Source organism: Tachypleus tridentatus, chromosome 1 (genome assembly GCF_004210375.1).
Source record: "Tachypleus tridentatus isolate NWPU-2018 chromosome 1, ASM421037v1, whole genome shotgun sequence".
Classification (NCBI taxonomy): domain Eukaryota; kingdom Metazoa; phylum Arthropoda; class Merostomata; order Xiphosura; family Limulidae; genus Tachypleus; species Tachypleus tridentatus.
Genome location: NC_134825.1, coordinates 108,405,597 through 108,466,544, shown reverse-complemented (window position 1 = coordinate 108,466,544; position 60,948 = coordinate 108,405,597). Strand labels below are relative to the sequence as shown.

General features: G+C 35.0%; 1 protein-coding gene across 3 annotated transcripts; it reads right to left on the bottom strand.

Moving 5' to 3' along the window:
• Window positions 1–244: 244 nt before the first annotated feature.
• On the bottom strand, window positions 245–34,686 carry LOC143257639 (cytochrome b5-like). Of its 3 annotated transcripts, none has more exons than XM_076516694.1 (5): window positions 34,542–34,686; window positions 8,343–8,558; window positions 7,688–7,816; window positions 3,169–6,168; window positions 245–2,268 (listed from the first exon to the last, which is right to left on the bottom strand). In XM_076516694.1, exons 2-4 carry the CDS (start codon window positions 8,547–8,549, stop codon window positions 6,106–6,108), a joined length of 399 nt encoding a protein of 132 aa, XP_076372809.1. In that variant the 5' UTR covers window positions 8,550–8,558; window positions 34,542–34,686; the 3' UTR covers window positions 245–2,268; window positions 3,169–6,105. The 3 variants fall into 3 exon arrangements, with proteins under 3 accessions (XP_076372809.1, XP_076372794.1, XP_076372802.1); XM_076516679.1 differs by lacking the exon at window positions 34,542–34,686 and adding an exon at window positions 13,119–13,265; XM_076516687.1 differs by lacking the exon at window positions 34,542–34,686 and adding an exon at window positions 13,119–13,265 and having other exon boundaries at window positions 6,042–6,168.
• Between the last annotated feature and the right edge of the window lie 26,262 nt (window positions 34,687–60,948).

Here is a 60,948-nt window from a genome sequence, read left to right as displayed (position 1 = left end):
TATTTAAAAATAAAACGTTGTTCTCATTTATATAAATTTTTGGTATGTCCAGCACTTTAAAAATATTAAAACTATTGAAAATGTAGAACGTGCTATCTGTGACCTGTCAGATTTAAGAAAACACACCATAAAGATAATACCATAATCAAAACGTTGCATGCTTTTGAGAGTTTTCGTTACATATACAAGGTGTTTTCTAACTTTTATAACATATACATACCACGTTTATACAAAACTGAGAATGTTTTTGAAATGTATAGAATGAAAACTTTATTTACTGTGATTAGAAATGAAAGACATTTTTACTATCATGTTAAGTGTTTTGAACATCATGTAAATACAGATCATTACATCTCAGGGCACAAAACCAAACTGCTGTTCAACAGTGTTTGTTTTTATAAACACAGGAAAAGTTTACGAAATATGCAAGATTTAAGACAACACTCAAAACTGAAACTTGGATCATCAAATTGCATTGAAAAACTGTGTAACTTTGTATTCCCTAATAATACGAGTTCCTTAACCACATTTCTATTGGACCAAACATTTATATAATGTGAACCATCTTTTCTCAAATTTTAGTTTATTTAATTATTGTATTATAAAAGTCAAAGATGTCTAGAAGCATTTTTAAAGTAAACTTTTTACTTTTTTGTGATAGACGTGTATATTAAATAAAACATGCAAAGTAAACTTACGTCTCATGGCAAGACAGATGTATCATAACCCTACACCACATCAGAAAAAGTTACATGGTAATTTGATGCTTGTCTCTTGTTTAGAAACTGATATTGGCAAGCTTTGTATAACTCAAACACATAAAATGGTAAAAAATTCTATGGTCAATTACAAATTGTTACACTATCAGATTTATCTTCCTAAAATTTAATTTTACACTATGAACTTTGACCTTCCTTGCAATAAGATTTTCTACCTACATAATAACTTTGATATAATTCTTCTAAACAGTTTAATTAGTTATATACAAATATATTTCAAGTCAAAAGATAAAATGCTTATCTATTACATCACTAACATAACAAAAACAAATGTTAATTTTCCATGATTTCTGTGTTTGATCAAGTATGACAGTTTAGACATCACAATGACAACTGGACAGGATTTTATATTGTCAAAGGAGCTCTACTGGACAGTCTGATGATTAGACACATTGTCAACGGAGTCGTGGTCCAATGTCATGAGGGTGTTAATAAATCTCTGAATTTCACTTTAACTAAGTTTAGTTAAAATCAACTTGTAGACATTTAAAAGATGTAATTTATAGTTTTACATTTTAAATTTTGTTCCTTATTTTGATTGGATTTAAATTATTTTACCATTTTATGAAAACTGAGTTCTCATTTGAGGAAAAGTGTAAATGTTACTACTGTGAATTCTTTGGGCTGCGTAATGCAGGTTTCATAATATTAAGTTTAATATTGAATATGATAAATCTTACAATTTAAATACACTGTGAAGCTGACAGCCAATACTTTTAGTAGGTTCACACTTAATCTGGCACAGTTTAAGCAATACTCTCAAACAAATAATAGCACAAAAATATTTGTGAAGAACTGTCCAGGAACTAAATATAAAACTGTTTACTTTTCAGTATAACACTTCACTGAACTATTAGTTTTTTTACTTACACTTGTATGCTGTATGGCTGTTCATAAAATTGAACCACTATTCATATTTGGTTACTTGAATCAAGTTCCAACTTCTAATTCTAATCTATTGTAAAAAATTATTAATTGAAAATCTAAGGAATACTAAAACAAAAGGTTCAACTCCTATCAAAACTTCTTTCTTGGCCCATGCGTCACATGTGTAATAATCCAGAAAGATCTAGGGTCAGGTAGTTTTTGCCTCTGCTTGTGTCGACCGTAAGAGTTACAGAAAACATACCAACGTTCATCAATTTTTTTAAAGTAGCAGTCCTTACATCTTAACTTCAGGACATCTTTATCTTTGAATCCCCGAACTGGCACAATAAAGGGAGACATGACGTGATTAGTTAAGACACGGTTACTTTCACGTACACTTGGACCACACAGATTACCTGCGTTCCTTCCCATGCATGTCAGGAGCTGTACATTACACACATGCAAATTATTTTTTTGGTAAACAAGGTGAAAACCACCCACACAACCAGCAGCATACACTGGAACAGTGTTTGAAGAGAAACCAATCAGTCTGTTCAAACAAGGCCACCTGCTTCCTGATAAACATCTTGATAGTAGCATAATGGTTCTTTAGAGGACAAACCTGAAATATCAGATGGAAAAAATGATGTAAAAAATGAAAACAGATATTTATGATGTGATTATTCCATAGATTCAGCAAATTATTGGATATAGTAGATATCAGTATTAATACAATATATGTTCCAATCATTAACTGGGATCAATTACTTGAAATATTTCTCTTAAAATAGTTTTGTAATCACCATCATAACCACAATGATTCTACATCAACTACTAAACACCAATGAATAAAGACTTAACACAGATGTAATTACAATAATCAATTTATATTTCTTACCTACTTTAAATCATTAACATTTGTTTCAACTGAGTTATCACAGTGAATTTATGTTCAAATTAGAAAGAAAAATAACCATTCATAAACTGTTTTAAGTGGTACAGATAATGGAACATTAAAGTAATTTAACGTCTAGAACAAATTCTAAAAAAATGATAGGCCTTACTTGTTAGCATAAAACATCTAAAATATGTTTAAGATATCTATAAAGTTACAAATGCACAGTTTACATTCTTCTCGGTTCTAGACAACTCGTGTAATAGAATTAATTACACCTTAATTACGCCAAACCTAATTCAATTTAAGCATAAAAGAACGGCGATTAATCGTAAACATTATAATTTATAACAACTGAATATTCCCATATTAACGGGCGTAACACTTAAAAGAACTATTTAGACTAGTTCAACCATGTTTATATTTTTAGATAACTAACGAACAGAACTAGTAATACAAGTCACAAAGTTAGAACATGATGTTTTGATTACAAATCTTCAGTTAATCTATGAATTTACTTATTGAAACATTAAAAAATATACTGATATTAATGTTATCCAAGTAAAATACTTTTCAAAAACCTAAAGTTCATTGCTCACCCATACTTAAGTAATGAACAACACTAACCTTCCATTCATACAACACACTTCCAAACACAGCAAAACTAGCGCCATCACTGACTAAAATATGTAAATAATTATTTTACATTTAATATGTGTTATAGGCCTAACACCAAAATATTATTTTCAATATGTTTATTGTGTGATAAATATATATCACAAATTACATTCACATTCTTTGAGCCATAAAAATACCCACACATACATTAAAAAAAAATACATAACTGTTTTGTTTGTTTTCTTGAATTTCGTGCAAATCTAGTTGAGGGCTATATCACACTAGTTATGCTTAATTTTAAGTAATAGAACAGGGCAACATTTTTTTTATCTCTTAGATACCAGAAGACATCTTGCTATTTCCCTAATCTGTTGTAAAACAAAAAAAATAAAGGACGACCATAAACCATTATAATTTTCATATGAATATTATGCCAGTTTTTATTTTTTGTTTCCAATAAATCCCATCGACCCGTAAAGTAGTTTTGACGAACGGCGTCAGTTAGTGGGTTTATTGTTAACGCATGGTGGACTAGAAGAAAGTTAATCATCTACTCTTAAGTTACTCTTTAGCTGCATATTGAATTATTTTAAAAGAAAAAAATCAGTGGTTATTGATCATTTTGTCAGTGTTAAAAATTCAATCTTAGTGAAGAAAATTATCATGACGTTTTTAACTTTTGTCATTAATACGGCATCCTAGTGACGTATTACAGAAGTTACACAAAACTTCTTTTTTACGCCGACACCCTTGTCCAATGGACGTAGTGTTTCTAAGCCTACTGTAGAGTGTAATTAAAATTAAACTATATTTGTTTAATTTTACAAGGTTACTTCTTTCATTAAGATGATAAACTTTAACATGTAAGAAGATATCAAAGAGTTGTGTTTATAATTTTTTATTGAGTTAACACTTAAAGTCTGATAATTAACTCCATTTTTCATGGGAGGGCGCATTTTAATGTTTTTTTTTTAAAAACCATGAAATATTCATTGGCCTCATGGTTAATTCACAAGCCATTTTACACAATACATTATATCAATTAAAAATATTGTTAATTTCTGAATAATAATTAGACGAAATAGAACTTCCCCGTGAGTGAGACTCTTCGGTGAGTTTGAGAACTTATCACGCTGAAATTTGATGTTCTAGCCATTGGCGCTGAAACAAGTATTCAAATAATTGGTTTGTTTAACTCTAATATGGAATGAAATATAATAGTGACATATTTGCCAGTTATGAGACGGTTCTTGTTCCAAAGAATTTTTAGATTTGTCATAAAGCACCAAAATAACATCAGTGACGACCAAAATTACTTGAACACTGTTTATAGTTCTACACTTAATGTTATTATGGTGGCTGTTTTGGACTAATACTTACAAACTAAGACTGTGGTAAGTGGGCAAGTCTTCGAATTTACAATACTAAAATCACGAGTTCTATTCCCTGTGGTGGACACAGCAGATAGCCTGGTGTAGCTTGGCTATAAGAAATACACACACACTTTTGTTTAATGTACCTTTATTTATTTCTCAGTAGATCAGTTTGTTTGTTTCAGAGCAAAATTACACTCGGGCTATCTGTAATGTCCACCACGGGGAATAGAAACCCAAAAGGGTAATGTTGTAAGTTCACGATTAATTCCAAGGCTCGATTGCTAATAGAGGAGACAGAGCGCAGATTGTCTCTTGTGTAACCTTATATTGAAAGCAACAAACATATTATCTAATTGTAAGTACGGTAAGAACTATTCTCAATATATTTGAACAATAAATAAATCTATTGTTCTGTAAATGGCAAGACACAATGTATGTCTAAAAGATGTCATTGTCAAATCCTGAAACAACGAGTTCAAAGGAAAAATGACGTCGTTGAAAAAACGCCCATCATTTCTTAACTTGTGTAAAAAGCTACGTCCATCAGAAGTAAGCAGACTTTGTTTGTTTTACAAGACGTAAGTTATTCTTTATTCTTGTGTGTGGCTTCGCAACTGTCTAAGTTTTAAAAAAAATTGGATTTGTTTACTCTATAAGTGAATGTTACGATTGTAATAAGTTGACCAAGTAGACTGATTGGAAAAAAATTAAATGTTTTTACCTCAAGTGTTTTTCTTTGTGACCTGCCAAGCTCGAAGCATGTGTATTGTGAAACCTTTACGAATTGAAACGTTGCTTTAAAGTTATCGTTAAGATCAAGACGAATCAACAATTTTCGTCGTTGCGGCAATACAATTCTTAAAAACGATAATAAAAATATTGAGTTGCAAAGGAATATATATTCAAAATGTTACTATTTTTATACAATTTTGGAATGAATGAAATGTATCATTTGTGGACACTTCCATTTTTGTTTGGTTTTCAGACGATGTTTTGGGTTTCATGATGAGTGTTTTCTGTCTTTTGTTTGATTTCAAACAAACGTTTTCAATATACATGTAAAACGGCTCGTTTGGGTTGAGAAAATTTTTTATGTAGAGGAGCGAACAACTTTTCGACCTTCTTCGGTCATCGTCGAAACGCTGTTCGCTCCTCCACATAGTGTTTTCTCTATCCGTACCAACTGTTTCTAAATATATATTTTTCTCTATAAGTGGGTTTTCTCGTCATCACTGAAAGGTTTTCAATTTCCATCAAGTACATACTGCCTTTCAGTTTGGGTTTGAAACAAAGTTTTAAGCCTTCTACCATCACCCCCCCCAAAAAAATTATGAAAATACTATAAAAACATTGATGAAAAATACTTTACAAGAATGGATAAACTATGATAATATAAAGAATGAGATGTCGCATATTCACAAAGTTTAAAGATGAGCTGTATATAAAAATAACAACAACCATGACAGCTAGTCAGTTAAATTACTTTTAAAGTTAGAGTCTTTATACTTTAAGTCTGACTACACATTTGATGTCACTTCCACTTCGGCTTGTTAGATGGCTCATGATGTATCTAAGCAACAACAGCCACAGATATCGGAGGAGTTTCTTCAGTGTACAGATTTAGTCTTTCATTCTAAAAGGAAAGAGAGATAGGTGAATACACACTGTAAAATAATTCACAACCAAGTTTAAATCTATACTAATGGAACAATACCAAATTTAAACAACTCAGTTATTTCACGTATTTTCTTCAGTCTAATGTTTGTTTGCAAAAAAGTTTAACTATTTTATAATGGAAGACCTAGAATTATTTTCTTGACATAAGTTGTAGTTCCATGTATCAGCTCGGTTAATGACAAGCTTATTTTATGATCAAATTATCTTACCTGTAGAAAAATAGTATTACTTGTTTGGTTATTTTTAATATTAATTTTGTGTTATACAGGTGTGGTATATATCTATGTATGTATCTATTTATGTATACGGCCTATATCTTGTAGCGCAGAATGTTTTCGATAATAATTTTTTTAATGGTATTGGGATATTTATTAAAAAAAACTGAAATTGTTATTTTTCAGGTATCATTTTAAAGCTCTAATGTTATACCTGTAGCCTGGCATTAGTTCATGTTAGTGGAATTGGTAAATATTTAGACAATAGGCCTAAGTAACGTAAATAGAACGTTAAAATTTGAAAAGGAGATAATTCTGTTATTCTTCAGTTAAGGAAATTGATCACAAACTTAATTGGAAAATCAGCCAAACTAATGCAGAGAACCACAAATTATGTCAAAAGAAAATTTTTAGGAAGTTTCTTCATCCAAATGTCGCCAAATTTAAACACATCTGAAGGTCACTTTAAGTCGAGCCTCATTCTATCCTCATATCGCGTTCAAGAAATTAGAATTTCCATAATAAAATAAACAGTCTACGTGTTTATCCCACAAAGAAACGTTGGATTGAAGATTGCACGTGAAATGTCAACATTAATTTCGATTTAAATTTAATATTATTCAGTTAGTGTTAATTAAAAAAAAAACTATGTTGGAGTGTGTGTTTTCTTATAACAAAGCCACATCGGGCTATCTGCTGAGCCCACCGAGAGGAATCAAACCCCTGATTTTAGCGTTGTAAATCCGTAGACTTACCGCTGTGGGGCATACTATGTTGGAAAGATATATGTTTGTTCAAACAGTTTCTAGAAATGTTTATTTACGATAAAACACAACTATGTTACTTACTGTCTAAAACAAGCAACATTAAACATTAAAAGTCTAATTAATGTTTATATCGAAGTAACGTTGGTGTTTTAAGTGATGATACGACAATGAAATGACTTACACAGGAAATGGGTAAGGAATAACCACGTCAACTATTTTTAGGTGATATATTCTATTTTTGAGGGCGATTGTTTATCTATAAAACTTAATATAAAAAGTAGTTAGTCAAATATGGTAGCTTACTGAACATATTACTTTATATCGCTTACCGTCCCCTAGTGGCTCAGCAGTATATCTGCGGACTTACAACGTTAAAAACCGGGTTTCGATACCCGTGGTGGGCAGAGCACAGATAACCCATTGTGTGGCTTTGTACTTAATTCAAAAACATTTCGCTTACCTATTATATATTTTCCATATAAATTTCGCTTACCTCTACCAACATACCAATGCAGTACCGCTCCATCTCTCGGATAGTATCCGAACTATGTCCAGTTCCATGAAATGACAGTGTTCCATCTCTTCCGGCATATTCAAGTATTATGTCATCACCACCAGGATGCTGCGTTAAAAATAACGAAATATATAAACGGATAATTAATAATATTAACAAATATTTTAGGCTTTTAACACGACTTCTTATAACGTGTTAAAAGGACAGAATATAAAATATAGTAGTATACGGTTTCATAACTCAGTTTCCTTTTGTTCATACATTGTTTTTTGTTTTTATTTTTCATCACATCTTCAAGCAGAAGAGAGTTTAGCCTTCTGGTAGCTCTCTAGCCTTTGGCGGAAACAAGACGACTTAAATACATACACAAGCCAGTATATTATTTATAAATACGTATTGTGTTATGCACACAAGATTTATCACGTTCACAAATTCTGTTGATTAATTTACTACTGTATTAGCATAATGCGTTTCCGTATCGAAACAAAACTCGAATTATTTAACGCTAATAATTTCGAAACGAGTTTTAAATTCGTACTAAGGTAAAATGTTTCGTTTGCTACGTTTCTTTACATGACTGAATCTAAAACAAAACCTAATTCAAACTTCATTATAAATTTAACTGAACCTTTACCTCCTTCAGAAAGTCAGTGACGTCATAAACTTTATCACAGATAACCAACCAGCAGTCGTTCGGGATGCAGTGTTCAGAAACGTCCGCTAGAGTGTACATTGGTATGTGGCAAGAGTTACTGGTCGATCTTTCACATATGGAAGCTTCCTTGTACAAACCAGCTTTATCCATGGTCAGTCGTACAATGCTCGCTATGATGTCTTTCATTTTCTTTTTCTGAGAAATAAAGTTAAACATTTCGATTGGTTTGAATTTCACGAGGGCTATTTGCACTAGCCGTTCCTAATTTAGCAGTGTAAGACTAGAGGGAAGGCAGCTACTCATCACCACCCATCGCCAACTCTTGACCGTAACACGGCTGAAAGGACAAGCATGTTTTGGTGCGACCGGGATTCGATTATAACGCTAAAGTCGACTTTCTTTCCCTGGATATATTTCACTCCGCAGCTCAAACTACAAAATTTTATTTGAAAAACAATTTTGGTTTTGTTTCAATTTGAAACGTTACAGAAACAAAAACCACTGAAGCTCCTGGAATCTTTACGCCTGTATGACGTAGTAACCAATAGCAACAAGAACAGAGAATAAAACTCAAAGTGACTTGCATTGTACTGTATGTTTTGAATTTCGCGCAAAGCTACACGAGGGCTATCTACGCTAGCCGTCCTCAATTTAACAGCTACTAATCACCACCCACCGCCAACTCTTGGACTACTCTTTTACCAAAGAATAGTGGGATCGACCGTCACATTATAATACCCCCACGGCTGAAAGTGCGAACATGTTTGGCGCGAAGGGGATTCGAACCATCGACCCTTAGATTACGAGTCGAACGCCTGAGCCACCTGGCCATGCCGGGCTATTTTAAAAGAAATAATTCTACAGATAATGTCTTAATAGTTTAGAATGCTGCACCATTTATGCCAGTATTTGAATTATTATTACTGTTATAAGTTAAAGTTAAGTTTATATTATAGTTGTACATTAAGTTTAACAAAGTGTGAAAAGTTGAAATTATGACTTTCACCATGAGGAAATTAACCTCCATTTTCTTTGGTTCATTTTCTGTATATTCATAATGGAGGATATCATCCATCTTTCTGACCTGTCATTTGATACCGCGCAGATCAAAAGTGGAATGAAAACGTCCAATAACAAATTTAATAAATATAATCTTGTGTTTCTTGGCAGCATGCCAGTATCTTTCAGATATAACGAGGTGTCTCTTGTTATGCGTTTTACAGAGAATTACACACCTGTAATTCGTTTTTAGCGAAATAGTTTGTGTGTGTGTGTGTGTTTTTAAAGCCACATCGGACTATCTGCTGAGCCCACCGAGGGGAATCGAACCCATGATTTTAGCGTTGTAAATCCGGAGACATACCGCTGTACTAGCGGGGGGGGAATAGTTTAAGAAAGTCTGCTACGAATAGTAGATAATATATTTTTGTTTTTGAATTTCGCAGCTACTCATCACCACCCACAGCCAACTCTTGGGCTACTCTTTTACCAACGAATCGTGGGACTGACCGTCACATTATAACGCCCCCATGGTTGAAAGGGCGAGCATGTTTGGTGCGACCGGGATTCGAACCCGCGTCCCTGACTGGGTTAAGTCAAACAAAATATTAGTTTGTTGTAGCATAATTTGTTATAAACTAGGCCGAAAGAAAGAAAAACAAAAGATATATAAAGTAACGTTTAACAACAACCAAAAACCGAAAATGAAAAGTTTTTGGGCCATTATGTTCTATAAATTGTTTGTTCTCAAACCGGTAAGATATACAGTTCTCTTGTTTTTGTGTTAACAACTTTACCCTTGAGGAAATGACTGTTATGCTTTTCACTGCTCTAGTAAGGCTTATTTCGCTCACTGAGCTGGGTGTGGTTAGTATGCCATATCTTGAATTTTACGGTATATGGTTCGCGTCCCGTTGCCACAAAATTGGGGATATAAGTGCATTGTAATATTGACAATCAGTTACAACCGGCGGTGGGTGTGATATAGTAGTTACATTTCCTCTTGTCTATAGGTTCAAATCAGAATAGGCTAGCAACATCTTACGGTATTTGGTACAAATATAATTTGCAAGCAAAGTAGAAAACTGTTGACCACAAATAGGAACTAATTAATATATTAATTTTTTTTAAATAAATGATCCTTCTGAATAACATCAAAGTCAAAAACGTGGTTTAGTTTCACATTAACACTACTAATGTACACGTTGGACATAAGCCAATACACTGCAGAGTGTAATATAATCGATATTCAAGGTCTAGCCCCAAAAAAATGACTAATAATGAATAGCTGGAGAATATTATGGACCAATCACAAGCCTCTTCTAGCGGTGTGTGTTTATTGGATCTATTCAGTTATCTGTGAACGAAGATGAATAAGGCATAGTGCAGTCACACTTCATCAATATATAGTTTGTTTGAAGGTTTTGTTGTTTTTGGAATTTCGCACAAAGCTCCTCGAGGGCTATCTGTGCTACCCGTCCCTAATTTAGCAGTGTAAGACTAGAGGGAAAGCAGCTAGTCATCACCACCCACCGCCAACTCTTGGGCTACTCTTTTACCAACGAATAGTGGGATTGACCGTAACATTATACGCCCCCACGGCTGGGAGGGCGAGCATGTTTAGCGCGACGCGGGCGCGAACCCGCGACCCTCGGATTACGAGTCGCACGCCTTACGCGCTTGGCCATGCCAGGCCCATTGTTTGAAGGTAAGTACAAACCTATACAATGGTCAACCTGTGATCTGCCCGTCACGAGTGTCGAAAAGCGGTTTATAGTGTTGTAAGTCAATACAAAAACGTGTGTAGGAGGTATTCACCTTCCTAAAAATTCCATACTAAATATTTACAATGAATTAAAATGTTTATTCCATAAGATAAATGCAGTTAAGAAAATAATGAAACACTATGAACATAATATAATATATCCGTGTCAACGTAAAATATTTAATATGGTATACGAACACATTAAAGGTCAAGCAAGGTTGTTCTATGTTAAACAGATTCTTTTGTATTTAGGGCTGACCAATACATAAGAATGGATTTTAGCGAAGTCATGAATAAATAGCCATCTCCACTGAGGGCTAAAAACGCTAAAAATCGGGCTTCGATACTCGAGATAAGCAAAGTTAAGATAGCCCATTTTTGCAGCTTTGCGCTTGGCGACAGTAACAAAATCACAAATGCTTAACAAATGTTTAAACAATCGTTTCAGAAAAAAAACCTCTCTCTTCAATTTTTACAAGTATTAAATCTCCCTGTAAAAATATGCTGAGTATATATCAAAGATAAGCCTAACAGTATCTACAATCAAACGAAATGGAACTCTACAAATTACCGGTTATACATTTATAAACAGTTTTTATACTATAACTATTTCATTGTATTGAGTACCTTTGATACAAGAGTCAACTTAATGTTAATATGTATTGTTGGATTAATGGATATGAGACGTGTGGTGAAGAACTCAGTGAACTGCTTGAAATATCGTCTAGAAATCCAGTTATTTAATTGAGATGGACTGGACAAATTAAAAGTTCGATCTTTGCAGTGTGTACAATGTGGATAGACCATTGTGTATGTTACTATGATTCAGTGTTTAGCGTGTCGGACTGGGGACCGGAGATTCGCTCTTGTTACTGAAAAAAATCTTTCTGCACCTTGGAGTTATGCATGCGTTATAGGAGAGACAGTCAAGTTTCACCACTCGGTCTGTAAAGAGCAGCCAAAGAGGTGGCGGTTGGTAATTGTCACTAGTTGCTTTCTCTCTGGTCTATCACTAGGAGAGACTATTCCGTAATTTCATGGGTAATTTTGTAGGAAATCGAAGAAAAAGATAATGTTATTTGTTGAATAGTTTCTCTTTGTTATTTTATTAATGAGAAGATATAAACTTTAGACCTAAGATTAGAAATTAAAATTGGTTATGATCAGGTTATCAAAACAGACAGAATAGGGCATGGTGTGGTGGTTAAGGTGCTCGACTTGCAATATTCCGGTCGAGGGTTTGAATCCCGCCACTGAATATTGGCCAATCTCACTAATCATTGGTGAAAAAGGATCCCAACAGTTTGCGATGGGTGCTGTTGACTAGTTGCTTTCCCTCTTGTCTGTCTTGATAAACTAGGGACGACTAGCACAGATAGTCCCCGTCTAGCTTTGCTCTAACCTCAAGATGAATAAGACCAGTCAAACGTATGTGATAAATATGACAACAATTTGTATCAAGTTTCAAGAGTTTCGTTCTGATAGACCTTTTCATTTCGTTCTTCTCATAGTACGTTTACTTATTTTGTAATGACGGTGTACTTATTGTGACAGTCTGAAATAATGTAGTTTTAAGACATCAGATCTTCCATGTCTCGTGCCACGAACCACCTATTCTCACTATCAGTGGACTTGGGCAATTTTGAGGGCTTATAACGCAAACACCGGGCTCAATAATCGCAGATTACTTATAGCCCATAATAGACCTTTACGCTTAACTTTCAAAACAAATCAAGTAAAACATTCAGTGAACATGTTTTAAAACTTCACAACCCTCAGAGTCTAGTTTGATGCAATAGAAGTACTGAGTAGCCCAATATTTAGGTTTCAGCTTAACAATAAACGAACATTAAACATACGTCATAACGTTCCGATGATAAGAACGAAAGTTAAACGTTTTGGTTCCGTCTTCAAAAACATTTTTAACACGAATGTTTAAGTTACACACTTTTTTATGCACAAAAGTAGAAAATGAACAAATCGTTTCTTACCTTTGTTGAGAAGTTATCTTAAAATTTAACGTGTATGAAACTACTGTGGATGTGCACGTTAACCTAAAGCCACCCCTTATATCTTTTGATCCAAACTTTGTTCACCCGACTTAAATACTTACGAGGTTGCGAAATGGCATGCGCAAGTTTTACTACGCATCGGACTAAGTGATTCGCGACGTAAGATGGCGGAAATCGTTTTGAACTTGTGAAATGATGAGTTTGGTATGCATTTATGTGTACGTACATTCACGTTTAGGACAAGAGATTTATCAGTTCTTATCATGATAAGTTATAGAACAAACATTTAATAAAATGAAATAAAAACTTTTAACGTAAATAAGTTTACTGATAACATAAAGAAAACATAAATTAACACAGATTATCTTGGTAATATTCAATATGAGTGAATTTGTTTACAAAAATGATCGACGCAGATTGCAGGTTCGAGTCCCATCACCGAACATGATTGTACTTTCAGAAATTGAAGTATTATAATGTGACGTTCTATTCCACTATCCACTGGTAAAACAATTATGTATGTTAAAACGGCTCGTTTCGATTGAGAAAATATTTTATGTAGAGGAGCGAACAACGTTTCGACCTACTTCGTTCATCGTCAGGTTCACAAAGAAAGAAAGAGTTAACTGACCGGAAGCTGACCACATGTTTAAAAGGGGGTTGTGTAACTGAGTGTCGGAATGTAGAGGGCGGTGATAGATGTTTGAATATATAATTTTATATTATTTATTAAATTATATTTCTCTACAAGTGGGTTTTCTCGACATCACTCGTAAAACAATTGCCAAGATGACCTAGCGGTGGGTGATGATGACTAGCTGCCTTTCCTCTAGACCTTCACTACAAAATTCGTAACGGTTTGCGCAGATAGCCCTCGTGAAGCTTTGCGCGAAATTCAAAACAAACAAGCAAACACTGAATACCGTGCTAATAAAAAAAATCTTCAAAAAGAAAACATCAACTTCCGATATATTACGCTGTAACCAAGCAACCCACGTTCCCTTCCCTAATGAAACAAACAAACAATAATACTGGAAAGAAGATATTTAATATTGAAACGTACATAGGTTGGTGATACATAAACATAATTTCTTGAAACGTATATAGGTTGGTGATATATAAACAGGAAATCTTGAAACGTATATAGGTTGGTGATACATAAACAGGAAATCTTGAAACGTGCACAGGTTAGTGATACATAAACAGGAAATATTGAAACGTACACAGGTTAGTGATACATAAACAGGAAATCTTGAAACGTACACAGGTTGGTGATACATAAACAGAAAATCTTGAAACGTACATCGGTTGGTGATACATAAACAGAAAATCTTAAAACGTACATCGGTTGGTGATACATAAACAGGAAATCTTTAAACGTACAAAGGTTGGTGATACATCAACAGGAAATATTGAAACGTACACAGGTTAGTGATACATAAACAGGAAATCTTGAAACGTACACAGGTTGGTGATACATAAACAGAAAATCTTGAAACGTACACAGGTTAGTGATACATAAACAGGAAATCTTGAAACGTACACAGGTTGGTGATACATAAACAGAAAATCTTGAAACGTACACAGGTTAGTGATACATAAACAGAAAATCTTGAAACGTACACAGGTTGGTGATACATAAACAGGAAGTATTGAAACGTACACAGGTTGGTGATACATAAACAGGAAGTATTGAAACGTACACAGGTTGGTGATACATAAACAGGAAGTATTGAAACGTACACAGGTTGGTGATACATAAACAGAAAATCTTGAAACGTACACAGGTTGGTGATACATAAACAGGAAGTATTGAAGCGTACATAGGTTGGTGATACATAAACAGGAAATATTGAAACGTACACAGGTTGGTGATACATAAACAGAAAATATTGAAACGTACACAGGTTGGTGATACATAAACAGAAAATATTAAAACGTACACAGGTTAGTGATACATAAACAGGAAATCTTGAAACGTACACAGGTTGGTGATACATAAACAGAAAATCTTGAAACGTACACAGGTTGGTGATACATAAACAGAAAATCTTGAAACGTACACAGGTTGGTGATACATAAACAGGAAATCTTGAAACGTGCACAGGTTGGTGATACATAAACAGGAAATCTTGAAACATTACACAGGTTGGTGATACATAAACAGGAAATCTTGAAACGTACACAGGTTGGTGATACATAAACAGGAAATCTTGAAACGTACACAGGTTGGTGATACATAAACAGGAAATCTTGAAACGTACACAGGTTGGTGATGCATAAACAGGAATAAAAGCTATTGTGTGGTAAATGAGATGACTAAATATAGTTACATAAGATCTAACAAGACTTAATAAAAAATGTAAAATGATACTGGAAATATTTAGAAATTTGGAAGCTTTCAGAAGGTTTTGGTTTCTTTATTTTATCTATTAAAGGAAAGACGACCAACTACTCACTTTCAGAAGGTTTTGGTTTCTTTATTTTATCTATTAAAGGAAAGACGACCAACTACTCACTTTCAGAAGGTTTTGGTTTCTTTATTTTATCAATTAAAGGAAAGACGACCAACTACTCACTTTCAGAAAGTTTTGGTTTCTTTATTTTATCTATTGAAGGAAAGACGACCAATTACTCAATTTCAGAAGGTTTTGGTTTCTTTATTTTATCTACTAAAGGAAAGACGACCAATTACTCAATTTCAGAAGGTTTTGGTTTCTTTATTTTATCTACTAAAGGAAAGACGATCAATTATTCACTTTCAGAGGATTTTGGTTTCTTTATTCTATCTATTGAAGGAAAGACGACCAATTACTCAATTTCAGATTGTTTTGGTTTCTTTATTTTATCTACTAAAGGAAAGACGACCAATTACTCACTTTCAGAGGGTTTTGGTTTCTTTATTCTATCTATTGAAGGAAAGACGACCAATTACTCACTTTCAAAGGGTTTTGGTTTCTTTATTTTATCTATTGAAGGAAAGACGAGTGGATTATTCAAAATTTTCACAAGTATATTCCATACGTTACAAAACACGAGTGTGAAAATAGATATATTTAATTTTTACTTAATATAATAGATTAATTTGCTATATTTAATGGGGCACGAATTACCTAGTGGTTAAAAAAAGAAACAAACATCTCGGTATACTATACATTCCACACTTTTAGGTGTGGAAGTGTTACAAACGTGACACCCAGTAAATCACATGACTTGACTCTATGAATCAGTACGCTGTGCTGGCTGGGTACTTTTGTTCTGGTCAGTGACCCGAAATGAACTCTAGGAGTTTCTGATTTGCTCTAATAGCCAGAAGTTCTAAACGAGAAAAGTCTGTACCTGAAGTAGAGTATAACTTCTGACCTTTCACTTCATCCACATGTACATAAGGACCATTTCAAGTTGAAAATTCCATTTCTCTTCGATTATAAACGTTCCTGTTTATCATCTTTCTCACGGAGGATTTGTTTTTCTTGGCGAATTAAACAGTTGGACAGTGACTCACATGAAACTCCTCCAACAATTCAGTTAGTTGTGGTAAATTATGTAACAAGTGCATAACCAGCTAACAAATACAGCTTACTGAATGTGTGTCATTATTACGTGCGTAATGCGCATCACGTGACCATAGTGTCATGTGATTTGATGTTATTCACAACATAAAGTTGTAAGTTATAACGTATCACAACTGTAACTACTTCGACTTATTATTTTGTTCTTTAATCAAAACTGGTTCACTCATGTTTTCCAACAGTTGAAAAACCAATAAAACCACTGTATAACTTGTTGACCTGTCACAAGACATCGGTAAACGGAAGATTGAAAAACAACAACTGACCAATGGTCTCTTAAGATCATCTTTACTTTAAGATGTCATTGTGTTTAAAATATAGCCTAGGATTATGTATGTTTGTGGGGGGGGGGGGCAGAAAATATTCAGCCTCTGCTATCTACGCAAAAATAAATTAGAAATATGGGTCAGACCGTCCTTGAGTGTTCGCGAGGCAGTTCATAAAGGTCAAAGCCAATAAATAGCTGTAATATATCACAGGGAAATGATAGATGTCACGACTGAGAAAGAAACTGGACAGGTTACGAAGACCATGTAAACATGCCAAGAATTATCTTCCATGGAAGTGTTAAAGCACTGGGAAACTTATGGAATTCAAATAGGTAAAACATTACAAGAAATGGAACCACTAAGGAAAGAAACGTCATATAGGTAAAAGAAAGAATGGAATATAGTAATTAACCAAATAATGACTGTGTGTGTGTTTCGTATAACAAAACCACATCAGGCTACCTGCTTTGTCCACCGAGGGGAATCAAACCCCTGATTTTAGCGTTGTAAAGTCGTAGACTTAACGCTGTCCCAGCGTGGGACACAAATAATGAAGTTCAAATAGGTAAAACAATACAAGTACTCTAGCTATTGAGAAGATAATGGAGATTTTATTGGTCAAATATTACAAAGAATCAAGTTACAGAGAAAAGATAAAAAAAACACTATTACTTGTGACATAAGATCGTTTGGACAATATATGACCTTCGAAAATAATACTATAAATAACATAAAACATAAACTTGAGTGGATTTCACAATATGTTTACATGCTAAAAATCAAAGTGTTGCTTTGTAACTATATGTGTATTTATATGATATGGTGGTGCCCATAAAAACCCTCGGTTGTTGGACGTTGAAAAATTATACGTATTAGCTCGTAAATAAACGTACACAAATATGTACATTGTGCACGTTAATTACCGTAAGTAAACACGCACAAATATGTACATTATGCACGTTAATTACCGTAAGTAAACACGCACAAATATTACATTGTGTACGTTAATTACCGTAAGTAAACACGCACAAATATTACATTGTGCACGTTAACTACCATGTGTAAGTCAGGGGCGTAGATCCTGGGGGATATACATCCCTCCTTCATTTTAGGTGGGGGTATGGTGCATACAATCATCCCCCTTACAGTTTGATCTGTTGAATTGTTTTATTGCATCACAGGCCTACAAACTGTGTGTTTGTTCTTGTGATTCTCGTGTTCTTACCAATCGAATTGCATAATTAGGCCTAGATGTAGGCTTTTTCAGTAGCCGAAATGTACATCTTTAATATAGGCGTGCTTCTAAGCTTTTCGATCTAAGCGACAGTTCGTAAGTATCAGTCACTAGACCTAAGTATACATGCAAGTATCGTGGCATAAAGATTACTCTGTGACTGCATGTTTACAGCTTTCAGGTTCATGTAATCAGAGATTACCAATTTGCAAATTGAACAGTCCACATAAGTGGTTGAATAAATCATTCCCCCCATCGGGTGTAAAAAATCTACACCTCTGGTGTAAGTTGATTGTTTTTGCAACATTTGTATCAAAAAAGGCTCAAACTGTAGCTCTAATATAAATTCTGGAAGAGAATGACCCGAACTCCAATATTTTAATTTCTGACCACACCAGTTCATTTCCAACTTTGCCCTCTCGACGCATGTGTAATGCAACAGTTACTAGCTGAGGTATGCGTTCAATTCACAAGACTTGGGTGTGTGTGTGGAGATAGTGGATGATGTAAGATTTGAATACCGACACATTATATCACTTTCCTGGAGTATCCTGAAGATACATGCCAAGTTTGGCGAGAATCGGTTTTGTCAAATAACGATTTGGGTTAGTGGACCGGAGTTAGTACCTAGAGCTAGTTAGCTTCAGTTGTCTTGTGTTTCGATTAACCAGCAGTTGGATATCTGTAGGAACAGAAAACGTATGAAGAAATATTGCTAGTTAAACGAAAGCTTAACACGCTAAGAATATATATGTGTCTATCTGTACTTCTGTCCATCTCTCTCTCTATCTGTTTGTCTACCTTTCTTTACTTGTCCTCTCTCTGCCTATCTATTTGATCTTATGTAAAACAGGAACCAATGATATCGTTTGGTTTTATGTTTTTTAAAACCACAGTGAGACCGAGTCAGTCGGTAACGTGAGAGCACGAGAACAGAATGACGTATCTTCTTACCCGAGTTATAAAATCCTATGAGACAAGTTGATCTTGTTTATTGTCCCCAACCTTGAGGGATATCTGTGACCCATCTTGGTTAACACCAGTTTCGACACAGCTCTGTTTCAAACACTCTGATTTCCCGATCAAATTTCAACTTACTGAATAAACATGTTACTAAACACACCCATATTTTATTTTCATACAATCCAGACCTCAGTACCTGATCATTAAAACCTGTGGAAATTCATTGATTAATTCTATTACACACACAATATTTATTCACCTGAAGTGTTGACACCTAGATAAATATCTCATTCCTTTTTTAATATTTTGGGTATAGGTTTACCCTATGGTAGAGTTTTAGATTTTGGAGCGGACGAGCCGGGTTAAGATTCATGCAATACCATGAAATATTACCATATGTGAGTTTGTTATAAGAGTGGTAATCAATCCTTTTACATGGATTGGTAGGATGTCGATGACTGAATCTCTTCCCTCTAGTCAGTAAGTTAGAATCAGGAACGACGGCAGATGGCGTTAGAACTTCTGTCATAAATACGAAATAGAAATATACAATTTCTTACTCCGGAGTGAATCACCAATTGAAACTAGTTATATTATTTGTATATAGTTTTGACACCTTTACCTTATGTAAGGAATGGATTTGTTTTGTTTTTGTGTTGGAAAGGCTCCCTCTACAAATAGCAGCCCTTAATTTTGAACTAATCAACTAAAGGGAAGAAGGCTATTAAATGTTGTTCAACGCCACCATTCGGGTTACTCTTGTCAGATTGAACAGAGGGATTTTGACCGTAAGTGTTTGACGTACCTACGACCAGAAAATGTGGAGAGTGTGTTTGTAAGAAAGATGTTGTTAAAACAACCCGATTCAACCACCCTGTCAGCTGAAGATGATGTCATCCAGACAAAAAAAAAATCTATACTCCTTTGTCCTACCATTCTTACCTTCATGTCTCAGCTGAAAATGACTCTTACCCAGACAAAAAATATATTTGTACCCCTTTGTCCTACCATTCTTATCTTCACGTCTTAGCTGAACATACCGTAAAAGACTATGTTTCAACATTACAAATTCCCTCAATCATCTTAAACACCTCAACGCCCCCTACTGGCACAACTGCAAATTAGTAGACTTATAATGTCACAGATGGTGTAAATTTGTACTTACAAACTACAAACCTCAATAATGTGGTTCCGTCTTGTCAGATGTGTTTTGAAAATCCAGATACACCAAATCTACACTTTTAACCTCTTTTACATAAACAGTAACCTTGTTAAAAATGTTAATAATTTATCAGGTAAGATTTTACCTCAGTGAAAACCATTTTGACTATCCAATAAAATTCCAAACCCCGTTAAATGACTTTCATCAGACTTTAAAAAAACTTTTCCCACAAATGATGTACGATTAACTGTAATTACTGGAACAGTTACCACTTCCCTTGAAAAGAAAAGTGACATCAGCTAACTTCCTATCCTTTGGTACCTGCTCAAATGAAGAACTTACAGACAAAAGTAACAAGTGACTCACATATCCAGTCACTTACAGACAAAAGTAACAAGTGACTCACATGTCCAGTCACTTACAGACAAAAGTAACAAGTGACTCACATGTCCAGTCACTTACAGACAAAAGTAACAAGTGACTCACATGTCCAGGCCTTCCAAATACTGTCTTGTCCACAGCTTCAGCCCTCTTTTGTTCTCTCGAGAATCTCATAATTAATTACTTTATGTGATCGACCTTTTCGATGTTGTTTTCACCAGTTGTAAAAAGATGGTATTGTTTAACTTTTCGTTGGTTCTTATTGGATAGCCAGTAGAATCTAATAACCCAATCATCTCGTCGTCATCACATATTAACCTTCCTTTATCAAAGCCATAACAGTTAAACATCTTAAGTTTATGATGCTTTTAATAACTCTCGCTACCCCCGTCGTGCCAAACATGCTCGTCCTTTCAGCCGTGGTGGCGTTATAATGTGACGATCAATCCCACTATTCATTGGTAAAAGAGTAGCCCAAGAGTTGGCGGTGGGTGGTGATGACTAGCTGCCTTCCCTCTAGTCTTACACTGCTAAATTAGGGACGGCTAGCACAGATAACCCTCGAGTAGCTTTGTGCGAAATCAAAACAAAACAAAACAAACAAGCTCACGTTGTGAGTCAACCTGGGTTTATATTATCAGCCATCTCTTTCTTGTAAAAACATGTTTATTTTCAATATATACAAACGTAGTTAAAACAAATTTCACGTTTAGTCAGCATCACCAGTTAATTCGTCACATCTCTTTAAGTTTTAATGTATTGAAATTTATAGCTAATATCCCACTATCTGTATATGAAGTAAAACGTCAAATCTAATTCAGCAATGAATTCTGATACCCAGACGTCTTCCAATCTGAACCCTTTCTGTATTAAAACTTTACAATAAGCATCGTTCCCAATAAGTTCTTTGACCAGTTGCTGAAGTTGTCTCCTTTATCTAATATTTCCTTCATCATTATGACGTCATCAAAAACTTGGAAGCTTAACTTTAGTACAAAGTTTATTATTAATTTTAATTGGTGGTGTATTCATTCCTTTGTTTATTTTTAGGGTAAAGCTATATGCTGTGTCCAGCGAGGGGAATCGAATCCCGATTGTTAACGTCATGGGTCCTTACACTTACCAGTGTCCCGCTGTTTAATCTAGTTGTCTGTACCAATTACCAATTTAAAGTTTTTTACCCTTATTCGTTAAGATAAACAAAAATATATTCAATCTCATTGTTATTATATTTGATATCTTTAACTCACCCTTCTCTTTAATACCCTATGTATTCATAACTATGTATTTCAAACAAATTTCTGTCATCAAAATTATTTACATTTAACCTATGTTTCAATTGTTCTTCTGATATTAAAATCCTAAATACCACCCAGTGCTCTAAAGCCATGTGTTGTATTTCTTATACTTCGAGTTACAATAGTAACAGTTAAGACTATCTTTCCAGCTTTTCTCCATTTGTATTCCTCTCTATCTAATTTTTATTCACTATTCTGCGTTTTTTCACTGTCTAATCCTAATTTGAAGTTGCTCTAATAGTTGAGTTAATAGCTCCTGCGAACAAGATAATCTCTACTTTATTTATACATAAAAAACACCCTTTCAAAAAATTCCTAAAGTTTCGTTTTCCAACTTAACTGCTCTCATAATTCCAACCAGCCGATATGCTCGTCTTTATGTATTAATCTAAATCTGACATTTAATTCCAGTGATCTGCTTGTAATTTCATTCCATTATTAAGTCTTTGTTTTTATCTGCACTTATACGTCACTTCCTGACCTTTCTGTACATTATTAACCCTTATGTATACGCCTGCATCACTTCTAATACCCTTTATTTTGTCAATTACTCTGTTAGTTCTAACCCTCAACCTGGATAATAAAATATATTTATTTCCTCCCTGTTTACCACACAGACTATCTCATTGTTAAATATTTCAAACTTTTTATGTTCATTGCGAATGTTACGTGGACATGAATCATACGTTGAGTAGTTCAAATTCTTATTGTATTATTACACTTTTTAAGCTTTTCTTGTTGGTTTTATTAAGTATTCTTGCATACTAACCTTGTAGTGTGTAGAAAGTTCGAAGTTTCGGTCAGACTAACCTGTGTTGACTTTGATGAAAATATAAAATTATTTAACTCTGGACACAACTAAGGTAATCAACAAAGTAAGGAACCTTTATATATTCGATTGACATATCTTAAGTTTTAATATATTATTTAAAACCAGTGGACTGTGTGCTGTTTTTTATTGTTGAAATTTATCGCCATCGAGTCACAGTCACCTACTTAACTTTGCATTACTATCTTTATCTGCTCCTGTTACTTCCCTTCCCTCCCCAACTTCTTATTTGTTCAGATTAAGGTAGAAATCTGTTATTAACAGAGAAAGCCTGCATAGGCCTCAAGCAGTTACATGTTACAATAACATTAACCAAATATAGGGCGTGGCCTAGTTGTTAATGTGCATGACTGCGGGCCGAGAGGTCCAAGTAACATGCTATGATGTACTTTGAATATACTCTGTGGATTCAGCTATGGGCACTTTATAATAGTGACAGTTAAACACGTTATTCAGTTCCAAGAGCAGTACAACGCCCTCGTGACACTGATGTCCAGCTGGCCTCTCTATGGCCAGTAGTTTGTATCCTAAGTGTCTATGACCTGGCCGTTTAACTTCGTTCTGCTTCAAGGGGTTCAAAACCATTTCCTATTTCTTTCAACTAATCTCCAAAAAACAATAAATAAACAAATAATAATTCGTTCTAACGTTTTTCATTCATTGAACTTATTTCTGATTGGCTAGGCTTAAGTCACAACATTTATATTCGTCAAAGTGTCTTTTACTAACGAATATCACAAAGTTGGATAAATTCTGTCGTGTAGAGGATATGATATATTAACGTTATTAAACTTTATCCACATGTGTTTGATATCTGTGAAACTTTGGCAACACCACTGATAACCACACTTAAAAGGGCATGCTTACGATTATTGCACTGCAAATATTCGTGTACAGACTAGGAAAACAGATGACCATTCAAGGTGTTGGGCCTCCATTAAAATTGTTTGTTTCCGAATTTCGTGCAAAGTTACACGAGGTCTATCTTCGTTAATTTAGCTGTGTAAGACTAGAGGGAAGGCAGCTAGTCATCACCACCCACCGCCAATTCTTGGGCTACTCTTCTACCAATAAATAGTGGGGTTGTATTACCTTTATAATGCTCACAAGGCTGAAAGGGCGAGCATGTTAGATGTAACGGAAATTCGAACCCTCGAGCCTCAGATTACGAGTCGAACTTCCTAACCACCTGGCCGTGCCAAACATTCCATTATATCCCTAAATAAACTTCTCTATACAGAATACTAAGCACATAATTCAGAGTGTTGTTGATTTCTTCAAAAAGAGTAGCTGAAAGAAATTGGCTTGAAATGCAAACCTATAAACGCACAACCCTTTAAAACATTACTAATGACGTCGTGCCAACCGTTGTACCAGGATTAAACAGCCAACCCTTGTACCAGGATTAAACAGCGTAAATATCAAGATACGTTTTGTATGGTACTTTAGGGTAAACTTTGTTTTTAGACCAAACGATCTTTAGCGATAAGCGAAACAAAAAAAACAAAACGACATTAATCGCAAATAGAATAACAAAAACAAACCCACACAAACATAACGAAACACAAAAACAAAACAAAACGACATTAATCGTAAATAGAATAACAAAAACAAATCCGCAGACACATAACAAAACACTGTTTTCATGTCTTGTAGACACCGAGAAACTCACTGATTGTGAAAAATGGTAAAACGAGAAAGTGAACTGAGAAAGGTTTGTTGAGAAGTTCTGAGCTAAAACTGGTTGTAACTGACCCAGGTGTTACGTAATCAAGTGTTTACAGTTCCATAATGTTCTCAAGTGGCTGTGTGTAGTTGTCACATATATAAGATAAAAAAAAAACACATTCAAATGGATTAAGATCTCTCGTTTTAAGTGTTTACATATATATAAACGTGAAAATTCCACACAACTACATAAAAGAAAATATGTGCACATTTTAGACAGACAAACAAAACTAGGGTATACTAAAGCACAACATAGATTTTTACGTTAGGGACGATAAATGAAGCTAATTTAAATACTATGCAAGAATGAGCAAACAAATAAAAGTCGTATATAAACAACAATGTAGGTATGGCAAAAGTGATACATCTAGAGAAGTAGGAACCCCATGACAATTGGGATACACTGTCTATCAGAACTAAGCTGTATTGGAAACTATGAAAAATTTGGTTCTTAAGCCTACTATATTCACACGTAGTGCTACTATTATGTATCATCTATAAGTAGTTTTGAAGAGACAGTTGCTCCTAATAAGACAGAGAAACAACAAAAGAGGCCGCTCAAAATAATCTTTGGAGATTGATAACTAAACATAATTTCCGACGCTTGCTCTCTAACTTCAAATAAAAGAATTTTATGAATTTCGCGCAAAGTTACTCGAGAGCTATCTGCACTAGCCGTCTCCAGTTTTAATGATAGACTAAAGGAAAGGCAACTAATCAACACAACCCACCATCAACTCTTGGGATACTTCTTATCAACGAATAGTGGGATTGACCGTAACATTATAATACCTCCATGGCTGAAAGAGTGATTTGTTCGACGACGGGATTCGAACCCTTAACCCACATATCGTGAGTCGAATGTCCTAATAACCAGAGCAAGCCAGGCCACAGGAAGGCTAACATCTATTATCAACTCTCAGGCTATTCTAACCAACGAAAAATGAAATTGATCGTAACATCATAACATAATTTTATGTATTGTAGTTTGTGCCCCAATTTTATGTTTTTGTCTAAAATGTACCAACGTTTTGTGTTGATCTAATTGTCATATTTACATTTCATGGAGTACCAATAACTTGACGGCGAATAAAGACTTTGTATGGCCGATTCTGAATGATAATTAATGTATAAGGCACTTTGGAACTGAATACACGTGAAGTTAATGTCCAGTTTAGCCACAAGCTAACCATGAAGCCCAAATTTATAAATTTATTGTTGAAATATTTTGCCAGAGTTCCCTTGACTATCGAAAACTGTGATTTATACATGCCTATTAAAAGAAAATTAAATGACTGAAGTCAAGACTGGCACTTACCATTCTACTAGTGGGCATAGTATAACTGCTTGTACTTCTGTAAGCTTTATATTGATGCTGTATTTCTTTCTCGAGTTGATGACTAACAATTACAGTGTAAACCACCAGCACGAGACTCTGGCCCGGTACAGTTTGTTTAGGGATGGATGATATGCCTGTAGTAATTATCTTTGAAACATATTTTCCCTACCGTTTCTATAATTATTTCCAACACCCTGACAGCAGTGGTTAAAGACGTACACATACTCACCTATGTTATGACCTGACATTTTGTCACCTTATATTTGAATTAAACTACCAAGAAATAGACAGAATAACAAATATCAGTACTGGCTTCCACAGAAATAGACAGAATAACAAATATCAGTACTGGCTTCCACAGAAGAAGCGATACTCCATTTGGAACCAAATATAGTTCCCGTTTGCACAGGCAGAATCTCATTCATATCACGCTCTAAAGACAAACGTAAAGAAGAATTAGTCAGGTTGGTTGTAAGTAACTTATAAAGAAATATGTTGTTGTCACCGTTCACGTACCTGTTGACAGAACCTTATTTCTTTAGGGCCATCCTCAACTTTCGTGAATCGTGAATATTACTTAACAATGTTATGAGAGTGAACGAGGTGCGGGTGAAGACTTATCTTGACAAATGTGGTCAGTGAGAGTTCACACTCTGAATCTGAGGTCAGTGAGAGTTCACACTCTGAATCTGTGGTCAGTGAGAGTTTACACTCTAAATCTGAGGATTTATGTCCCCATCACCTTTCTTTTCTTACATTATTACAACCTATTTATAGGCTAATTTTAATATCTTTTTTTTTTTTTTTACATTTTGTCTTCAGTTGACCCTATTTCAGACTATTCAACGATTAAACGTATGCAATTGTTTTATGAAAACGTATTATGAGCTAAGAAACAAACTTACGGCCTACGTATACGTTCTTGAGCACAAAGTTACATAAATGGTTATCTGTATCGTGGCTAACTCGTTATCGATATGTGATTTTAAACCTTATAATTCATCATACTATTCATTATACTAATTTTATTATTATTGGTTATTACAGTTTCGTCAGGAGATATTAATAACTTTCAAGTTCGATAATTCAGTCTAAAGTACCTGAAGGACTTTCTGCACATACTTGTCCCTGCCTTTAAACTGTAAGAACTACAAATAATTTTTGTACAGTCTGTGCTACTCACTAGATGGCAAATGGCAACACAATACAACAAAAACAGTAAACACATGTTTTTGTATAGATGAATTATAAAAATCATACATAACCTGTTTGTTATTCTCGCAAAATGAAAATTTAAGTTAGATATATATATATTTTATACAAAATAAATTGTAAAAGAAATATTAAAATGGCATGAAATGAAAATTATCCCATATGATGCTGAGATAAAACGTCTCACTTTTGATAAAACGTTCTATCATTTTTAGAAGCAATTTATTTTTCAATAGAATTTATTTTTTTTACATAAAGGTAAGTAATTCAATTATTAATTGATACAGAGAATTAGATCGATATTTTAATATAACACCAATCATAAAAACTTTAATTTATGACAAATACGTAGAAAGAGTTTAATGAAAATATTTTATGTGTATTAACTATAAATCAACATAAATTCAGACAAACCAAATATTTCTTACTGATGAATTATTTCATCAATGTAATTTGACCACAGAATCTACTAGAACACATCTATTATTTTTTCATAGACACAGATCCTTTTATCTTTTTGAAAGAGGCGACAACGTGTCTGGATTTGTTATTGTGAGTTCTTTTAGTGAATTTTCAGTTTGAAATAGGGTGAGGTGGACAACAGCGTTTCTGTATGTAATAAGAAAACTTAAACATCTTCCAACATTGTATTTCAAGTGGGCTACTCGTCATCAAGAATGTTCCAGCATTACTATAATTGGAATGTGGTTATTCTGTTTTTTTGTTTTCATTAAGCTTTGTTCTAAACCGTATTTGTTAATCTATGTTTACTGTCACACTAAGACTCAAAATGTTTTATAAAACTCATGGGTTTGAACGCGTAATTTATATTTTCTTGGAATCGAATCGCTGAAGAATACAGATATTCAACCGAGAAAAGTTAGAATATAAAACAATAATTTATTTTTGAAAATGCTATTAAGAAAACCTATTAAGTAGGTTGTTTAAGAACAAAATGTTCCCAAGAGTAATATTGTAACTAGTGCCATCTATAGGTAACAAATAAGACTATATTTCCTTCAGATGCATCTTGAAAAGTCAATAGCTAAATACGTAAGTACTATATTGATGTTATAACAGTCGGGTAAATGTAAGCGAGGTTTACAGTGCTGTAAAGACAGATAATTGCGCTCGAAAAATGGAAGATTTGTGGCTTGTAATAAATAAATAATTCAAAAGTTGAGAGATGGAGACTGTTAGTGTGACTGACCATCTTAAGAAATATTTCCAGTGAAGTCCAGGAAAATACGCCCAGGAATAAGTGATGTTAGAATATAGAAATATATAACTAACAACTTCATGTGTGGTTTATAAAATGTTAAACCACTTCATTGTTGTACAATTTCACTATTCTTTCAATCCACCTTTAGTGTGCAATATTAATATCACTTACTGCCTCTCTATATTAGTCGACGATGGATGTGGCTAATATGGCGTGCTTCATTAATGCACTCGCGTGTTCTCAGAATTATAAACATCCAGAACTCACCCTGAAGAGAATGTGCAGAGATTTACTGAATAACTGGTTAGGTCTTTTGAGTGCACGTGGCCCCTGGAGAGTTAACAAACTTCTTTTCTTTTAATGGATAACGAATGTCTAGACTTGGAAAACTGAACAGGCAAGTTTCGGATAACATCAAATAGCGTATGGCAGGTAGTAATGATAACATATTCGAAGTGTTACTAATTTTAATTAGAGACGTTCTTAAAGGAGTGCGGTTTGTGATTGTATTTGCTAGAATAATGTTGCAGTTCTGATGTACTAGCGACACCTGGATGGACGATATGCTGTCGAAATAATAAATGACTTTTGCTATCTTTGAAGTGCACGAGAGCCCATCTTGTCACAAACAGAATGACCCAGACATATACTGATATAATATTCAGTGGACCAAGTATAAGACAGAAGGAAAGAAAGCTTGTAATATCGACCAACGCATATGGCGTGGACCAAACCGAGACAGGATGTTCTATGTTTAGCATTCACGTTGTGATATAAGACACACTTCAGGTTCGTCAGTTAGTGAAAGTTGTCCTAAAAAGTATAATACTGAGTACTATACAGAAACATGTAGTACAGAAATACTTGGTGTTTATAAGTTGAATTATATCATGTTGTACAGAACGACTTGGTGCTTATAAGTTGTATTATATCATGTTGTACAGAACGACTTGGTGCTTATAAGTTGTATTATATCATGTAGTACAGAACGACTTGGTGCTTATAAGTTGTATTATATCATGTTATACAGAACGACTTTGTGCTTATAAGCTGTATTAAATCATGTAGTACAGAAGAACTTGGTGCTTCTAAGCTGTATGAAATCATGTTGTACAGAACGACTTGGTGCTTATAAGTTGTGTTATATCATGTAGTACTGAACGACTTTGTGCTTATAAGCTATATTAAATCATGTAGTACAGAACAACTTGGTGCTTATAAGCTGTATTAAATCATGTAGCACTGAACGACTTTGTGCTTATAAGCTGTATTAAATCATGTAGCACTGAACGACTTTGTGCTTATAAGCTGCATTAAATCATGTAGTACTGAATGACTTTGTGCTTATAAGCTGCATTAAATCATGTAGTACTGAACGACTTTGTGCTTATAAGCTGTGTGAAATCATGTAGTACTGAACGACTTTGTGCTTATAATCTATATTAAATCATGTAGTACTGAACGACTTTGTGCTTATACGCTGTATTATATCATGTAGTACTGAACGACTTTGTGCTTATAAGCTGTATTATATCATGTAGTACAGAACGACTTTGTGCTTATAAGCTGTATTACATCATGTAGTACAGAACGACTTTGTGCTTATAAGCTGTATTGAAATACATCTATTAATAGGTTCATCTCTCCCGAATAGGTTATTTCTGAGGAGTTTAAGGATATTCGAAACTTTGAGGTTTGTCATAACGTTTCAGCCATCGTACAAACCTGTCAGCTTCTCGTACAGTAAACAAGTCACGAATTCAAAAAACGTAATTCTTATAACACTAAACAGATGACAGAAAAAAACACAAGGAAACTTGGAAAAAAACTTATCGATTGTTTTAACGAACAGATTTATTCAGGTTTGGATGAAACGTCAGAAATCGAATGAAGTATTCTGAAAAAAGTCAATAATAGATAAACCATATCTTGCTTAACACTAGAACTAATATATCGACTTGAAGTAATATAGAACATCCACGTTAAAAATCTGAGTAAAAAGTAACACTCCAGGTTGTGTGGCATAGAAACCTATTGCGGAAGTCAGCACTCGATAAAATATAACATGGTAATGTATGGTGTCTTTTAGCTTAGAGTTAGGCCCCAGTGGACCAGCGGTAAATTTTGGTGGTCTTTTAGCTTAGAGTTAAGCCCCAGTGGACCAGCAATAAGTTTGCAGACTTGATTTGTTTGTTACGAACAAAGCTACATGTCAGGCTATCTGTGCTTTACCCATAAATGTTATCGGAACCCGGTTTCTAATTGTGCGAGTCTGCAGACAAACTGTTGTGCCACTAGGGGGTTACAGACTTGGAATTCTAAAATCCGAAATTCGATTATTGACGGTGGACAGAGTGCAGATAGCCTGTTGTGTAGCAGGAATATACAACCACGATATTCGACTTAAGATGTTGAATTTTTTTGTTTTCTAGCGTAGTAGGTTGAATTAGCTTAAATTTGGGATAGGAAAACTACCTGAGAGACGAGGTAATTAGAGATATCTTATAAGATCTGATAATACATTCTAATAGCAGTAAGCAAATTATACCAGCTCTAGAAATATCTGACAATAATCTGATAAATTATATTGGATTTAGATATCCTGATGGTTGAACATGAGTGACCTTAAAGGACATATTAACACAAGTTCATGTCAGTAAAATAATAATATTGGCTTCACAGAACCTTATGGTTTAACTACTTGAAACACCTGGTAGTAGATTCGTTACTTCTGTACGGATAAGTTGATTAGCTATCCAAATAACAAGTATTTGTAACGGAGGTTAATATTAGCTTATGTAACTTACTAGTAATTAGTGGATCTGATGGCTTGTTCTTTCATGTTTGTGAACTTCTATAATAACCTGACTGTTGAAGTTAACATAAATAAACCACTTAAAATAACCTTAGATGATCTGATGGTTTGTTGTTTTATGTTTGCTAACTTCTATAATAACCTGATTGTTGACTTAACATGGATGAATTGGTTAAAATAACCTTAAAGGATGTGATGGCTTGTTTGTCATGTTTGTAAACTTCTATAATAACCTGATTGTTGACTTAACATAGATGAATTGGTTAAAATAACCTTAAAGGATCTGATGGCTTGTTATTTCATGTTTGCTAATTTCTATAATAACCTGATTGTTGACTTAACATAGATGAATTGGTTAAAATAACCTTAAAGGATCTGATGGCTTGTTGTTTCATGTTTGTAAGCTTCAATAATAACCTGATTGTTGACTTAACATAGATGAATTGGTTAAAATAACCTTAAAGGATCTGATGGCTTGTTGTTTCATGTTTGTAAACTTCTATAATAACCTGATTGTTGACTTAACATAGATGAATTGGTTAAAATAACCTTAAAGGATCTGATGGCTTGTTGTTTCATGTTTGTAAACTTCTATAATAACCTGATTGTTGACTTAACATAGATGAATTGGTTAAAATAACCTTAAAGGATCTGATGGCTTGTTGTTTCATGTTTGCTAACTTCTATAATAACCTGATTGTTGACTTAACATAGATGAATTGGTTAAAATAACCTTAAAGGATCTGATGGCTTGTTGTTTCATGTTTGCTAACTTCTATAATAACCTGATTGTTGACTTAACATAGATGAATTGGTTAAAATAACCTTAAAGGATCTGATGGCTTGTTGTTTGACGTTTGTAAACTTCAATAATAACCTGATTGTTGATTTAACATAGATAAATTGGTTAAAATAACCTTAAAGTATCTGATGGCTTGTTGTTTCATGTTTGTAAACTTCAATAATAACCTGATTGTTGACTTAACGTAGATAAATTGGTTAAAATAACCTTAAAGTATCTGCTCCTTGAGGGCAAACAATAATCGGACTGTTATATTGGTGTTAAAGAATCTTATGATTAAAGTCAATGTTAATCATCTATTAAGTGACTGATTTATTATAATTAAAAAAATAATTAAAGTGGTTCTATAAAAACCGATGGTTTATTATAATATCAGTGGAAAAATTGATGGGACTATGAAAAAAACTGATGAATTATTCAAATATGCTAATTATAGTGACCACGAAAGACCTAATAGTTTATTTCAGTAAGAACAGAATAATTAAAATAATCTAAGAGCTACTCCAAAGAATTTGATGATAACATTACTGGATTAACTCAGGTGTGATCCCTATAGGGTGAGTTAAGGTTTAGGGGTCGAATAATCATGGTGGACCGAAGAACTATGATCCACTTAGTGTGGGTTTTGCTACCCAAACAGGATCAAAACCAGTTAGTATGGACTCCATACGATCTAGGTTTATCACTGAACTCAGAAATAAGTATATTAAAACTTGTTTTTTCATAAGGAAGTGAAAATTTCACTCGAATATGAGCATAATGAAACAGATAGAGAGAGACGTTTGTAAGAAGTTGCTTTAAATAAACACTTACAATAAGGTCATATGTCTACCGTGGGTATGGATGACAACTCACATGATCTCCAAGTCCAATTTATAACAAGAAGACCCAGCATCGAACCATAACTTCTTGCTCACAATAGACAACCACGTAGGTATTTAGAAGGACAAAATGAGCTGGCCACATGTGTGTTTATAAATAAATTGTCTTAACAATACGATCACATACCCAGGCGTTTAACACTTTCTCACTGATGGAAACTACAGTTTCTCACCCAGTTTACCAAGTTACTTCTTAATTAACGAGTGTCCATAAATAACTTGTTCTACTAAAAAAATAAATTAATAAGAGCAGATTTTGATCAGATAGACAAACAGATATACAATTATATAATTAAAGATAGAAACATATGCAGATCGATGGACAGATAGAAACATATCTAGATGGACAGACAGATAGAAACATATCTAGATGGATAGACAGATAGAAAGATATCTAGATGGACAGACAGATAGAAACATATCTAGATGGATAGACAGATAGAAACATATCCAGATAGACAGATAAAAACATATCCAGATAGACAGATAGAAACATATCCAGATATACAGACAGAAACATATCCAGAGAGACAGATAGAAACATATCCAAATAGACAGATAGAAACATATCCAGGTGGACAGATGGATAGACAGATAGAAACATATATAGGTGAACAGGTGGACAGACAGATAGAAACATATATAGGTGAACAGGTGGATAGACAGATAGAAACATATCCAAGTGGACAGATGGATAGACAGATAGAAACATATCCAGATAGACAGATGATTTGACAGGTAGAAACATATCCAAGTGGACAGATGGATAGACAGATAGAAATATATCCAGATAGACAGATAGAAACATATGTAGGTGAACAGATGGACAGACAGACAAAAACATATCCAGATAGACAGATGATTAGACAGGTAGAAACATATCCAAGTGGACAGATAGAAACATATTCAATCGGACAGATGGATAGACAGATAGAAACATATCCAGAGAGACAGATAGAAACATATCCAGAGAGACAGACAGAAACATATCCAGAGAGACAGATAGAAACATATCCAGAGAGACAGACAGAAACATATCCAGAGAGACAGATAGAAACATATCAAAATAGACAGATAGAAACATATCCAGGTGGACAGATGGATAGACAAATAGAAACATATCCCGGTGAGAGATAGATAGACAGATAGAAACATATATAGGTGAACAGATGGACAGACAGATAGAAACATATCCAGAGAGACAGACAGAAACATATCCAGAGAGACAGATAGAAACATATCCAGAGAGACAGATAGAAACATATCCAAATAGACAGATGATTAGACAGACAGAAACATATCCAAGTGGACAGATGGATAGACAGATAGAAACATATCCAGATAGACAGATGATTTGACAGATAGAAACATATCCAAGTGGACAGATAGAAACATATCCAAGTGGACAGATAGAAACATATCCCGGTTGGACAGATGGATAGACAGATAGAAACATATCCTGATGAACATACCAATAAATATATCAAACATATCCAGCTGAGCAGACGAATAATGTACAAACACGTTCAGAGAGATAGATTGATATCCTGATGAACAGATGGATAGACAAATAGAGTTACATTGAGATGGACAGATGGATAGACAGATACAGTTAAATGATGAAGGATACAGTCCGTACAGAATATGTCCTGTGAAAACCGGATTCTTGGTCTTTAACCAGTGTCAGGTACGTACCGTTGTAAGTACCTGGTCTGCCACTGTAAGAACATCGGGTCTTCTACAAGGAAACGGTACGTTTTCACAACCCACTCAAGATTAGACCGGAACAGAATATACCCGGCAGGGACTTCGTGCGAACACCGGCATAATTCTATGCCTTGTTAATAGTCAGCGTCAGACTTAAAGAGTGTCAAATATAATAGATAATTTCTGTCAATACACAGAGAACGCTATAAGCTTCACTGACGTCACAATGCTGACGTCACAAGATATTTACAACTAAGTACTCAGCCAAGCGAAGTGGAGAAGACAGACAACTCCGATTTAGTGTTAGAAGAAAAACAAGAAAAAAATTCATTTCTCTTACTTTGTTTATGTATCAACAAATCGAAGAAGTAAATGACACTAAAGCGATTTAACATTTTCGTTTTCTCTGCACAATCAAACCTCAAATTCTTTACTGGTCGCGTGACATTCTCTATTAATCATCGAAACAGAAAGATTGTTATCAGAACCGACCAACTGGAAACTTTCAGCTTTCTTCTTCTGTCTCTCTCTTCTGTTTTGCGCTACTAATAACTAACACTCGAGATCTCTACGCTGCATGTGGCGTTGTACTGTAGGTGGCGTGGGCCACACTGGAAGTTCGCGTTTAGTATGAGTTGAGAAACGTGTATCCCGAGCTTTGAGCACGACAAACTACAACATGAGTTTCTCCAAAACACCAAACTACATCAACTGGTAGACACCATGGATGTAAACATACTGAAATAACGGACATTCCATAAGCCAACGTCTGTTACAAAACACAGTCAAATAGTGCACACAACATCAGATAGTATCTCTTATAAAACATGGTTAAATACTGGACACTACACCAACTAGCGTCTCTTATAAAACATGTTAAATACTGGACACTACATAAGCTAGTGTCCCTTATAAAACATGGTTAAATAGTGCACACTATATCAGATAGTGTCTCCTATAAAACATGGTTAAATATTGGACACTATATAAGGTAATGTCTCTATAAAACATGGTTAAATACTGGACACTACATAAGCTAGTGTCTCTTAAAAAATATGGTTAAATAGTGCACACTATATCAGATAGTGTCTCTTATAAAACATGGTTAAATAGTGCACACTATATCAGGTAGTGTCTCTACAAAACATGGTTAAATATTGGACACTATATCAGATAGTGTCTTTATAAAACATGGTTAAATATTGGACACTATATCAGGTAGTGTCTCTATAAAACATGGTTATATATTGGACAACATATCAGATAGTGTCTCTATAAAAAATGGTTAAATATTGGACACTATGTCAGGTAGTGTCTCTATAAAACATGGTTAAATATTGGACACTATATCAGATAGGGTCTCTATAAAACATGGTTAAATATTGGACACTATGTCAGGTAGTGTGTCTATAAAACATGGTTAAATATTGGACACTATGTCAGGTAGTGTCTCTTTTTTTATAAACATGGTTAAATATTGGACACTATGTCAGGTAGTGTCTCTGTAAAACATGGTTAAATATTTACACTATATCAGATAGTGTCTCTATAAAACATGGTTAAATATTGGACACTATGTCAGGTAGTGTCTCTATAAAACATGGTTAAATATTTACACTATATCAGATAGTGTCTCTATAAAACATGGTTAAATATTGGACACTATGTCAGGTAGTGTCTCTATAACACATGGTTAAATATTGGACACTATATCAGATAGTGTCTCTATAAAACATGGTTAAATATTGGACACTATGTCAAGTAGTGTCTCTATAAAACATGGTTAAATATTGGATATTATGTCAGGTAGTGTCTCTATAAAACGTGGTTAAATACTGGACACTAAATCAGGTAGTGTCTCTATAAAACATGGTTAAATATTGGACACTATGTCAGATAGTGTCTCTATAAAACATGGTTAAATATTGGACACTATATCAGATAGGGTCTCTATAAAACATGTTTAAATAGTGCACACTATATCAGATAATGTCTTTATAAAACATGGTTAAATATTGGACACCATATCAGGTAGTGTCTCTATAAAACATGGTTAAATATTGGACACTATATCAGGTAGTGTCTCTATAAAACATGGTTAAATATTGGACACTATATCAGGTAGTGTTTCTATAAAACATGATTAAATAGTGCGCACTATATCAGATAGTGTTTCTATAAAACATGGTCAAATAGTGCACACTATATCAGATAGGGTCTCTATAAAACATGGTTAAATATTGGACACTATGTCAGGTAGTGTCTCTATAAAACATGGTTAAATATTGGACACTATATCAGGTAGTGTCTCTATAAAACATGGTTAAATATTGGACACTATGTCAGGTAGTGTCTCTATAAAACATGGTTAAATATTGGACACTATATCAGGTAGTGTCTCTATAAAACATGGTTAAATATTGGACACTATATCAGATAGTGTCTCTTATAAAACATGGTTAAATATTGGACACTATGTCAGGTAGTGTCTCTATAAAACATGGTTAAATATTTACACTATATCAGATAGTGTCTCTATAAAACATGGTTAAATATTGGACACTATATCAGATAGGGTCTCTATAAAATATGGTTAAATATTGGACACTATGTCAGGTAGTGTCTCTATAAAACATGGTTAAATATTGGACACTATGTCAGGTAGTGTCTCTATAAAACATGGTTAAATATTGGACACCATATCAGGTAGTGTCTCTATAAAACATGGTTAAATATTGGACACTATGTCAGGTAGTGTCTCTATAAAACATGGTTAAATATTGGGCACTATATCAGATAGTGTCTCTATAAAACATGGTTAAATATTGGACACTATATCAGGTAGTGTTTCTATAAAACATGATTAAATAGTGCGCACTATATCAGATAGTGTTTCTATAAAACATGGTCAAATAGTGCACACTATATCAGATAGTGTCTTTCTAAAACATGGTTAAATATTGGACACTATATCAGATAGGGTCTCTATAAAACATGGTTAAATATTGGATATTATGTCAGGTAGTGTCTCTATAAAACGTGGTTAAATACTGGACACTATATCAGGTAGTGTCTTTATAAAACATGGTTAAATATTGGACACTATGTCAGATAGTGTCTCTATAAAACATGGTTAAATATTGGACACTATATCAGATAGGGTCTCTATAAAACATGGTTAAATATTGGACACTATATCAGGTAGCGTCTCTATAAAACATGTTTAAATAGTGCACACTATATCAGATAATGTCTTTATAAAACATGGTTAAATATTGGACACCATATCAGGTAGTGTCTCTATAAAACATGGTTAAATATTGGACACTATATCAGGTAGTGTCTCTATAAAACATGGTTAAATATTGGACACTATATCAGATAGTGTCTCTATAAAACATGGTTAAATATTGGGCACTATATCAGATAGGGTCTCTATAAAACATGGTTAAATATTGGACACTATATCAGGTAGTGTTTCTATAAAACATGATTAAATAGTGCGCACTATATCAGATAGTGTTTCTATAAAACATGGTCAAATAGTGCACACTATATCAGATAGTGTCTTTCTAAAACATGGTTAAATATTGGACACTATGTCAGGTAGTGTCTCTATAAAACATGGTTAAATATTGGACACTATATCAGATAGGGTCTCTATAAAACATGGTTAAATATTGGACACTATGTCAGGTAGTGTCTCTATAAAACATGGTTAAATATTGGACACTATATCAGGTAGTGTCTCTATAAAACATGGTTAAATATTGGACACTATGTCAGGTAGTGTCTCTATAAAACATGGTTAAATATTGGACACTATATCAGGTAGTGTCTCTATAAAACATGGTGAAATATTGGACACTATATCAGATAGTGTCTCTATAAAACATGGTTAAATATTGGACACTATGTCAGGTAGTGTCTCTATAAAACATGGTTAAATATTGGACACTATGTCAGGTAGTGTCTCTATAAAACATGGTTAAATATTGGACACTATGTCAGGTAGTGTCTCTATAAAACATGGTTAAATATTTACACTATATCAGATAGTGTCTCTATAAAACATGGTTAAATATTGGACACTATATCAGACAGGGTCTCTATAAAATATGGTTAAATATTGGACACTATGTCAGGTAGTGTCTCTATAAAACATGGTTAAATATTGGACACTATATCAGGTAGTGTCTCTATAAAATATGGTTAAATATTGGACACTATGTCAGGTAGTGTCTCTATAACACATGGTTAAATATTGGACACTATATCAGATAGTGTCTCTATAAAACATGGTTAAATATTGGACACTATGTCAGGTAGTGTCTCTATAAAACATGGTTAAATATTGGATATTATGTCAGGTAGTGTCTCTATAAAACGTGGTTAAATACTGGACACTATATCAGGTAGTGTCTCTATAAAACATGGTTAAATATTGGACACTATGTCAGATAGTGTTTCTATAAAACATGGTTAAATATTGGATACTATATCAGATAGTGTCTCTATAAAACATGGTTAAATATTGGACACTATGTCAGGTAGTGTCTCTATAAAACATGGTTAAATATTGGACACTATGTCAGGTAGTGTCTCTATAAAACATGGTTAAATATTTACACTATATCAGATAGTGTCTCTATAAAACATGGTTAAATATTGGACACTATATCAGGTAGTGTCTCTATAAAACATGTTTAAATAGTGCACACTATATCAGATAATGTCTTTATAAAACATGGTTAAATATTGGACACCATATCAGGTAGTGTCTCTATAAAACATGGTTAAATATTGGACACTATATCAGGTAGTGTCTCTATAAAACATGGTTAAATATTGGGCACTATATCAGATAGTGTCTCTATAAACCATGGTTAAATATTGGACACTATATCAGGTAGTGTTTCTATAAAACATGGTTAAATATTGGACACTATGTCAGGTAGTGTCTCTATAAAACATGGTTAAATATTGGACACTATATCAGGTATTGTCTCTATAAAACATGGTGAAATATTGGACACTATATCAGATAGTGTCTCTATAAAACATGGTTAAATATTGGACACTATGTCAGGTAGTGTCTCTATAAAACATGGTTAAATATTGGACACTATGTCAGGTAGTGTCTCTATAAAACATGGTTAAATATTTACACTATATCAGATAGTGTCTCTATAAAACATGGTTAAATATTGGACACTATATCAGATAGGGTCTCTATAAAATATGGTTAAATATTGGACACTATGTCAGGTAGTGTCTCTATAAAACATGGTTAAATATTGGACACTATATCAGGTAGTGTCTCTATAAAACATGGTTAAATATTGGACACTATGTCAGGTAGTGTCTCTATAACACATGGTTAAATATTGGACACTATATCAGATAGTGTCTTTCTAAAACATGGTTAAATATTGGACACTATATCAGATAGGGTCTCTATAAAACATGGTTAAATATTGGATATTATGTCAGGTAGTGTCTCTATAAAACGTGGTTAAATACTGGACACTATATCAGGTAGTGTCTTTATAAAACATGGTTAAATATTGGACACTATGTCAGATAGTGTCTCTATAAAACATGGTTAAATATTGGACACTATATCAGATAGGGTCTCTATAAAACATGGTTAAATATTGGACACTATATCAGGTAGCGTCTCTATAAAACATGTTTAAATAGTGCACACTATATCAGATAATGTCTTTATAAAACATGGTTAAATATTGGACACCATATCAGGTAGTGTCTCTATAAAACATGGTTAAATATTGGACACTATATCAGGTAGTGTCTCTATAAAACATGGTTAAATATTGGACACTATATCAGATAGTGTCTCTATAAAACATGGTTAAATATTGGGCACTATATCAGATAGGGTCTCTATAAAACATGGTTAAATATTGGACACTATATCAGGTAGTGTTTCTATAAAACATGATTAAATAGTGCGCACTATATCAGATAGTGTTTCTATAAAACATGGTCAAATAGTGCACACTATATCAGATAGTGTCTTTCTAAAACATGGTTAAATATTGGACACTATGTCAGGTAGTGTCTCTATAAAACATGGTTAAATATTGGACACTATATCAGATAGGGTCTCTATAAAACATGGTTAAATATTGGACACTATGTCAGGTAGTGTCTCTATAAAACATGGTTAAATATTGGACACTATATCAGGTAGTGTCTCTATAAAACATGGTTAAATATTGGACACTATGTCAGGTAGTGTCTCTATAAAACATGGTTAAATATTGGACACTATATCAGGTAGTGTCTCTATAAAACATGGTGAAATATTGGACACTATATCAGATAGTGTCTCTATAAAACATGGTTAAATATTGGACACTATGTCAGGTAGTGTCTCTATAAAACATGGTTAAATATTGGACACTATGTCAGGTAGTGTCTCTATAAAACATGGTTAAATATTTACACTATATCAGATAGTGTCTCTATAAAACATGGTTAAATATTGGACACTATATCAGATAGGGTCTCTATAAAATATGGTTAAATATTGGACACTATGTCAGGTAGTGTCTCTATAAAACATGGTTAAATATTGGACACTATATCAGGTAGTGTCTCTATAAAATATGGTTAAATATTGGACACTATGTCAGGTAGTGTCTCTATAACACATGGTTAAATATTGGACACTATATCAGATAGTGTGTCTATAAAACATGGTTAAATATTGGACACTATGTCAGGTAGTGTCTCTATAAAACATGGTTAAATATTGGATATTATGTCAGGTAGTGTCTCTATAAAACGTGGTTAAATACTGGACACTATATCAGGTAGTGTCTCTATAAAACATGGTTAAATATTGGACACTATGTCAGATAGTGTTTCTATAAAACATGGTTAAATATTTACACTATATCAGATAGTGTCTCTATAAAACATGGTTAAATATTGGACACTATGTCAGGTAGTGTCTCTATAAAACATGGTTAAATATTGGACACTATGTCAGGTAGTGTCTCTATAAAACATGGTTAAATATTTACACTATATCAGATAGTGTCTCTATAAAACATGGTTAAATATTGGACACTATATCAGGTAGTGTCTCTATAAAACATGTTTAAATAGTGCACACTATATCAGATAATGTCTTTATAAAACATGGTTAAATATTGGACACCATATCAGGTAGTGTCTCTATAAAACATGGTTAAATATTGGACACTATATCAGGTAGTGTCTCTATAAAACATGGTTAAATATTGGGCACTATATCAGATAGTGTCTCTATAAACCATGGTTAAATATTGGACACTATATCAGGTAGTGTTTCTATAAAACATGGTTAAATATTGGACACTATGTCAGGTAGTGTCTCTATAAAACATGGTTAAATATTGGACACTATATCAGGTAGTGTCTCTATAAAACATGGTGAAATATTGGACACTATATCAGATAGTGTCTCTATAAAACATGGTTAAATATTGGACACTATGTCAGGTAGTGTCTCTATAAAACATGGTTAAATATTGGACACTATGTCAGGTAGTGTCTCTATAAAACATGGTTAAATATTTACACTATATCAGATAGTGTCTCTATAAAACATGGTTAAATATTGGACACTATATCAGATAGGGTCTCTATAAAATATGGTTAAATATTGGACACTATGTCAGGTAGTGTCTCTATAAAACATGGTTAAATATTGGACACTATGTCAGGTAGTGTCTCTATAACACATGGTTAAATATTGGACACTATATCAGATAGTGTCTCTATAAAACATGGTTAAATATTGGACACTATGTCAGGTAGTGTCTCTATAAAACATGGTTAAATATTGGACACTATGTCAGGTAGTGTCTCTATAAAACATGGTTAAATATTGAACACTATGTCAGGTAGTGTCTCTATAAAACATGGTTAAATATTGGACGTTATATCAGATAGGGTCTCTATAAAACATGGTTAAATATTGGACACTGTCAGGTAGTGTCTCTATAAAACATGGTTAAATATTGGACACTATATCAGGTAGTGTCTCTATAAAACATGGTTAAATATTGGACACTATGTCAGGTAGTGTCTCTATAACACATGGTTAAATATTGGACACTATATCAGATAGTGTCTCTATAAAACATGGTTAAATATTGGACACTATGTCAGGTAGTGTCTCTATAAAACATGGTTAAATATTGGATACTATGTCAGGTAGTGTCTCTATAAAACGTGGTTAAATACTGGATACTATATCAGGTAGTGTCTCTATAAAACATGGTTAAATATTGGACACTATATCAGATAGTGTCTCTATAAAACATGGTTAAATATTGGACACTATGTCAGGTAGTGTCTCTATAAAACATGGTTAAATATTGGATACTATGTCAGGTAGTGTCTCTATAAAACGTGGTTAAATACTGGATACTATATCAGGTAGTGTCTCTATAAAACATGGTTAAATATTGGACACTATATCAGATAGTGTCTCTTGTAAACCAAGTGATAACGCGTTTTCTCTGTATTTATTTTGTTTAATATATTTATTTTTACTTGACATATTAACAAGTCTGGTTGTTTTATATCATTTGCCTCAATGTTTTCAAATCACTCCTGGCATGTCTTACACTTTTCTAAAGCCTGGGTGTATTTCTACATGTTAGATGTTTTATCATATATATATATGCTTTGATTCGAAGTTAACATTAATGTATCTTTAACGTTTACTTTCTTATTACGTCATCTGGCCCTTTCCCTTGATGTATATGACACTATCTTCTTATTTACTTTGTGTATATGGACCTCTTACGTCGTTTAATACGCGACCAAAATGAGAGACCTAGAATGGAACTATTTTCTCTCTGAGAGAACCACGAGGAAAAAACTTTCTCTTCAAGAAAAGCACAACAAAATTCTTGTTTGTTGGTTTTGAATTTCGCGCAAAGCTACACGAGGGCTATCTGCACTAGCCGTTCCTAATTTAGCAGTGTAAAACCAGAGGGAAGGCAACTATTCATCACCACCCACCGCCAACTCTTGGGCTACTATTTTACCAACGAATAGTGGGATTGACAGTAATATTATAACTCCCCACGGCTGAAAGGGCGAGCATGTTTAGTATGACAGGGATTCGAACCCGAGACCCTGAGACTGCGAGTCGAGCACCTTAACCTCCTAATCATGCGAGGCCTTCTCAACAAAAGTTTTACCTCTGAGAAAACCATGAGGTAAGTATTTTGTTCAAAGAGAACTACAGGATTATCTTTCTCACTTTCTCAGGAAACTAGGACTAAGACACTTGGAAGTTTAAATTTCGTTTCGATTTTTTGTTTGGAATGTGTTCACGAAATGTTCCGTATCTTCACTATTTACAATTTATTGGTAGAATATTTCTAACTTTAAAGTTAGGTTTAAGAAACAAGACATTCATTTTTTTATTTCAGTATTTTCTAAATTTTGTGCGAAGCAAATTTTTCTTTGTGTCGAGGGTCGAGGGTTCGAATCCTATCACACCAAACATGCTCGTCCTTTCAGCCGTTATAATGTTACAGTCAATCCCACTATTCGTTAGTAAGAGATCAGCCCAAAAGTTGGCAGGGGTGGTGATAACTAGCTGCCTTCCCTCTAGTCTTACACTACTAAATTAGGGATGGCTAGCGCAGATAGTCCTCGTATAGCTTTGCGCGAAAATCAAACCAAATAATCTTTAATACAGAAGAACAGGTAACCAGTTAAAGAGTTCTTGTTTTAACGACGCAAGTGAACATAACCAAAAATATGGATTGCTGTTTTCTGACTTGTAACCTCCTAAAACCTCTGAACAAAATGAAACATAGTAAAGAGTAACATATTACGTTTATAAGAAGCAGTTTTTATGCCCTTGTGTGTAAAATTGTACACGAACTTTTCTTTTCAATACTTGACGTCATGAACACATCGTCACAAACACAGAGTTACCATTAAGGTAATGAACACGTATTAAGTGACGTAAGAGATGTATGTTTTTGTTTGTAGTTCGTGTTTTTCTTAATATAAAACAACACCGGATGTGACGTAACAATGTTTAGAAAATTTAAAGGAAATACAATTTGAACAGAAATTTGTTTCTGTATAATGGTGTGTTACTCCATAAGTTGTTTCTGTGTTACGGTGTGTTACTCCATAAGTTGTTTCTGTGTTACGGTGTGTTACTCCATACGTTGTTTCTGTATTATGGTGTGTTAATACATAAGTTGTTTCTGTATTACGGTGTGTTACTACATGAGTTGTTCCTGTATTACGGTGTGTTACTCCGTGAGTTGTTCTGTATACGGTGTGTTTACTCCGTGAGTTGTTTCTATATTACGGTGTGTTACTCCGTGACGTTGTTTCTGTAATACGATGTGTTATTCCATCCTGTGTTATGGTGTGTTATAGTTGTTGTTTCTGTAATACGGTGTGTTACTCCGTGAGTTGTTTCTGTGTTACGGTGTGTTACTCCGTGAGTTGTTTCTGTATTACGGTGTGTTACTCCGTTTTGTTGTTTCTGTATTACGATTGTGTTACTCCATACGTTGTTTCTGTATTACGGTGTGTTACTCCATACGTTGTTTCTGTAATACGATGTGTTATTCCATACGTTGTTTCTGTGTTATGGTGTGTTACTCCATGAGTTGTTTCTGTTGTATGGTGTGTTACTCCATACGTTGTTTCTGTTGTATACGGTGTGTTACTTTATGAGTTGTTTCTGTATTACGGTGTGTTACTCCATAAGTTGTTTCTGTATTACGGTGTGTTACTCCATACATTGTTTCTGTATTACGGTGTGTTACTCCATATATTGTTTCTGTATTATGGTGTGTTACTCCATACGTTGTTTCTGTGTTATGGTGTGTTACTCCATGAGTTGTTTCTGTATTACGGTGTGTTACTCCGTGAGTTGTTTCTGTATTACGGTGTGTTACTCCATGAGTTGTTTCTGTATTACGGTGTGTTACTCCATACGTTGTTTCTGTATTACGGTGTGTTACTCCATACGTTGTTTCTGTATTACGGTGTGTTACTCCATACGTTGTTTCTGTATTACGGTGTGTTATTCCATGAGTTGTTTCTGTGTTATGGTGTGTTACTCCATGAGTTGTTTCTGTATTACGGTGTGTTACTCCATGAGTTGTTTCTGTATTACGGTGTGTTACTCCATGAGTTGTTTCTGTATTACGGTGTGTTACTCCATGAGTTGTTTCTGTATTACGGTGTGTTACTCCATAAGTTGTTTCTGTATTACGGTGTGTTACTCCATGAGTTGTTTCTGTATTACGGTGTGTTACTCCATAGGTTGTTTCTGTATTATGGTGTGTTACTCCATGAGTTGTTTCTGTATTACGGTGTGTTACTCCATGAGTTGTTTCTGTATTACGGTGTGTTACTCCATGAGTTGTTTCTGTATTACGGTGTGTTACTCCATGAGTTGTTTCTGTATTACGGTGTGTTACTCCATGAGTTGTTTCTGTATTACGGTGTGTTACTCCATGAGTTGTTTCTGTATTACGGTGTGTTACTCCATGAGTTGTTTCTGTATTACGGTGTGTTACTTTATGAGTTGTTTCTGTATTACGGTGTGTTACTCCATGAGTTGTTTCTGTATTACGGTGTGTTACTACATGAGTTGTTTCTGTATTAAGGTGTGTTACTACATAAGTTGTTTCTGTATTACGGTGTGTTACTCCATGAGTTGTTTCTGTATTACGGTGTGTTACTACATAAGTTGTTTCTGTATTACGGTGTGTTACTCCATGAGTTGTTTCTGTATTACGGTGTGTTACTCCATGAGTTGTTTCTGTATTACGGTGTGTTACTCCATGAGTTGTTTCTGTATTACGGTGTGTTACTACATGAGTTGTTTCTGTATTACGGTGTGTTACTCCATGAGTTGTTTCTGTATTACGGTGTGTTACTCCATGAGTTGTTTCTGTATTATGGTGTGTTACTCCATGAGTTGTTTCTGTATTACGGTGTGTTACTTTATGAGTTGTTTCTGTATTACGGTGTGTTACTCCATGAGTTGTTTCTGTATTACGGTGTGTTACTCCATGAGTTGTTTCTGTATTACGGTGTGTTACTCCATGAGTTGTTTCTGTATTACGGTGTGTTACTACATAAGTTGTTTCTGTATTACGGTGTGTTACTCCATAAGTTGTTTCTGTATTACGGTGTGTTACTCCATACGTTGTTTCTGTATTACGGTGTGTTACTCCATACGTTGTTTCTGTATTACGGTGTGTTACTCCATACGTTGTTTCTGTGTTACGGTGTGTTACTCCATGAGTTGTTTCTGTATTACGGTGTGTTACTCCATGAGTTGTTTCTGTATTACGGTGTGTTACTCCATGAGTTGTTTCTGTATTACGGTGTGTTACTCCATGAGTTGTTTCTGTATTACGGTGTGTTACTCCATAAGTTGTTTCTGTATTACGGTGTGTTACTCCATACGTTGTTTCTGTATTACGGTGTGTTACTCCATAGTTGTTTCTGTGTTACGGTGTGTTACTCCATACGTTGTTTCTGTGTTACGGTGTGTTACTCCATGAGTTGTTTCTGTATTACGGTGTGTTACTCCATACGTTGTTTCTGTATTACGGTGTGTTACTCCATACGTTGTTTCTGTATTACGGTGTGTTACTCCATAGTTGTTTCTGTATTACGGTGTGTTACTCCATACGTTGTTTCTGTGTTACGGTTGTGTTACTCCATACGTTGTTTCTGTGTTACGGTGTGTTACTCCATACGTTGTTTCTGTTTCGGTGTGTTACTCCATACGTTGTTTCTGGTGTGTTACTCCATACGTTGTTTCTGTGTTACGGTGTGTTACTCCATACGTTGTTTCTGTATTACGGTGTGTTACTCCATACGTTGTTTCTGTATTACGGTGTGTTACTCCATATGTTGTTTCTGTATTACGGTGTGTTACTCCATACGTTGTTTCTGTGTTACGGTGTGTTACTCCATGAGTTGTTTCTGTATTACGGTGTGTTACTCCATACGTTGTTTCTGTGTTACGGTGTGTTACTCCATGAGTTGTTTCTGTATTACGGTGTGTTACTCCATGAGTTGTTTCTGTATTACGGTGTGTTACTCCATACGTTGTTTCTGTATTACGGTGTGTTACTCCATGAGTTGTTTCTGTATTACGGTGTGTTACTCCATAAGTTGTTTCTGTATTACGGTGTGTTACTCCATACGTTGTTTTTATTGTTACTCCATGAGTTGTTTCTGTGTTATGGTGTGTTACTCCATGAGTTGTTTCTGTGTTACGGTGTGTTACTCCATACGTTGTTTCTGTATTACGGTGTGTTACTTTATGAGTTGTTTCTGTATTACGGTGTGTTACTCCATGAGTTGTTTCTGTGTTACGGTGTGTTACTACATGAGTTGTTTCTGTATTACGGTGTGTTACTCCATGAGTTGTTTCTGTGTTACGGTGTGTTACTCCATACGTTGTTTCTGTATTACGGTGTGTTACTCCATGAGTTGTTTCTGTGTTACGGTGTGTTACTCCATGAGTTGTTTCTGTGTTACGGTGTGTTACTCCATGAGTTGTTTCTGTATTACGGTGTGTTACTACATGAGTTGTTTCTGTGTTACGGTGTGTTACTCCATGAGTTGTTTCTGTATTACGGTGTGTTACTCCATGAGTTGTTTCTGTATTACGGTGTGTTACTACATGAGTTGTTTCTGTATTACGGTGTGTTACTCCATAAGTTGTTTCTGTATTACGGTGTGTTACTCCATGAGTTGTTTCTGTATTACGGTGTGTTACTCCATGAGTTGTTTCTGTATTACGGTGTGTTACTCCATGAGTTGTTTCTGTATTACGGTGTGTTACTACATATGAGTTGTTTCTGTATTACGGTGTGTTACTCCATGAGTTGTTTCTGTATTACGGTGTGTTACTCCATGAGTTGTTTCTGTATTACGGTGTGTTACTACATGAGTTGTTTCTGTATTACGGTGTGTTACTCCATGAGTTGTTTCTGTATTACGGTGTGTTACTACATGAGTTGTTTCTGTATTACGGTGTGTTACTCCATGAGTTGTTTCTGTATTACGGTGTGTTACTCCATGAGTTGTTTCTGTATTACGGTGTGTTACTCCATACGTTGTTTCTGTATTATGGTGTGTTACTCCATGAGTTGTTTCTGTGTTACGGTGTGTTACTCCATACGTTGTTTCTGTATTACGGTGTGTTACTCCATGAGTTGTTTCTGTATTACGGTGTGTTACTCCATGAGTTGTTTCTGTATTACGGTGTGTTACTCCATACGTTGTTTCTGTATTACGGTGTGTTACTCCATGAGTTGTTTCTGTGTGTGTTACTACATGTGTTACTCCATAAGTTGTTTCTGTATTACGGTGTGTTACTCCATACGTTGTTTCTGTATTACGTTGTGTTACTCCATATGTTGTTTCTGTGTTACGGTGTGTTACTCCATACGTTGTTTCTGTGTTATGGTGTGTTACTCCATGAGTTGTTTCTGTATTACGGTGTGTTACTCCATACGTTGTTTCTGTATTACGGTGTGTTACTCCATGAGTTGTTTCTGTATTATGGTGTGTTACTCCATGAGTTGTTTCTGTGTTACGGTGTGTTACTCCATGAGTTGTTTCTGTATTACGGTGTGTTACTCCATAAGTTGTTTCTGTATTACGGTGTGTTACTCCATACGTTTTTTCTGTATTATGGTGTGTTACTCCATACGTTGTTTCTGTGTTATGGTGTGTTACTCCATGAGTTGTTTCTGTGTTACGGTGTGTTACTCCATACGTTGTTTCTGTATTACGGTGTGTTACTTTATGAGTTGTTTCTGTATTACGGTGTGTTACTCCATGAGTTGTTTCTGTATTACGGTGTGTTACTACATGAGTTGTTTCTGTATTACGGTGTGTTACTCCATGAGTTGTTTCTGTATTATGGTGTGTTACTCCATGAGTTGTTTCTGTGTTACGGTGTGTTACTCCATACGTTGTTTCTGTATTACGGTGTGTTACTCCATGAGTTGTTTCTGTATTACGGTGTGTTACTCCATAAGTTGTTTCTGTATTACGGTGTGTTACTCCATAAGTTGTTTCTGTGTTACGGTGTGTTACTCCATACGTTGTTTCTGTATTACGGTGTGTTACTCCATGAGTTGTTTCTGTATTATGGTGTGTTACTACATAAGTTGTTTCTGTATTACGGTGTGTTACTCCATGAGTTGTTTCTGTATTACGGTGTGTTACTCCATGAGTTGTTTCTGTATTACGGTGTGTTACTCCATGAGTTGTTTCTGTATTACGGTGTGTTACTCCGTGAGTTGTTTCTGTATTACGGTGTGTTACTATATAAGTTGTTTCTGTATTACGGTGTGTTACTCCGTGAGTTGTTTCTGTATTACGGTGTGTTACTCCATGAGTTGTTTCTGTATTATGGTGTGTTACTACATGAGTTGTTTCTGTATTACGGTGTGTTACTCCATAAGTTGTTTCTGTATTACGATGTGTTACTCCATGAGTTGTTTCTGTATTATGGTGTGTTACTCCATACGTTGTTTCTGTGTTACGGTGTGTTACTCCATACGTTGTTTCTGTGTTACGGTGTGTTACTCCATGAGTTGTTTCTGTATTACGGTGTGTTACTCCATGTTATAGTTGTTTCTGTATTACGGTGTGTTACTCCATGAGTTGTTTCTGTATTACGGTGTGTTACTCCATACGTTGTTTCTGTGTTATGGTGTGTTACTCCATGAGTTGTTTCTGTGTTACGGTGTGTTACTCCATGAGTTGTTTCTGTATTACGGTGTGTTACTCCATGAGTTGTTTCTGTATTACGGTGTGTTACTCCATGAGTTGTTTCTGTATTACGGTGTGTTACTCCATACGTTGTTTCTGTATTACGGTGTGTTACTCCATGAGTTGTTTCTGTATTACGGTGTGTTACTCCATGAGTTGTTTCTGTATTACGGTGTGTTACTGGTGTGTTTCTGTATTATGGTGTGTTACTCCATGAGTTGTTTCTGTATTACGGTGTGTTACTCCATGAGTTGTTTCTGTATTACGGTGTGTTACTCCATACGTTGTTTCTGTATTACGGTGTGTTACTCCATGAGTTGTTTCTGTATTACGGTGTGTTACTCCATGAGTTGTTTCTGTATTACGGTGTGTTACTCCATACGTTGTTTCTGTATTACGATGTGTTACTCCATGAGTTGTTTCTGTGTTATGGTGTGTTACTCCATGAGTTGTTTCTGTATTACGATTGTGTTACTCCATACGTTGTTTCTGTATTACGGTGTGTTACTCCATGAGTTGTTTCTGTATTACGGTGTGTTACTCCACGAGTTGTTTCTGTATTACGGTGTGTTACTCCATAGTTGTTTCTGTATTACGGTGTGTTACTCCATGAGTTGTTTCTGTATTACGGTGTGTTACTCCATAAGTTGTTTCTGTATTACGGTGTGTTACTCCATACGTTGTTTCTGTATTATGGTGTGTTACTCCATACGTTGTTTCTGTGTTATGGTGTGTTACTCCATGAGTTGTTTCTGTGTTACGGTGTGTTACTCCATACGTTGTTTCTGTACTTACGGTGTGTTACTCCATGAGTTGTTTCTGTGTTACGGTGTGTTACTCCATGAGTTGTTTCTGTATTACGGTGTGTTACTACATGAGTTGTTTCTGTATTATGGTGTGTTACTCCATGAGTTGTTTCTGTGTTACGGTGTGTTACTCCATGAGTTGTTTCTGTATTACGGTGTGTTACTCCATGAGTTGTTTCTGTATTACGGTGTGTTACTCCATACGTTGTTTCTGTATTACGGTGTGTTACTCCATAAGTTGTTTCTGTATTACGGTGTGTTACTCCATGAGTTGTTTCTGTATTACGGTGTGTTACTCCATGAGTTGTTTCTGTATTACGGTGTGTTACTCCATAAGTTGTTTCTGTGTTATTGGTGTATTACCATAAGTTGTTTCTGTATTACGGTGTGTTACTCCATAAGTTGTTTCTGTATTACGGTGTGTTACTCCAATAAGTTGTTTTTGTATTATGGTGTGTTACTCCATGAGTTGTTTCTGTGTTACGGTGTGTTACTCCATACGTTGTTTCTGTATTTTGGTGTGTTACTACATAAGTTGTTTCTGTATTACGGTGTGTTACTATATAAGTTGTTTCTGTATTACGGTGTGTTACTAAATAAGTTGTTTCTGTATTACGGTGTGTTACTACATGAGTTGTTTCTGTATTACGGTGTGTTACTACATGAGTTGTTACTGTACTACGGTGTGTTACTCCGTGAGTTGTTTCTAAATACGGTGTGTTACTCCGTGAGTTGTTTCTGTATTACGGTGTGTTACTCCGTGAGTTGTTTCTGTATTATGGTGTGTTACTACATGAGTTGTTTCTGTATTACGGTGTGTTACTCCATAAGTTGTTTCTGTATTACGATGTGTTACTACATGAGTTTTTTCTGTATTACGATGTGTTACTCCATACGTTGTTTTCTGTGTTATGGTGTGTTACTCCATACGTTGTTTCTGTGTTACGGTGTGTTACATAAGTTGTTTCTGGTGTGTTACTCCATACGTTGTTTCTGTATTACGGTGTGTTACTCCATAGTTGTTGTTTCTGTATTATGGTGTGTTACTCCATGAGTTGTTTCTGTATTACGGTGTGTTACTCCATACGTTGTTTCTGTATTACGGTGTGTTACTCCATGAGTTGTTTCTGTGTTATGGTGTGTTACTCCATGAGTTGTTTCTGTGTTACGGTGTGTTACTCCATACGTTGTTTCTGTATTACGGTGTGTTACTCCATGAGTTGTTTCTGTATTACGGTGTGTTACTTTATGAGTTGTTTCTGTATTACGGTGTGTTACTCCATACGTTGTTTCTGTATTACGGTGTGTTACTTTATGAGTTTTTCTGTATTATGGTGTGTTACTCCATGAGTTGTTTCTGTATTACGGTGTGTTACTCCATGAGTTGTTGTTTCTGTATCCATACGTTGTGTGTTACTACCATGAGTTGTTTCTGTATTACGGTGTGTTACTCCATAAGTTGTTTCTGTATTACGGTGTGTTACTCCATACGTTGTTTCTGTATTACGGTGTGTTACTCCATGAGTTGTTTCTGTATTACGGTGTGTTACTCCATACGTTGTTTCTGTATTACGGTGTGTTACTCCAGTTGTTACTGTTGTTTCTGTATTACGGTGTGTTACTCCATACGTTGTTTCTGTATTACGGTGTGTTACTCCATGAGTTGTTTCTGTATTACGGTGTGTTACTCCATGAGTTGTTTCTGTGTTACGGTGTGTTACTCCATGAGTTGTTTCTGTATTACGGTGTGTTACTCCATGAGTTGTTTCTGTATTACGGTGTGTTACTCCATGAGTTGTTTCTGTGTTACGGTGTGTTACTCCATACGTTGTTTCTGTATTACGGTGTGTTACTCCATGAGTTGTTTCTGTGTTACGGTGTGTTACTCCATACGTTGTTTCTGTATTACGGTGTGTTACTCCATGAGTTGTTTCTGTATTACGAGTTGTTTCTGTATTACGGTGTGTTACTCCATGAGTTGTTTCTGTATTACGGTGTGTTACTCCATACGTTGTTTCTGTATTACGGTGTGTTACTCCATGAGTTGTTTCTGTATTACGGTGTGTTACTCCATGAGTTGTTTCTGTATTACGGTGTGTTACTCCATAAGTTGTTTCTGTATTACGGTGTGTTACTCCATGAGTTGTTTCTGTGTTACGGTGTGTTACTCTACATGAGTTGTTTCTGTATTACGGGTGTGTTACTCCATGAGTTGTTTCTGTATTACGGTGTGTTACTACATAAGTTGTTTCTGTATTACGGTGTGTTACTCCATAAGTTGTTTCTGTATTACGGTGTGTTACTCCATGAGTTGTTTCTGTATTACGGTGTGTTACTCCATAAGTTGTTTCTGTATTACGGTGTGTTACTACATGAGTTGTTTCTGTATTACGGTGTGTTACTCCATAAGTTGTTTCTGTATTACGGTGTGTTACTCCATGAGTTGTTTCTGTATTACGGTGTGTTACTCCATGAGTTGTTTCTGTATTACGGTGTGTTACTCCATGAGTTGTTTCTGTATTACGGTGTGTTACTCCATGAGTTGTTTCTGTATTACGGTGTGTTACTCCGTGAGTTGTTTCTGTATTACGGTGTGTTACTCCATGAGTTGTTTCTGTATTACGGTGTGTTACTCCATGAGTTGTTTCTGTATTACGGTGTGTTACTCCATGAGTTGTTTCTGTATTACGGTGTGTTACTCCATGAGTTGTTTCTGTATTACGGTGTGTTACTCCATGAGTTGTTTCTGTATTACGGTGTGTTACTCCATACGTTGTTTCTGTATTACGGTGTGTTACTCCATGAGTTGTTTCTGTATTACGGTGTGTTACTCCATGAGTTGTTTCTGTATTACGGTGTGTTACTCCATGAGTTGTTTCTGTATTACGGTGTGTTACTCCATGAGTTGTTTCTGTATTACGGTGTGTTACTCCATACGTTGTTTCTGTATTACGGTGTGTTACTCCATGAGTTGTTTCTGTATTACGGTGTGTTACTCCATAGTTGTTTCTGTATTACGGTGTGTTACTCCATAAGTTGTTTCTGTATTACGGTGTGTTACTCCATACGTTGTTTCTGTATTACGGTGTGTTACTCCATATGTTGTTTCTGTATTACGGTGTGTTACTCCATACGTTGTTTCTGTATTACGGTGTGTTACTCCATGAGTTGTTTCTGTATTACGGTGTGTTACTCCATACGTTGTTTCTGTATTACGGTGTGTTACTCCATGAGTTGTTTCTGTATTACGGTGTGTTACTACATGAGTTGTTTCTGTATTAAGGTGTGTTACTCCATGAGTTGTTTCTGTATTACGGTGTGTTACTCCATGAGTTGTTTCTGTATTACGGTGTGTTACTCCATGAGTTGTTTCTGTATTACGGTGTGTTACTCCATGAGTTGTTTCTGTATTATGGTGTGTTACTCCATAAGTTGTTTCTGTATTACGGTGTGTTACTCCATAAGTTGTTTCTGTATTACGGTGTGTTACTCCATGAGTTGTTTCTGTATTACGGTGTGTTACTCCATGAGTTGTTTCTGTATTACGGTGTGTTACTCCATGAGTTGTTTCTGTATTACGGTGTGTTACTCCATGAGTTGTTTCTGTATTACGGTGTGTTACTCCATAAGTTGTTTCTGTATTATGGTGTGTTACTCTATGGGTTGTTTCTGTGTTACGGTGTGTTACTCCATACGTTGTTTCTGTATTACGGTGTGTTACTCCATATGAGTTGTTTCTGTATTACGGTGTGTTACTCCATGAGTTGTTTCTGTATTACGGTGTGTTACTCCATGAGTTGTTTCTGTATTACGTTGTTGTTTCTGTTTTTTGGTGTGTTACTCCATAAGTTGTTTCTGTATTACGGTGTGTTACTCCATGAGTTGTTTCTGTATTATGGTGTGTTACTCCATGAGTTGTTTCTGTATTACGGTGTGTTACTCCATGACGTTGTTTCTGTGTTATGGTGTGTTACTCCATGAGTTGTTTCTGTATTACGGTGTGTTACTCCATGAGTTGTTTCTGTATTACGGTGTGTTACTGTTGTTTCTGTATTACGGTGTGTTACTCCATAAGTTGTTTCTGTATTACGGTGTGTTACTCCATACGTTGTTTCTGTATTATGGTGTGTTACTCCATGAGTTGTTTCTGTGTTACGGTGTGTTACTCCATGAGTTGTTTCTGTATTACGGTGTGTTACTCCATGAGTTGTTTCTGTATTACGGTGTGTTACTCCATAAGTTGTTTCTGTATTACGGTGTGTTACTCCATACGTTGTTTCTGTATTATGGTGTGTTACTCCATGAGTTGTTTCTGTATTACGGTGTGTTACTCCATACGTTGTTTTTGTGTTATGGTGTGTTACTCCATGAGTTGTTTCTGTGTTACGGTATGTTATTCCATTAATTGTTTCTGTGTTATGGTGTGTTACTCCATACGTTGTTTCTGTATTACGGTGTGTTACTTTATGAATTGTTTCTGTATTACAGTGTGTTACTTTATGAGTTGTTTCTGTATTACGGTGTGTTACTCCATAAGTTGTTTCTGTATTACGGTGTGTTACTCCATATGTTGTTTCTGTATTACGGTGTGTTACTCCATGAGTTGTTTCTGTGTTACGGTGTGTTACTCCATACGTTGTTTCTGTATTACGGTGTGTTACTCCATGAGTTGTTTCTGTATTACGGTGTGTTACTTTATGAGTTGTTTCTGTATTACGGTGTGTTACTCCATGAGTTGTTTCTGTATTACGGTGTGTTACTCCATGAGTTGTTTCTGTATTACGGTGTGTTACTCCATGAGTTGTTTCTGTATTACGGTGTGTTACTCCGTGAGTTGTTTCTGTATTACGGTGTGTTACTCCGTTAGTTGTTTCTGTATTACGGTGTGTTACTCCGTGAGTTGTTTCTGTATTACGGTGTGTTACTCCGTTAGTTGTTTCTGTATTACGGTGTGTTACTACATGAGTTGTTTCTGTATTACGGTGTGTTACTCCATAAGTTGTTTCTGTATTACGGTGTGTTACTCCATGAGTTGTTTCTGTATTACGGTGTGTTACCCTACGTTAGTTGTTTCTGTATTACGGTGTGTTACTCCATACGTTGTTTCTGTGTTATGGTGTGTTACTCCATGAGTTGTTTCTGTATTACGGTGTGTTACTCCATGAGTTGTTTCTGTATTACGGTGTGTTACTCCATTACATTGTTGTTTCTGTATTATGGTGTGTTACTCCATACGTTGTTTCTGTGTTACGGTGTGTTACTCCATGAGTTGTTTCTGTGTTACGGTGTGTTACTCCATGAGTTGTTTCTGTATTACGGTGTGTTACTTTATGAGTTGTTTCTGTATTATGGTGTGTTACTTTATGAGTTGTTTCTGTATTACGGTGTGTTACTCCATGAGTTGTTTCTGTATTACGGTGTGTTACTCCATGAGTTGTTTCTGTATTACGGTGTGTTACTCCATGAGTTGTTTCTGTATTACGGTGTGTTACTCCATGAGTTGTTTCTGTATTACGGTGTGTTACTCCATGAGTTGTTTCTGTATTACGGTGTGTTACTCCATGAGTTGTTTCTGTATTACGGTGTGTTACTCCATGAGTTGTTTCTGTATTACGGTGTGTTACTCCATGAGTTGTTTCTGTATTACGGTGTGTTACTCCATGAGTTGTTTCTGTATTACGGTGTGTTACTCCATAAGTTGTTTCTGTATTACGGTGTGTTACTCCATACGTTGTTTCTGTATTACGGTGTGTTACTCCATGAGTTGTTTCTGTATTACGGTGTGTTACTCCATGAGTTGTTTCTGTATTACGGTGTGTTACTCCATGAGTTGTTTCTGTATTATGGTGTGTTACTCCATAAGTTGTTTCTGTGTTACGGTGTGTTACTCCATGAGTTGTTTCTGTATTACGGTGTGTTACTCCATACGTTGTTTCTGTATTACGGTGTGTTACTCCATGAGTTGTTTCTGTATTACGGTGTGTTACTCATACATGAGTTGTTTCGGTGTGTTACTACATGAGTTGTTTCTGTATTACGGTGTGTTACTCCATGAGTTGTTTCTGTATTACGGTGTGTTACTCCATACAGTTGTTTCTGTGTTACGGTGTGTTACTCCATACGTTGTTTCTGTATTACGGTGTGTTACTCCATGAGTTGTTTCTGTATTACGGTGTGTTACTACATGAGTTGTTTCTGTATTACGGTGTGTTACTCCATGAGTTGTTTCTGTATTACGGTGTGTTACTCCATGAGTTGTTTCTGTATTACGGTGTGTTACTCCATGAGTTGTTTCTGTATTACGGTGTGTTACTCCCAGTTGTTTCTGTATTACGGTGTGTTACTCCGTGAGTTGTTTCTGTATTACGGTGTGTTACTCCATGAGTTGTTTCTGTATTACGGTGTGTTACTCCGTTAGTTGTTTCTGTATTACGGTGTGTTACTCCATGAGTTGTTTCTGTATTACGGTGTGTTACTCCATGAGTTGTTTCTGTATTACTGTGTGTGTTACTACATGAGTTGTTTCTGTATTACGGTGTGTTACTACATTAGTTGTTTCTGTATTACGGTGTGTTACTCCATAGTTGTTTCTGTATTACGGTGTGTTACTCCATACGTTGTTTCTGTATTACGGTGTGTTACTCCATGAGTTGTTTCTGTATTACGGTGTGTTACTCCAGTTGTTTCTGTATTACGGTGTGTTACTCCATGAGTTTTTCTGTATTACGGTGTGTTACTCCATGAGTTGTTTCTGTATTACGGTGTGTTACTCCATGAGTTGTTTCTGTATTATGGTGTGTTACTCCATACGTTGTTGTTTCTGTATTACGGTGTGTTACTCCATACGTTGTTTCTGTGTTACGGTGTGTTACTCCATGGTTGTTTCTGTATTTATTTTACGGTGTGTTACTCCATACGTTGTTTCTGTATTACGGTGTGTTACTCCATAGGTTGTTTCTGTATTACGGTGTGTTTACTCCATACTTTGTTTCTGTATTACGGTGTGTTACTCCATGAGTTGTTTCTGTGTTACGGTGTGTTACTCCATGAGTTGTTTCTGTATTACGGTGTGTTACTCCATAAGTTGTTTCTGTATTACGGTGTGTTACTTCATGAGTTGTTTCTGTATTACGGTGTGTTACTCCATGAGTTGTTTCTGTATTACGGTGTGTTACTCCATGAGTTGTTTCTGTATTACGGTGTGTTACTCCATAAGTTGTTTCTGTATTACGGTGTGTTACTCCATACGTTGTTTCTGTATTATGGTGTGTTACTCCATGAGTTGTTTCTGTATTACGGTGTGTTACTCCATACGTTGTTTCTGTATTACGGTGTGTTACTCCATAAGTTGTTTCTGTATTACGGTGTGTTACTCCATGAGTTGTTTCTGTATTACGGTGTGTTACTACATGAGTTGTTTCTGTATTACGGTGTGTTACTCCATAAGTTGTTTCTGTGTTATGGTGTGTTACTCCATACGTTGTTTCTGTATTACGGTGTGTTACTCCATATAATTGTTTCTGTGTTATGGTGTGTTACTCCATACGTTGTTTCTGTATTACGGTGTGTTACTACATGAGTTGTTTCTGTATTACGGTGTGTTACTCCATACGTTGTTTCTGTATTACGGTGTGTTACTACATGAGTTGTTTCTGTATTACGGTGTGTTACTCCATGGTGTGTTACTCCATGAGTTGTTTCTGTATTATGGTGTGTTACTCCATGAGTTGTTTCTGTGTTACGGTGTGTTACTCCATGAGTTGTTTCTGTGTTACGGTGTGTTACTCCATACGTTGTTTCTGTATTACGGTGTGTTACTACATAAGTTGTTTCTGTATTACGGTGTGTTACTCCATAAGTTGTTTCTGTATTACGGTGTGTTACTCCATAAGTTGTTTCTGTATTACGGTGTGTTACTCCATACGTTGTTTCTGTATTACGGTGTGTTACTCCATGAGTTGTTTCTGTATTACGGTGTGTTACTCCATGAGTTGTTTCTGTATTATGGTGTGTTACTCCATGAGTTGTTTCTGTATTACGGTGTGTTACTCCATAAGTTGTTTCTGTATTACGGTGTGTTACTCCATACGTTGTTTCTGTATTACGGTGTGTTACTCCATGAGTTGTTTCTGTATTACGGTGTGTTATTCCATACGTTGTTTCTGTGTTATGGTGTGTTACTCCATGAGTTGTTTCTGTGTTACGGTGTGTTACTCCATGAGTTGTTTCTGTATTACGGTGTGTTACTCCATAAGTTGTTTCTGTATTACGGTGTGTTACTCCATGAGTTGTTTCTGTATTATGGTGTGTTACTCCATGAGTTGTTTCGTTTGTGTATTACGGTGTGTTACTCCATGAGTTGTTTCTGTATTACGGTGTGTTACTCCATACGTTGTTTCTGTATTACGGTGTGTTACTCCATGAGTTGTTTCTGTATTACGGTGTGTTACTCCATACGTTGTTTCTGTATTACGGTGTGTTACTTTATGAGTTGTTTCTGTATTACGGTGTGTTACTCCATAAGTTGTTTTGTATTACTGTATTACGGTGTGTTACTACATGAGTTGTTTCTGTATTACGGTGTGTTACTACATGAGTTGTTTCTGTATTATGGTGTGTTACTCCATGAGTTGTTTCTGTATTACGGTGTGTTACTCCATGAGTTGTTTCTGTATTACGGTGTGTTACTCCATACGTTGTTTCTGTATTACGGTGTGTTACTACATAAGTTGTTTCTGTATTACGGTGTGTTACTCCATGAGTTGTTTCTGTATTACGGTGTGTTACTCCATGAGTTGTTTCTGTATTACGGTGTGTTACTCCATAAGTTGTTTCTGTATTACGGTGTGTTACTCCATAGAGTTGTTTCTGTATTTACGGTGTGTTACTCCATAAGTTGTTTCTGTATTACGGTGTGTTACTCCATGAGTTGTTTCTGTATTACGGTGTGTTACTCCATACGTTGTTTCTGTATTACGGTGTGTTACTCCATACGTTGTTTCTGTATTACGGTGTGTTACTCCATAGAGTTGTTTCTGTATTATGGTGTGTTACTCCATGAGTTGTTTCTGTGTTACGGTGTGTTACTCCATAAGTTGTTTCTGTATTACGGTGTGTTACTACATGAGTTGTTTCTGTATTACGGTGTGTTACTCCATGAGTTGTTTTTCTGTATTACGGTGTGTTACTACATGAGTTGTTTCTGTATTACGGTGTGTTACTCCATAAGTTGTTTCTGTATTACGGTGTGTTACTCCATACGTTGTTTCTGTATTACGGTGTGTTACTCCATGAGTTGTTTCTGTATTACGGTGTGTTACTCCATACGTTGTTTCTGTATTACGGTGTGTTACTCCATGAGTTGTTTCTGTATTACGGTGTGTTACTCCATGAGTTGTTTCTGTATTACGGTGTGTTACTCCATACGTTGTTTCTGTATTATGGTGTGTTACTCCATGAGTTGTTTCTGTGTTACGGTGTGTTACTACATGAGTTGTTTCTGTATTACGGTGTGTTACTCCATAAGTTGTTTCTGTATTACGGTGTGTTACTCCATGAGTTGTTTCTGTGTTATGGTGTGTTACTCCATGAGTTGTTTCTGTGTTACGGTGTGTTACTCCATACGTTGTTTCTGTATTACGGTGTGTTACTCCATGAGTTGTTTCTGTATTACGGTGTGTTACTCCATAAGTTGTTTCTGTATTACGGTGTGTTACTACATGAGTTGTTTCTGTATTACGGTGTGTTACTCCATGAGTTGTTTC

What these genes read in the sequence shown, in the direction of transcription:
- LOC143257639 (XM_076516694.1), bottom strand. Translation starts at nt 8,549, where the DNA reads ATGAAAGACATCATAGCGAGCATTGTACGACTGACCATGGATAAAGCT. An exon ending in TCACTGACTTTCTGAAGGAG is followed by an intron (nt 7,817 to 8,342) that starts GTAAAGGTTCAG and finishes TTTTTAACGCAG; the next exon opens with CATCCTGGTGGTGATGACAT. An exon ending in GCATTGGTATGTTGGTAGAG is followed by an intron (nt 6,169 to 7,687) that starts GTAAGCGAAATT and finishes CTTTCCTTTTAG; the next exon opens with AATGAAAGACTAAATCTGTA.